This window comes from Chrysemys picta, chromosome 6 (genome assembly GCF_011386835.1).
Source record: "Chrysemys picta bellii isolate R12L10 chromosome 6, ASM1138683v2, whole genome shotgun sequence".
Lineage (NCBI taxonomy): Eukaryota > Metazoa > Chordata > Testudines > Emydidae > Chrysemys > Chrysemys picta.
This window is the reverse complement of record NC_088796.1, coordinates 80,285,419-80,346,366: the sequence shown is the minus strand read 5'-3', so window position 1 is coordinate 80,346,366 and position 60,948 is coordinate 80,285,419. Positions and strand designations below refer to the sequence as shown.

General features: G+C 44.8%; 1 long non-coding RNA gene across 2 annotated transcripts; it reads right to left on the bottom strand.

The window, feature by feature from the left end:
- Positions 1-15,942: 15,942 nt before the first annotated feature.
- LOC135984348 (uncharacterized) lies at positions 15,943-21,749 on the bottom strand. 2 transcript variants are annotated; one of them, XR_010602284.1, is made up of 4 exons: positions 21,488-21,749; positions 19,774-19,977; positions 18,613-18,741; positions 15,943-17,722 (listed from the first exon to the last, which is right to left on the bottom strand). It is a non-coding gene; the product is annotated as an uncharacterized LOC135984348 (long non-coding RNA). The 2 variants fall into 2 exon arrangements; XR_010602285.1 differs by lacking the exon at positions 18,613-18,741 and having other exon boundaries at positions 21,488-21,748.
- Positions 21,750-60,948: the final 39,199 nt, after the last annotated feature.

Below are 60,948 nucleotides of genomic sequence, written 5' to 3'. Positions count from 1 at the left end.
TTATAGGCTTTGTTCCTTTCTTTAACTGCCATTTTGCACTTCTGATTCAACAATGGAAGTGAGTTTATAGGTTTGGGGTACTTCAATATCTTAGGTGTGGCTAAAGCAGCTGCAGCTATTAATCCCTTTGTTACATTATCATTGAAATTCTCTATGTTGTCACACACTCAATGACTATTCACAAATTCAGTACACTTACTAGTAAATAGCTCCCAATTAGCTTTTTTCAATTCCAGGTGGGTAATTTTTAATTACCTTCAACCTTACCTTGCTCTTGAAAAGTAATATATACAGGGAAATGATCACTCCCCATTCCTTCTTCCCAGTGCTTAATTTGTAATAAAGAGGTGACAGGGCTCAAGCAATTTTTTTACATTCATAACTGATGCAACAAGCCTAGAGGTGAGGGGGCTATAAACTGCCAAGTCTAGAGATGCTGTGGCTCAGCCCTAGCACAAATTAAACATTGCTTCCTCCTTATAGATTTCCCAGTTGCATTTTCTTGCAATATCTGCTACTATAATTCCCAGGTCTTAGCAGGGAAAAACTACCATCTGCTGCATTAAATCCTGAATGGGTTAAGGAAGCTCAGAAAGGGCCAATTAGTGTGGCAGGCCTCACATGAGAGGATTAGGCTAGTAGAGCAACCCCAGATTGAAGATGAAGCTCATCTGAGTGGGTATGGGTTGGGCTAGGATAAAGCTAGGAAGCTGGCCAAACAAACAAACAAGACGTGGTAGGCAGCTATAAGGATGCCTGCAGCTACTTACTGTGCATTAGGGAGGGAACCTAGGAAAAGAGTAGGATCTGGGTCCCGAAGGAAAGGTTTACCTTGAAAAGAGAATGGTGGGAGAAGAAAGCCTGTGGGAGGTGAGTAGGAAGTAAACCAGGGAGTGAGTAGCAAGGTCGGGGACTGAACAGACCTTGGCTGAGTGTTGTAGGTTCCCTGGGCTGTAACCTCAAGTAGCGGGTGGGCCTAGGTTCCTTTTGAGCATTGGCCTGCTAAACCCAGGGTTATGAGTTCAATCCTTGAGGGGGCCATTTAGGGATCTGGGGCAAAATCAGTACTTGGTCCTTTCCAAAAGTGGCCAGAGGAGTGGGGGGGTGCAGTGTGCGGCTGGCAGCCATGGGGGGCGGCGGGCATAGCTGGAGGAGTGGGGTGGGGGGGTGCCGAGGGGTCCCGCTAGCCACTCTCACCCTGCTGGCCCCAGGGGCTGCTCTGGCCATAGGAGAGCAGGAGCGAGACGACAAAGGCAGCCAGGGCGCCCAGGCTGAGCAGAGCCCTGGGGGAGGCGGCAGGGAGCAGCAGCAGGGAGAGGAAGCCCCTGGAGGGGTCCTGCCTCAGGGGGGTCATGCAGCTCTTCACATAGCCATTCCGCAGGCTCTCCGGGCTGCTCCTGGGGCAGGCGAAGGGGACAGCCATCCCACCGCCGTCCTGTGGCGGCTGCTGGGGGAATTTGCTAGGTCCATGCTGGGAGATGGCGGCGGCTTCTCTCTCTTCCCTCGTGGTGGTCTGGGGAGAGCGTGGGTCTAGTCAGCTCCTTCTCCTCCTGCCCACCGCTTTCCCCCTCTCAGTTGCCCACCTCCGCAGTGCGGCCGGCAGCCGTGGCCGGAGAAGCAAGGAGGGGGCGCAGGCTGGTGGCCCGCAGCATGGCCGGCAGCCATGGGGGGGCAATGGGCGCGGCCGGAGGAGCGGGGGATACAGCATGGCGGCCGGAGGAGCGAGGGGGCAGGGGGATGGTATGGCAGGGCCGGAGGAGCCATGGGGGGTGGGGCGGTGCAGCCAGAGGAGGAGCCAAGGGGGCATGGCCAGAGGAGGAGCCAAGGGGGGGGGCGCCTTTTTTATGTTTGCTCCCCCTCCTCTCAGAAGCTGGCTATGCCACTGCGCCTGCCCAATGTGTCCAGTGAGACTCTGTGCCAGAAAGGGAAACCACATAGTGATCTAGCTGGAGGACTGAGTCACAAAAAGGAAGATGTAGCTCTTGGAGCAGGAGAGGGGATGCAGAGTGAAAGAGAGGACAACATGTGGAGGGAGAATAGGGGAAGTGTTGGACTTGGAAGAGACCTAATCCCCAGAGCAGCCAGGAAGTGATGCCACCTACAGTGAGTGAATACCCTGTGAAAGGGTATCCCTGTTTAAAACCATTGGATTGTTTTGATCAATGAACTTTTCTAAGAATGCACCAGTTCTATCAGTCTTACTTCCCCACAACTTATGACTATTTGAGTCATCACATAGCATATGGCCTTCTAGCATTCTTCCCTCTTTCTTGTAGCTCTGAACTTTCTAATTTCCCACATGGGTTATAGATATTATAAATCCTTAAAGAAATACAACTTTTCTGCATGCAGATTGCAACAGCATAATATTCTAGAATTACCCTTCATTCTCTTCTATGTTGTTTAATCTTTCCCATATGAAAGTACAAACACCACCTCCTTTTCTTAGTTTTCAGTCTTGCCTAAAGGCAATATATGCTGGAATTTGAAATGCAAGCTTTTAAACCAACCATGTTTCCTGGATACATAGGCTATTTGGTTTAGCTTTCATTTCCAGGATATTTTATTTTAGTCCTTGACAATGTGCTATCAAACTGTATACATTCCAACAAAAGACTGAGGTCCCCATGCTAGTCATATTTCATCATTCATCTTCATTCAAAATTGCATGAATATGATCCATTGACAAGTTGCTAATATACAAGTATTTTTCCACTGTCCTTTGCTATCATTTTCCTCTTTTGTATATCACAAACTGGGGGGAAAATCAGTTTTACTTCTATCATTGATGCAATAATACTTTTTCTTCATTACTACTATATCATCACCTATATCTTCCACAGTTTATCATATTCTTTGTAGAATGAGGTTTCTGCAGTTTTTTCCTGTGCTGATTCTCTTCCTTCTCCACCTGATGCTTTAAGAATCTCCTTATGGCTTCTGTATAAGATATGTTAACAATTTTTCTTTTGTATCACTTTAGCTTGCCTTGCTGCAATATATCTCTATATGCTGGACTCTGATTACCACCACAGTTGCTACATTTGACCTGTCCCTTCCATACAATTTTCATATAAATGCTCTTCCCTACACTTAAAACTTGCTTTCCATTTACAAACATGGCCATAACATTGGCACTTAACATCTTAAGGGAGGGGGGATATATGGCTTGTCTTTAGGTAGTCCCTCCCTTAAGTGTCATCAGTACAGATGTTGATGGCCTGCTTTCTCCTCCTCATTTACTTATTAGTCACTTACTTACTAATACTTAACCAAAAGCATAGTAGAAGATAATCTCATCATTGGTCAGCTCTAATGGCACTCCATATATTCCCCCTTTATTTAGGTGAAATACTTTGGAGCTGGCAACTTTCCCTAGCATTTTAGTTTTTATCAGTTTATCAGTTTTAAAATTCAGCTAAAGGATCACCATCTCAGAGCCTTCTAGCTCTTATTCTCTTTTTCTTTTAATCCAGTCAACCACTTTCACAAGGGTTAATCACCTAATCTTATTTCTTTTATAAGGGATCTTAGGTTATCATCATATTCTGCTTCTACTCTTTTTTTTTCTTTTGTGTCTATTCTCCCTTTCTATTAGAGTCTTCAGTTTCCAGAGTGACTTCATTGGGGTCAGAGAATCTTCCATCAGCCCAACCCCCATCTGCTACAAACTTCCTCTCTTTATACTAACCCTGGTTCCTCCTCAAGCAGGGATTCATCAGTAATTGGTGTAGCGTTCTGCCACCCTTAAATCCAGTCTAATTTCTGGATGCTCAACTTCCAAGTGGGGCTAGGAACCTTGATTGTGCTCTCTAGCTCCAGCTAACCCTTTTCATGCCAGTGTAGGGTAGATACCCAATCACAAGTATGTATTGATACATCACATGCAGCCACTTTTATTGATAAACTTCATGCAGTTAAATAGAAGCATCAAGGTGATATTAGCATCAAGATGAAGTTTATAATTTATTGTGTGATTAAGTGGTGTGTTTAGTTGATGTCTCCAATGTCATAAACATAGAAAACATAAGTTCAAAGTGTTGCTAATTGCATTTCATGGACATTTACACACAAACTATTTTTTGGTTAGTTTTGCTGTCTTTTTCTATATGATGATCAGCCTGTGATTTCTATCTGGTGAACTGGTAGGTTTAGGAATTGGAAGATGGAAATCTTATTTAAAAAGCTTCAAATTCTAGCTCAGTCATAAAGGCTCATAAAGAGACCAAATAAATGTAAGTAACAGTTGTTAATACTAAGGCAAGTATAGACATTTATGAAGAATCAGAATTATATTACAAGCAGTGATAGCCAATTTCACAGGTGAGTTTCTTGCCAAAGAATTTCAGTTGGGCTTACCATAATAACTTACATAGAGATATAATTAAAGTTATCTTGTTGCATACTGTAACTTATGCCAAGATGTGTAATTTTCAAGGAAACACCTAAGTACAGCGCCTAGTTATGTTTCTAAGTACCTATTTAGGTACTTAAATAAAGAGTCTGATTTTTTTCAGAAGTGTTAAGCACCCAGCAGCTGCCAGTGTTCTCAGCTTGTAGGCAGGGGCTCAAAGTCCCTCCCCTCCCCCAACCACCACCACCACCACCACCACCACTTCCAGAGAACCTCACTATTAATGACCAAAAGTAAAGATGAGCTGACCTATGTTTTTTCTTTCCATATTTAGTACTGCATCCACTGAAGCCAAGAGCTCCATATTAATCTAAGCAAATTTATCTGCAAAATGCACTGAACTCTAATACCCTGGAATACTTGACACTATATCAAAGTGGAGGCAATAGGAATTCAACAAATTATCCATTGTTCTGACAGGTCACCAGATGATTGCAACTTCACTGACACCAAGGTGGATAACCCCTTCCTACTGTTGATCAGTTTGGGACCTTTGCCATAAGTGCTCTAGCCATCTTCCTTCATGTTTCTTCTGTCTCAGGCCCTCTGTAAACCAAGATAATCTGCACTCAACTTCTCTACAAACTCTTCCCTTTCCACCATCCCCCAAGTTTATTCCACAGTGGTCTGCTGTGGCCATATCTTCAGTGACTCGTCTGTTATTCAGCATGTAACGGCTTGTAATTTAAATCAGAGTTCCTTTACTATTCAGAGTAGCAGCCGTGTTAGTCCGCAAAAAGAAGAACAGGAGTACTTGTGGCACCTTAGAGACTAACAAATTTATTAGAGCATAAGCTTTCATGGACTACAGCCCACTTCTTCGGATGCATCCGAAGAAGTGGGCTGTAGTCCACGAAAGCTTATGCTCTAATAAATTTGTTAGTCTCCTGTTCTTTTTGCGGATACAGACTAACACGGCTGCTACTCTGAAACCTTCCAAAACATAGTTATGTCTGTCTGGTATTAATCTCTCTCTTCTCTAGGATATTCTATCTGGGATTTGTGCGTCACCTTGCCGAGAAATTTTGGGTCTGATCTCATTTTAAAACCCATATATTTGATCATTGTACTCAGTCTTTAGTGTGGCTGGGTATAACTTACCCTCCATGTACTTTATCCGTATAGTATGAGATTGCATTTTCAGTTCTGGATTGCTGGACTGAACTCTAGAAACAAGAACTTTGCTCACCTTGTAGATCTTATCCTCCCTGCCACAGTTATAAGTATGAAAACGCTACTGGTGTGTATTTCACTTACTATTTCACCATTTTGAAAGGTGGTAGCATCTCTCCCCTAAAATTGGATCTTTGTGTCAAACTGCAAAGTTCAGGCAATGTTTTAGAAGAAGACCTCAGGGTTTTTCTGGCTTGGAATGCACTGGGTCTCTGTGGGTGTCCCGAGCCTTCCTCTAGGTGAGGGCAGACAGAGGCTCTTACACTACAGGTAATCCAGCATGGAGCATGCTGGGGCATGCCTTCCTGTTCCATCACCTAGGGCTTTGAAATGACCAGCAGTGTTCATCTACACCCAATAGGCCTCCCCCGAGACCTCTCTGAGCTGCTGTTCTTTTTATCAGGACCTCCTCAGGACCTGGAAGCTAGTCTCAGTGACCAGGTCCATAGTAGACACTAAGGGGGAGGACATCCTAGCAGAACCCCCGTTACACAATCCACACCTTAGTGTGCAAGTGGTGGAGTCCCCTTTGATGCACAAGAGGTGATCTTGGCTGGTACCATCAGACTGGGAAACCTCCTGGCCTAAGACCGGAGGGACTGGGTGGACCCTGTGGAGCTCAGCCAGTGCATGGGGTTGTTCACCCCCATGCATCCCCCTTTGTGTGCTCCAGGACGTGAGGGCAGCTCTGCCTCCTGGTTCTCTCGCTTTCCTTGTGCGGGTCTAGTGGGAGGGTGATCCTCACCTCCTGCTCACCCTGGCCCTCCAGAACTCACCAGCAGTCCCCTGCCCCACAGGCCTCCCCACAGGCCTCCCCAGCCATCCCTAACATGCAATCTAAATCAGCTGAACAACATCCACCCAGTCCACCTCTGAAGTGTTCTCAGGAAACATCTGAACGCACTTGTACTTCACACCATCCATTTATTCATCTTCGTGTCCCATCCCAACACCAAGTGTCAAGACCTGCTGCCACCTGAGGCGGGTGAGGAACCCTGGTGGGCCAGTCTATACTCCATGCTGGTTCCATAGTCCACCAGGGATATCAGCTGACAGCTCCTTTGTTGGTTAGTAAGCATAGGCATGTACCTCTTACTGAGGTTCTGACTGCACTTCTCCCTGCACCTCTTGAGCTATACCCTCCCCATCCGCAGCCCCACAGTCACAGGACCCCCTTGTTAGCCTCTTCCGGACACTGACCAAGAGGGCCATCTGTCATACCTGAAAGAGGAAGCTAGACAGGGAGGTGCTCTGTGACTCTGGGGCCTATTTCTGGTCCCACATTTTATTACATCTTTGGGCAGGGTTCCCCTGAGTAGTGTCCACTGACTCCTTAGACACCTTTAGAGGAGCAGTGGGTGGTGTCTGGGTTTCCCTCCTCCCTCCCCTCCCCCCAGCAATCCCTCATCTTTGACCTCATTCCCATTCCTGGGTTTTTTGTTTGTTTTTTGTCCCCGCATTTGTTGTCCGAAGAACTCCATTGTAGCCTGGCTTAGTGGACCCTTTCCCTTAACTGTGGGGTGGGCCTTTAGATATGGGTAGGCCTAGACTTGCCTGCCCCAATAATGCTGATGACATGCTTCTCATGGTCCGAAGCAAGAGAGACACAGATGAAGGCTTGCCAAGCCATCTATTAAGCAGCCTCCTCCACTTGTGGTCAGGGATGGGTGGCAGGGGAGTTCTCTCCCACCTGTGCTCCATACCATGTGGCAGGGTGCAAGTCCACTGTTCAACCTGTGCATATACATTTCTGCCACTGATTCCCTTCCTGCTGCTGAATTGGAGTGATCTAGAGGCCAGAGTGGCTGACTGCTGGGAGAGGTGGATGGAGCTTCTCTGGTGCCTTTCACTCTGGGGAGGGCAGTGGTGCTCAACCATCTGGTCGTGTCTATGGCTTGGCACCAGTTCAACACCCTGAGCTGACCCTGGGCCAATTCCAGTTGAAGAACTCAGAGGTTTTTTTAGCTTGTGCTGCACTCTGTCTCTGTGGGTGTCCTTAGCCTCCCATTGTAGGAAAGTGGACAGGGCCTGCTCTGCATCCACAGCCAGCTCCACACCTTTCACTTCAGGCCCTGCAGAGACTCCTTTACAGTGCAGGTAACCCAGCAGGGAGAGTGATGGTGAACAACTTCCCCCCCTATCTCTGAGGGCTCCAAGATAACTAGTAACTATTTTATCTCCACCTGAGAGGTCTTCTCATAGACCTCGCTGAGCTGCCAGTCTTACCAGGACCTGGAAGCTAGTCTCAGTGACTAAATTTGTAGCAGCCACAAAGGAAGAGGATCTCCTCTTTGAACTCCTGCTACACACCCCATCTTTATGTGCAGGTGGTGGAGTCCCCTTTGGTGCACTGGAGAATGATCCTATCTGGTATGACCAGACTCTGAGACCACCTGGACTACAATCCGAGGGTCTGGGTGGATCCCACAGTGCTCATCTAGTGCATGGGCCTGCCCACTATGTCTCCTATTGTGTGCTCCAGTTTCTCTTGCTTTCCTTGACCACTGCATGCAGAAGAGTGCTCCCTGCCCACCCCTCACACCAGGCCCTCTGGTGCTTGTCATTGGGACCCTGTCCCATGAGCTCACAGGCCCCTCTCATAAACCACCTGAGCAGGCTGAATGCCGTCCAACTCTGAACTGCACCCAGGCTCCTGCTCCATACTATCCATTTCCTTGCCCTCATGTCCTCTCTCAATATTAAGTGGAGGACCTGCTGCCACCTGTGGAGGGTGGGGAGCCTTGGTGGATCAACCTCTACTCCACTCTGGCTCCACTGACCACTGGGGATATTAGTTGGTGGCTCCCTCCCTCCTGGGTGTGTGGCTAGTGTGATTTGTGGAGTTCCCCAACACCTGTCCCTTCTGTGGCAAGATGGAGACCCTGGAGCACATCTATGCAGAGTGCGCCAGGCTGCAGCCCCTTACTCGGGTTCTGGTTGCACTACCACCTCACTTGCTTAAGCCTGGTCTACACTATGAGTTTAGGTCAACTTTAGCAGCGTTAAATCGAATTAAGCCTGGACACGTTCACACGACGAAGCCCTTTCTATCAACTTAAGGGGCTCTTTAAACCGGTTTCTTTACTCCACCTCCGACGAGGGGATTAGTGATAAAATCGGCCTTAGCGGGTCGGAATTGGGGTAGTGTGGACGGAATTCAACGTTATTGGCCTCCGGGAGCTATCCCACAGTGCTTCATTGTGACCGCTCTGGACAGCACTCTCAGCTCAGATGCACTGACCAGGTAGACCGGAAAATCCCCGCGAATGTTTGAATTTCATTTCCTGTTTGCCCAGTGTGGAGAGCACAGGTGACCACGCAGAGTTCATCAGCACAGGTAACCATGATGGAGTCCCAGGATCGCAAAAGAGCTCCAGCATGGACCGAGCGGGAGGTACGGGATCTGCTTGCCATATGGGGAGATGAATCAGTGCTCGCTGAACTCCGTAGCAGTAAAAGAAATGACAAAATATTAGAAAAGGTCTCTAAGGCCATGAAGGACAGAGGCCATAACAGGGACGCACAGCAGTGCCGCGTGAAAATTAAGGAGCTAAGGCAAGCCAACCACAAAGCCAGAGAGGCAAATGGAAGGTCCGGGGCACAGCCGCAAACATGCCGCTTCTACGCGGAGCTGCATGCCATGCTAGGGGGTGCAGCCACCACTACCCCAACCGTGTGCTTGACTGGAGAAACACAAAGGGAAGAGGGTTCGGGGTACGAGGAAGAGGAGGATGAAGATAATGTGGATAGCTCACAGTAGCAAGGAAACGGAGAAACCGGTTTCCCCAACAGCCAGGATATGTTTATCACCCTGGACCTGGAGCCAGTAACCCCCGAACTCACCCAAGGCGTGCTCCCAGACCCTGAGGGCACACCGGGGACCTCTGGTGAGTGTACCTTTGTAAATATTACACATGGTTTAAAAGCAAGCGTGTTTAATGATTAATGATTAATTTGCCCTGGCAATCGTGGCCAGTACAGCTACTGGAAAAGTCTGTTAACGTGTATGGGAATGGAGCGGAAATCCTCCAGGGACATCTCCAGAAAGCTCTCCTTCATGTACTCCCAAAGCCTTTGCAAAAGGTTTCTGGGGAGGGCTGCCTTATCCCGTCCGCCATGGTAGGACACTTTACCACGCCAGGCCAGTAGCATGTAGTCTGGAATCATTGCATAGCAAAGCATGGCAGCGTATGGTCCCGGTGTTTGCTGGCATGCAGACAACATCCATTCCTTATCTCTCTTTGTTATCCTCAGGAGAGTGATATCATTCACGGTCACCTGGTTGAAATGGAGTGATTTTATTAAGGGGACATTCAGAGGTGCCCGTTCCTGCTCGGCTGAACAGAAATGTTCCCTGCTGTTAGCCACGGGGTGGGGGGGAGGGGTGAAGTGATCATCCCAGAGAATTGGGTGTGTGTGTGGGGGGGTGTTAGTTGGGTTTGTGCTGCATGTTAACCCGGGAACCACAGCCCCTCCTTTTACATTGCAAACCCATTTTAAATGGCCAACACAACGGGTGCTTGGTATGGAAAATGAGGGCACTACTGTTTGAAACCATTCCCACATGTTAAGAAGGTGAAAAAAGCCAAAAGACTGTGGCTTACCATGGCTGCCTGCAAGCCGAAATCTGTTGCCTGGCACTGCGTGAGTGATCTCTCACACCAAACCGGCAGGCCCTCAATATAAGAGGAAAAATGCAACCTTGTAACGAAAGCACATGTGCTGTGTAATGTGAACAGCAAAATTTAACGTGAAAGAGTGTACCCATTGTTCTCTAAAATGTGTCTTTTTTAAACCACCTCTCCCTTCTCCTCCACCAGCTGCAAATGTTTCTCCTTCACAGAGGCTAGTGAAGATTAGAAGGAGAAAACGGCGGACTCGGGATGGCATGTTCACGGAGCTCCAGATGTCCTCCCACGCTGAAAGAGCACAGCAGAATGCGTGCAGGCAGTCAATGTCAGACTACAGAAAAGCACAATATAAACGAGAGGAGAGGTGGCGGGCTGAATCGCAGGATGAACAGAGCAAGTGGCGGGCTGAAGATGATAGGTGGCGTCAGCTTGCAAACGAAGGCAAGAGTCGATGCTCCGGCTGCTGGAGCATCAAACTGATATGCTCCAGTGTATGGTTGAGCTGCAGGAAAGGCAGCAGGAGCAGAGACCGCCGCTACAGCCCCCTCCTCCCCAATTTCCATAGCCTCCTCACCCAGACGCCCAAGAACACGGTGGGGGGGCCTCCGGCCCCCCAGTCACTCCACCCCAGATGATTGCCCGAGCATCAGAAGGCTGGCCTTCAATAAGAGTTCAAGTTTTAAACTTCAGTGTGTCCTTTTCCTTCCCTCCTCCCCCACTCATCCCGGGCTACCTTGGCAATTATCCCCCTAGTTGTGTGATGAATTAATAAAGAATGCATGAATGTGAAGTAACAATGACTTTATTGCCTCTGCAAGCGGTGCTCGAAGGGGGAGGGGAGGGTTGGGTTTTTGGTTTACAGGGAAGTAGAGTGAGGTGGGGGGGTGGGGCGGAGGGTTCATCAAGGAGAAACAAACAGAAGTCTCACACCGTAGCCTGGCCAGTCACAAAACTCGTTTTCAAAGCTTCTCTGATGCACACCGCGCCCTGCTGTGCTCTTCTAACCGCCCTGGTGTCTGGCTGCACGTAATCAGCGGCCAGGTGATGTGCCTCAACCTCCCACCCCGCCATAAATGTCTCCCCCTTACTCTCACAGATATTGTGGCACGCACAGCAAGCAGCAATAACAATGGGGATATTCTTTTCGCTGAGGTCTGAGTGAGTCAGTAAGCTGCACCAGCGCGTTTTTAAACGTCCAAATGCACATTCCACCACCATTCAGCACTTGCTCAGCCTGTAGTTGAACAGGTCCTGACTATTGTCTAGGCTGCCTGTGTACGGCTTCATGAGCCATGACATTAAGGGGTAGGCTGGGTCCCCAAGGATAACTATAGGCATTTCAACATCCCCAGCGGTTATTTTCTGGTCCAGGAAGAAAGTCCCTTCCTCCAGCTTTCGAAACAGACCAGAGTTCCTGAAGACGCGATCATCATGTACCTTTCCCGGCCATCCCACGTTGATGTTGGTGAAACGTCCCTTGTGATCCACCAGGGCTTGCAGCAGCATTGAAAAGTACCCCTTGCGGTTTATGTACTCGGTGGCTTGGTGCTCCGGTGACAAGATCGGGATATGGGTTCCGTCTATCGCTCCACCACAGTTTGGGAATCCCATTTCAGCAAAACCATCCACTATGGCCTGCATGTTTCCCAGAGTCACTACCCTTGATATCAGCAGGTCTTTCATTGCCCTGGCAACTTGGATCACAGCAGCCCCCACGGTAGATTTGCCCACTCCAAATTGATTCCCGACTGACCGGTAGCTGTCTGGCGTTGTAAGCTTCCACAGGGCTATCGCCACTCGCTTCTCAACTGTGAGGGCTGCTCTCATCCTGGTATTCTGGCGCTTCAGGGCAGGGGAAAGCAAGTCACAAAGTTCCATGAAAGTGCCCTTACGCATGCGAAAGTTTCGCAGCCACTGGGAATCGTCCCACACCTGCAGCACGATGCGGTCCCACCAGTCTGTGCTTGTTTCCCGGGCCCAGAATCGGTGTGTTCCACGGCATGAACCTGCCCCAGTAACACCATGATTTGCACATTGCTGGGGCCTGTACTTTGTGAGAGGTCTATGTCCATATCAATTTCCTCATCACTCTCGTCGCCGCGCTGCAATCGCCTCCTCGGCTGGTCCTGATTTTGCTTTGGCATGTCCTGGCTCTGCATATACTCCAGGACAATACGCATGGTGTTCATAGTGCTCATAATTGCCGCGGTGATCTGAGCGGGCTCCATGATCCCAGTGCTATGGCGTCTAGTCTGAAAAAAGGCGCAAAACTAGTATCTGACGGACAGAGGGAGGAAGGGGCGAGTGACGACATGGCGTACAGGTACAGGGAATTAAAATCAACAAAGGTGGCTGTGCATCAGGGAGAAACACAAACAACTGTCACACAGAATGGCCCCCCCCAAAGATTGAACTCAAAACCCTGGGTTTAGCAGGCCGTTGATTTTACGGAGGGAGGGGGAAGCAAATGAATACAGAACAAATCTATTTTTTACATCTTAAGCTGTCAGACGACGGTGCAGCATGACTGATAGCCCTCGGCATCTTCTGGGCGCTTGGCAGAAAATAGCATACTACGACTGATAGATAGCCATCATCGTCGAGACTGCCCATGATTGACAGCCACTGCAGTACGACGATGATGGATATCAATTGTAATATACCATCTTCTACCAAAAGGCAAGGGGCTGCTGCTGTGTGCAATGCAGCCCCACGTCTGCCAGCCCCACTTCTGCCAGCACCCAGATAGCCAATGAAGGCTACCAGTCATACTGCACTGTCTACTGCCAAAAGGCTATTAGCTGCTGCTGTGTAGCAATGCAGTACCACGGCTGCCGGCACCCAGAGGACATATGGTGACGGTGAACTGAGCTGAGCTGAGTGGGCTCCATGCCTGGCGTGGTATGTTGTCTGCACAGGTAACCCAGGTAAAAAGGCGCGAATCGATTGTCTGCCGTTGCTCTGACTGGGGGGGGGGGGGGGGGGGGGAGGTGCCTGACAACATGTACCCAGAACCTCCCGTGACACTGTTTTGCATCATTCAGGCATTGGGATTTCAACCCAGAATTCCAATGGGCGGCGGAGACTGCAGGAACTGTGGGATAGCTACCAATAGTGCAACGCTCCGGAAGTCGATGCTAGCCTCGGTACTGTGGACGCGGTCCGCCAACTTCATGCACTTAGAGCATTTTATGTGGGGACACACACAATTGGCTGTATACAACCGATTTCTATAAAACCGGCTTCTATAAATTCGACCTAATTTCATAGTGTAGACATACCCTTAGTCTAACACACTCCATCCATGGCCCCACAAAGTTGCGATAACTCATCATTAACCTCCTCCTGGCACAGCCCAACATGGTTATCCAAAAGACCAGGAGGAGGAAGCTCAGTGAGGGAGGTGCTCTGTAACTGTGAAGCCTGTTTCCATTCCTTCATCACATCTCTAGAAAGAGTTCCTCTTTCCCAAGGAGCATCTGCTGGCTCCTTGGAGTCCTTTGAGGAGTAGTGGGCATTGTCTGGGGTTCTCTGCTCTGCAACCCTGTCTTTGAAATCTTGATGTGCACTCCCTTCATATTTTTTTAATTTGTTGTCCCCCAGGATCAGTTGATGTCAATGTTCTTTTCTGTCCCTCCCCCTCTGTAGAAGGGGAGGCCCTTTTGGTTTTGTAGACAATGCTCTTTTGGGGGATTTGGAAACAAAATAGGCCCATGCACTGAATGAGGCAGGAGTCTTCTAGAATAAATAGTATGTGATAATGGAAATAAAGTTTATCGTATATGTATGCATATACATTAGAGGCCTGAATAAAGGTTGCACAGGCAACCTTAATGCTAGCATTTCCTAACTTTTGAGTGCTTGACTTTGCAACCTTAATAATCTTTTAATATAGCTTTCCTGTGTAACTTCCTAGGTTTCTAAAAAAGGAAACTGGAAACAACCCCCCCCAGAAAACTCCAAATTCCATCATGTTGCATTATATTGAACCTCCATGGGTCATCAGCAGGGTTGGAACTTTTATATCCACTGCACACACCCCTGCCGCTTGAACTCACTGAGTAACTGATAGTAATAGTAGATTGTCACCCTGTTTGTTGACCAGCAATAAGGGGAAGATGACCCTCATGTTTTGGCAGTGGGTTTCACAGATAGTTGCTGATGGTAGAGAAACTCATAAATCTTGTGTTCCATTATAGGCTCTTGAAAGGAGTCTGCCTGTTCTCCTCAAGTTTGATTTCTTCTGCCCATTTCCTTCCAACTTGTTCTATATTTTGCCCACATGCTGGCCTCCTTGTTCCAGTCTCATTCTTTGTCTACCCAATCTCCACTCCTGAGGCTTCTCATCCCAGGCTCCTTACCAAGCCTGTCCCAGTTCTCCCACACAAATTACTCACTCCATGTCCCTAGTCATCTTGTACAGTGAATCCTAGTTTTCCCCCACTCCCAGCTCCTTATCTTTGATTGGGCTCCAGTCCCTGTCTCCTACCCTGGGCTTCTCATCCAATTTCAGTCACCTTCCTCCATCCTCTCATGGCTTCTTGTCTCCCCTTCTTTGCTCTTTCTTTTCTGTCCCTGCACCCCCCCTTCCTTTTCAGATTTGCTTCTCCTCCCCAACCCCCATTCCTCTTCACTGCTTCCTTGTCCCAATCTCCCTGTCCAGCCCGTCAATTCCTCGTCCAACCCACCCTCACCTCCTTTGTATCTCTGACTGGTCCCGGTCCCTGTCCCAGCCTCCCCTCCCCCTTCATGGCTCCCAGTCACAACCTGCCCCTGCACATCTCCCAGGCTTGGTCTACATCAAAAACTTAAGTCTACCTAGCTACATTGCTCACAGCTGTGAAAAATTTCACACTCTGTGTGAGGTAGCTGGGTCAACCTAATCCCCACTCTGGACACATCTATGTGGATGGGAGAAATCTTCTACCAACTCTAGCTACTGCCTCTTCGAGAGTTGGAGTTACTACAGTGATAGAAAAACCCCTTCATCACTGTAGTGTCTACTACAGAGCTACAGCAGTGTTGCTGTAATGTAGATGTGCCCCCAGTCTCCTTGTCCAGCCAGTCCCAGTCTCTCTTATAGTGAGTCTGACCGACTGTATCCACCTCCAGGCAGAATAGTGGGATTAAACAGGATTTATAAACAGGCAGGAGAGGAATAATTGGCTCTCTTGGATCACACATCTCAAAAATATATATATTTATTTATTTTTTAAATGGTCACTGATAACCAGCACCTTATTGGAAAGTGGCATGCTGGATGGGATGATCACAAGGGACAGGTGAAGAGAGAAGTAAATAGAGACCCAACATAATTTCTTTAGGATCCAACATTGGCTTTCAGGCTCCATCATATAACACCCCTAAGTACTTAAAGATAATTCCTATAAATTGTTGTGAAAGGAAATTTTGGTTTCCCATTCATCTTCTACTCTGAACTTTCTCTTTAAGAAGTGCAGTAAAACACTTTTTTCAAAAGTTAAATTTTAAAAAGACGCATTATATAATAACAGTAAGATTACATAGTATTTGGGCTTGTATTATAACAGTACCCTGCATTTGGTCTCATTTAATATGACTGAGTGTTAAAAATAAACCCATGCCAACACTTCAGCTGTGAATGCTCCAAACTTTGGAGGGATCAGAAATGAAACCAGGAGCTGACTCTAAATTTCACAGCTGGGCTCTGTCTCTATAATAGGATGAATCCCCAGGTTGGCACTCTTGGACTTTCAAAATCTGGATCCAAATTTTATGGATCAAGACCATCCTTTTAAGCATGTACCCATGCCCAATGGTACACACTTATGTTATCACTTCATTTCTGTATGGCTTCAAGATTTTCCAGGGAAAGTTTGCCTGAGACAATGGGTAAATATTTCAAAAGCACCTAAATAAGTTAAGGCATGTCTGGAAATTTACTCAATAGCTATCTATGCAGAGCATTAGCATACTACAAACTATAATGATAAAATTATTAATGTGTATTAAAGTGTGAGTGGCATCTAGTATGACTCTGCCTGTGCTTCACAGACCAGATAAAACTTTTGCATGCATAAGTAGTACAGCACCTTTTATTACTGAAAGGTAAATGATAGTTTTCATCTAATTTTTTTGCTATGATTCTCAATAAGCATGAGAGGGCATGTCTTGGCAGGAATTCCACAACATGCTTAGTCTCTTTCAATCAAGTTCTTCTTTGCCATTCCCTTTTACCATGCCCTAAAGCAGAAATATGAGAGCAATCTTCTCCTTGACAAGATCTACTGAAAGAAAATGAAACCTTGCATGCTTCCAATTTATGGATGCCAAATTATTTGAATAACTCAAGTTTGCCCTCAGGCAAATAGTGGATCCTCTTTTAAATAGTTTCATAAGTGACTTTATTTTGCTTCTGATAATGTGCATCTCATTTAAAGCTGGACAAAATGTCTGGCTGCCTATCTCTGAAAAAAACTTCTTTAATCCTATTTTGGAAAAGGTTTTATTAGGGTAAGGAAGCTGTTCTATTAATTTAGATGGAATAAATGGGCCCAGAGAGTCAAAGATGTTAACATGACCCATTTGCTGTCCAACATCAAATAACGTTAAACCACGTTTAGTACACAGAGACATCAGCCTATTTAGTACCATGGCAAAACTCATCATTACAAATCCCTTTACATTTTTATTAAAGACAGAGAAAAGAAGTTAAAAATAGGTAAAGCATTTGAAATGTGAAATATTAAATAAGACTTTCATTTTAACAACATCCCTTGTTCCCTTTCCTCTTTAGCTGGAGATCTTTTAGGAGGAACCCCTATTTGACAGTCTTTCAGATGATATAAAAGTTTGTAGTAACTGTCCTGGGGAGGGGGGGGGAGAAGTTGTTAGTTGAGCTGGGCTAGAACCCTTCTTCTCAGTCTTGGCTAAAAGATAATGGTTAAGATGCTCAAACAGTGAATCTAGTATGGCGGTTGGGGAGAAGGATTCTGTTAAAGAGAACATACCCAATTTACAAAAACTATTCATTCCCAGAGAAACTCCCCACATTTATTGCCTTTTACTGGGGGGGGGGGGGGGGGGAAGAGAAGCTTTACTTCTAGCAGCTGTTGCAAAAACATTCAAAAGCATTCACACATCTCAGGGGTAGACAGTATTCTTTTTCAAAATGCAGGAGTTTCCAGGTCATGACATGGGGTTAGCAGAGCACTGAACTGGTTACACAATGTAAAATATTTGGCACTTCCTGTAGTAAGTATCAAAACCCTAAATAGGCACAATGTTCACTAATTTTATATACATGCCACACAAGTATAAGTCAGCACGACTAGGCACAGAAGTCAGTATTGAATAAATAGTTTGGGAGCTCCCCAAAGGCAAATTATGGAAGCCTATGCCAAAATCTGGTAAATGTACCTAATCTTCATGAAGTAAATTATGAGGGTGGGGACTGCACACAGGTTATCAGCAATGCTTGTCTGTCTTCCTTCCCTCATGGTTTTTCTTTTCACCTTCTCTGCCTCTGTCAAACAAAGAAAAAAGTAATCAAGACAATTCAATCCTGCATCAACCCAGCCCTGGACAGAAGCCAGATGGAATGGCTGTGCAGAACAAGGAGCCCTGTAGCAAGGCGGTGGGATACCCTACAGCCCCGCTGAGGGACGAACCTCCCATAACACCAACATGGGCAGAGCCACTGGGTCCTGCGCCTGCCCTGGAAGTATAAAAGCCCGCTTGCAGAGCTCAGTTGAGAACCAGTCCCTCTTGGGAGACAGCAGCAGGCCACGGCCGGCCTGAGGTCGCACCGGGCCAGCCAAGCCTGCTCCTTTCCAGCTACCCCGAGGAGGAGCCGAGCCTGCCCCTTTCCAGCTACCTACCCAGAGGAACCAATGCTGTTAGATACCGCTGAGGACACTAGCGGTACCCTACGAGTGGGAGTGTGGAAGTAGCCCGGGGGCAGCGGACCCCAGTCTGGCTGCAGCACTGCCAGAGCCTATGTTGGGGTGTTGAGGCCAGGATCCCCACTGACAGCAGCGAGTTTCCACCGCCACTAGGGCCCCGGGTTGGGACACAGTGGAGTGGGAGGGCCTGCGTCCCCTCTGCCACCCACTCCTTGGGTGGCAGACTCCCCCTGTTCCCTGGCCTGGAGAGGCTAGGACCTCTTGCTATTGACTCAGCCCCTACTTAAGGGCCTGAGTTCCTGACTGTTTGGTTGCCACCCCCACCCCCGACTTAGTGCCTGGGCGTCTGTATAGAACTATTGGCTCAGCCCCAGCCTAAAGGGCCTGAGCCCCTAACAGTGTGTTTGTTGTCCCACACTACCGCAGGGCCAGGACTGACAGCGAAGCGGTGGGATACCCCACAGCCCCGCTGAGGGATGAACCTCGGCAAAGCCCCATTACAAGCCCCTACCAGGCCAAGAGGAGTGAAGGACTCCAACTCCCACCATGGGCCTGGGGAGCAGCTAGAGGGCTAGGATGGCACTTCTTCCCGGTTTCATTAACTCCCAAGCATCTTGCCAGCCACATGTGAACCTGAAACCTAATCATGAAAAAGAAAATGCACTTTTTGTAAATTTTGTTGTGGGGCTTTTGTTTTCTGTGCATAGCTTCACTCTAACTTGTTACTGTGTGAGACAAGCAACAGGGGAAACTGACTAATTGGGGGAAGCCATTACTTTGTACAGTCAAAGTACCATAAAATGCACAAAGTAAACAAATTGGAAATGACTAATCTTTCAGTTATAGTTGTGTCCGTCATAACAGCAGGTTTAAAAACATTCAGACAAGATTCTTTTAAGAAGTCAGTGCCCCTATAAAGAAAAATCTTCTAAGGTAACTAAACTGGGTCAGCTAACCTCAAAAGCTAAAGCAGCCAGAGCAATACATCAGACTTTACATCACTGATTTGATGTTTACAGGGACAATTCCTAAAGAAACAGACAATTAGAGAAGATGAAGGAGAATGTGTCTTCTCTTCCATGACCAAGGTCTTCCAGTCATACTTTTGTTGCTCTCAGATATGCAATATGAAGATTCTTTTTAAACAATGTATCTAATATAAAAACATAGTAACTTGGTCATCACATAAAATACCAATTAAATTTGCATAATATCTAGCGTCAGCTGGTATTGGTTATTTAACCCCAGTTCAGTATGTTTAGATCATTCTTTTTATACTTTTCTGATGTTAGCTGTGTAGAGTTTTAACATTGGAAATACAAAGTTATCCCTCTTGAATTCTAGAAGCAACATGAAGCTGCCCTACTAAGGAAGGAATAAAAGACCAGTAAGGCCAAATCCACTATTACTAGTAATACAAAAATAGGTATTCAAATTGGTGAAAAGTTCTCATGCCATATAAAACCTGTATGGACATTTAAAAGTAACAATATATAGCAGTACTGCAGCTTCCACACTCCACACAAACTTTGTTTTTCATTCTTATTCTTCAGGGACCAACTCTGCCAGCAAGAGGGTAATTTAGTTTTTATGCCCATACTGGCTTTGATTTGAGACTCTTCAAAAACAATTTATATTCTTTTTATGTAAAGAATGTGAGAAGATACAATACCTTTCTTCAACATTCAGAATGTCCTGGATGTACCCTTTACAGCCATATTTGACCAGAAGCTGCCTTTTTGCAGATTTTTTCCTCAAAGCAATATAGGGTTTTGCAATCTCATCATAAATAAATAAATCTAACTTCTGGATTTAATCCTTCATTCACTAGATGTCCTTTCCAGTGCTTAAAAGTTGTAGTACTTTTCATGCCTTCCTAAAAAAACATAATTCAGATATGGTGCATTATTCAACGGAGATTACAGATAAGTAAATAAAAGTAATTACTGAATAAAATGGATGTCTGTTATAAAATGGCTTCAGTTTGAAGGGGAGAGCTGATTACCTGCTTGGTGTGCATGATTACTATAATAGTGCAATGAGTATAAGAATTAGATATTTAGAAGCAAACTTTCTTTCATCTCTATTTAAAAATCCAGCCAAGCTGATATGTTTCTAATGTAGAAGTTCAAACTGTGGTCTATGGAATACTTGCTGGTAGTCTGCAGAGACCTGACTGAGTGTATGGCACTGACGGTCCTATTTCTATCTGCTAAGTTTCATTAAAGACATTACAAATATAGTAAACACTTTCCTAATGTTACTTTGCTATATAAACAATTGCAGTTGATTCTGCAGGGCAGTTGTAATCACAAATGCATGGAGAAGGACTGTATACAGTCACAAATGAAGGGGAGTGGTGGAATAGTCTCTAAGATGTGGTCCACACTAAAGGAAAAGTTGGAAAGCCTTTGGTTTGTAGCTTTTTAAAATGTAGTCAAGGCTTTCTGTTAGTCTTCATTCTCAGACAGACTTCCAGTTCTTCAGGTTTTTCCCTCTTTTAATCTGTAATGATTAACTCACTCCCTCTCCTTTCCTTCCCCTCCCCTATTTCTCCATGCCCATTAAGACTTTGACCTCTTTGCGGAGACTGCCAATAAGTTTGCCAATTAGTTCACTCCACTGACAGCTTTTATTATAGGAACGACAGAGATGAACCATGTCACTTCACACAGGCAACTGACAAGTTGCCAGACAACAACTTTCAATCACTACCAACCTGGGGTTGATTCTAGCTGATTACCCAAAGTAACTTGTGGTCTAGGTTCAACATTGCTCAAAAGCTTGAGGTAGTGAAGAAAGAAAATTAAAGAAATAGCCTCTTTTCTAAAATATTTAGTGGTTATGAACCTTCTCACTATCCTTCTAGTGTGAATGCCCTTTAATAAATATAGAATAAACTCAATTCATCATCATGCACTAAACTGCCTTCCTTTAAAATTTTAACTTCCAAAACTCATTCCAAAAATGAGATCAGTTCACTTTACAATAGCAGACAGACACTTCATGTTGTGTCTATTTTATATTAAAGCATTAGCTGTATTGTATTAGGCTTTTTGCTTAATAAAATGAAGGGCCATAAACCCAGGCTACCACTCAGTGCAAATAAATGTAACCAGATCCATTGTGCCTCCCCTTGTCCAGTGGAGCCATGGCAGTTCTCCTGTGGTTAGGGTTGTTTGAATGTGCAGAGAGGACTTGACACTCTTCATCTAGTCTTATCTAGGTTTTCATACTTCAGTACATGAGTGTGAGGGTTTACGCCCCTGGTTGCAGGGCAGCACGACCTAGTGGCCAAAGTCCATGTAAGCACCCCTGGTTGCAGGGCCGTAGGACCTTACTACTGGCTCAGCAAGGGGGTCCTACCGAAACACGCTGAGGCTTACCGGGGTCAAGGTACCAGTCCATCACCTCTCCCAGGTCACTCCCTACCGGCTTGGGAGTTGGGGTCTCCCACCGATCCCAGGGTTCTCCGCGAGTCTCCGGATCTGTCACCTCCTCTGGTTCCTCCTGCAGTAGGGGTTCAGTGCCGGCCTGTAGAAGCCTCTGTTCCTAGCAGCTTTAAGAGCATCGGCTAGGTCTTCTGCAGGAGCTTCCCAGTTAGGTCCTTCCCCTGCAGCCGCCAGCCCCGATTGAGCTGAGTTCCCTCCTTTTATACTCAATGAGCATCTGGAGCATGCCCAGTACGAACGGGGCGGGATTTCCTCTGTCAGCACTACCGGTCTGACGCCGCTGGGGCTAGTGCAGCGCGGGGCTGCTCCATCACAATGAGCACCTCATGAGTAATTACGAACAGAAATAATCTTTTTCCTCAAAGAAATGTCTGTTCAAAATACTTTTCCCAGTAGAGGGCACTGCTATTCTAAAGGATTCTCTGGACCAGCACATCTACTAATGTTACAAAGTAGCACTAGTAGGGTGACTAGATGTCCTGATTTCATAGGAACAGTCCCACTATTGAGGGGCTGTCTTATGTAGGCACCTTTTATCCCCCCCATCCTGATTTTTCACACTTGCTATCTGATCACTCTAAGCACAAGGCTACTCTAACCGTTTTTAAAAGATGATCTACCTGGTATGCTTCCCTTCAGTGAGTGAAAAAGCTTTTCTCAATTCTTAAGTCCTTCACTAACTTCTTTCTTTCCCTTTTAATACAATCCCTCCCCCTGCAACTGATCAGCTTGTCTTCTCCCTTATCCTTCCCTTCTCCAGTACCTCCCTGTGTTGTAGTCTCATCCTGCTCTTATCTTAATTTGGGGATCATGTATGCCTTTAAAACCCAATTCCTGTTGGGGGCAGTGCATAACTGTAGAAAGCCTTCCAGAGCTCAATGCTACATGGGACCAAATGCTGACTGTTACATCCCTTGATGGGCTGTTGCATACTTCCTGACATAGGGCACCTGTCACCAGGGCCATCCTGGCAGGGGAAGGGTGTGGGCCCTGGGACGTAGGTGCTGAGTTTCTAAGCACCCCCTGGCTCTGCCCAGACCCTGCCCCCACTCCACCCCTTCCCCCAAGGCCCCACCTCTTCCCTGTCCAGTTCCACCTCCTCCCCAGAATGTGCTGTGCCCACGCTACTCTCCCCTCCCACCCCCAGTGCCTCCTGATGCTGTGAGCAAAACATCTGAGCCACAATTGGCGCTGAGAGGGAGGCATTGAACAGTGGAGACTGCTGGGGTGGGGGGGGAGGTTCTGGTAGGGGGCTCCTCCTCTCCTGCCCACCTCCCCCTGTCACCACTTCACCTCACTCACCCTCCTGCGGGGCGCCCCACGGCACAGAGCCCAAGGTGGAAGCCTTGATTTGCCGTACCCTAGGGACAGCTCTGCCTGTCACAACTCAGTGTGCTGCACTGCCTGGCCAGTTTATGTGGCCTCACAGTTACAGATACACACCAGCTTGTTACTTTTTCACCATATGTGTATTTAGTCCTTCCTTAAAAAGTATAACAGCAAAAGGCAGTTACCCTATAGCCTTCAATCCTCAGCTCAATCTCTCCTTCTGAGCTTCCCATTCCTTCCATTTATATCCCCCCTTGCATTATTAACCCAGTGATTACCACCCAGGTGCTCATAATCCCCCAACAGAAAGTGTTTAATTGCTCATCATAGCTAAATTTACAGCCTTCTTCATGTTGCAGCAATATCAGTGATCAGGGTACTACTAATAGTGCCCTGTCGCACACACTCCTTTCCATGCCTTTTTGCCTCTTTGTGGGAACTTGTACTTTGGGAAACGCCAGCAGGGAGCAACCCCTGCACTTCAAAAGTTATGGGATTGTAATTTTGTCCTAAGGCTGCTGTCTTACTGCACCTCAAAGCCTCAGGGCCCATACAACGGATTATCAGATTCTGGCCTCTCCTGGTCCTCTTTAACTCTCTTCTACCTCTGAAACTCATCCATATATTTACATTGGTTAACTGGGTCTATTTGAAATTCAAATGATATACCTTGAGGTAGGGTCAGGCTGGCTCAAGAACAGGTAGAATGCTGCCTGAGGAGAAGATGGGGAGAGGTGCATGAAGTCCTTCTGAGGAAGATGTGGGAGGGGGAATGCCCAAATATTACTTAATGTAGGGTAAAACCTAGAGCTAACCATGACCTCATGATTGAGCACTAAGCCCAATCCACTGTAATACGACAGTCATAGCCCAGCCTAAAAAAACCAAACCACATTGCATGGAAATATAAACATCTTCTGGCCACTGTGTTATGTTCCTGGAAAATGCTCTCTAACCTCAATTCTAATCTGCTGGGTCCATTACAATTTCCATCTCTTTTGTGTAAAATATTGAGCATACTGATAGTACTCACTCAAAAATCATAATAAAAATCCCATGGTCACTGCCACTGATGACATATTGTGGGTATACTTGTGTTACAGTATCAAGGAGCGGGGCCCGATTGTGCTTGGTGTAGTTTAAAACGAAGAAGACAGTTCCTGCCCCTGAGAGCTAATAATCTAGATGAGAGACTGGAAGAAACGGGTAGACAAAATTGACGACCTAGTGTGCTTGGCTTGGAAGGAGGAAGTAATAATAAAACAAACCATTCAACAGAAATCACAGCTTGTTACCTTCTTGCTTGTGCTACGATATTTTTTTATTTCCACCCTTTAAACTACATATCACAGACAGCCATTATGGGATTCCAAGCCCACAGAAAGATTCTTGTTAACGTCGGTGGGCTTTGGATCAGGCCCTAAATTCTTCTGCCAAAGCAAAACTGGTATTCAGCAAGTTCTAAAGTGTGTTATGAAACCCAATAACCAAATGCTGTATGCAAGACTGCATCCAGTAGTAATTCACTGATCTTATAATCTCAGTACTACACCTGGAAATGTCTCCCATCCTGTCAGTGAAGTAGACAAAGCCATCCTGGTCTATCACCATGAGATCCCATGTATCAAAGTTCACATCTCCTTTCCTAGCAGTTTCCTTACTGAGGCTTGTTTATTTCCAGCATAACCAGCAAATGGGACTGAATCACTTGGCCAACCAGAAGGCCAGCTTCAACTGTACAGCCTGGGAACAAAAAAATACTGCCTTTACAGTAATGAGATTAAAGCATAAAATATTATATTAAAGCACTTTAGAAATACCAAACCCACCTTTCCCATACTATTAGCCTGTTTTATAGTTATTTTCAGATGAGGAGAAACAAGTGAATGGAAGGGGGGAGCATAGCATTACTTCCCTCTTTCCTAAAAACCTGGAGCAATAAGGAGACCCCAAGTTTGAGTCTGATCATCCACTGCTCTGCAAAAATACACAGGAAGGACCAAAAGGGGATGAAAGGTCCACAAAGTTCTGTTTGAACGGGATATGCCCATAGAACCCAAAGATTTTTTTGGGGATTCACATGGATCAGTAGTAGTACAGGGCCATTGGTAGAAAGGCTGAATGTCTCTGCACTAGCTCTGGGTCTTAGGCACTCATATACTTGGCAGTGCGGTTCCAAAGGAATCCTGCTGCTAGGGTTTCTGCGTCTGGAGGCTACTTCAAGGACAACCCCCATCCCCATTGGAGTGGGACTCTCACTCTGGAGGAAACACTGCTCCTTGTCCTTTCCTGAATGAAAAGATTCCTACAAGCTAGCACTGCTCTCAGCACTATCCTTTTGAGGGGGGGGGTAGGGATGAGGCTCCAACTCCTCTCCATACTAGCTATGTGTGGTGGGAGAGAGAGAGCTCACATTGTATCCCACAATAGGATAGTGCCTTCCCACTCCCCCTCTCTTCTTGGAGGTAGTGGAATCCTCCAGGACCTCCCCCTAGGGAACACTTCCACCATTCCTTACTGCCAGCTGTAGCCACAGTTGAACTTCAAGGACATGCTCATTTAAGTTCATGGCAAAACTCCCATTGATTTCACTGGAATCTGCTCAGGACCTACATCTCTAAATATATTTTCATTGTATTATAGCTATGGTGGATACTGGCACATTTCCCAGGCTGTTCCTGAGATGATGACGACGATTAAAAAAAAAAGCTTACCAAGTTTTTTTTTTCCTCTTCTTCTCTGAACAGATGTACAGAGACCTTGTCAAACAAATAGTTTTCTTCATAGTTCCACAGCAGCCTCTTATAATTAAATCCTTCTTTATTATTTTGAACTTTTGTTTCAGGGAAGTGGAATGGGAGATCATGTTATAGCTCAGGACTGGAGCTGGTAATGCTGCAAACAGGATGTAAACTTCAAAAAAATCTCAGGACCCAAAGAATGAGCTATGTAAAACGCATTCTTTTTTTACATGATGATCCTTTTGTCAGATTTTGATTACAATTTCATGACTCCCTGGTTTTAATTTGAGTTTTGTGTTCATACTAATTTAAAAAATCAGTGTGAAAAATCAAATAAATCCAGCAAGTTTCACTGGCTATGTTGTGAAAACAGCACATTTCAGCAATATCTCTGAGGGTACGTCTTCACTACCCGCCGTATCGGCGGGTAGCAATCGATTTATCCGGGATCGATATATCGCATCTCGTTAAGACGCAATATATCGATCCCCGAACGCGCTCACTGTCGACTCCGGAATTCCATCAGAGCAAGCGGCGGTAGCGCAATCGACGGGGGAGCCGTGGCTGTCGATCCCGCGCCGTGTGGACCCCAGGTAATTCGATCTAAGATACTTCAGCGTAGCTGAAGTTGCGTATCTTAGATCGATTCCCCCCACCCAGTGTAGACCAGCCCTGAGACCAGAAAGTTTTGTCTGATTCATAACAAAACCCTAGTGACAAAGATAGATGGCATCAGGCAAAACATTAATTTAATCTCTTATCTTTGCTATGTCTGAGATTCAGTTTAAAATAAAATAATAATAAACATGATTATTTTTTTTTGCAAGCATCTGAGTAGATTTCACTGAGGTAACTAGCCTCATCTGGTTTAGAGCTTTTGCTACAAAACCTTCACATAACTCTTACCAGAATGATCTTGATAAACCAAACACTCCTGGCTGGAGCTGTCTTCTACTGGATGAAATGGCAAACCAGCTAGAGTGTGTGTTTTTGAGGATTTCTGGGTCTGGTGATTAGTATTATCTTATTTAATAGAAGGGCAAAACATTTAATTGGACTTGAAACCATTGTTTTAAACTTTCATTTTGCCAAGAAAAATTCTGAAACAGTTTTTGATTCTGGTTTTTGTCACTGACCTAAACAGCAGTTATTCACACAGCTCTACTCATTTGTACATGAGGTGTAACAAAGTGTGAAGAAAGATGCTCAAAATCTGCTTGCAAAATAGTGTCAGAACTGTTCCTGTGTCTGGGTTTTCTTTCCATAAGGCAATATAGAAATGAATACATTCAGAGATGGAAACAATTATTGTTCCTCACCTGTGTGCACTTTTAAACACCATCCAAGTTCATCCTTCACAGGTTCCTGGTTCCAGACATCATATTTCAGCAATTCAAAAGAATGCAAGAACTAATTTAAAAAAAAAAATCACTTCAAGAAAAACCTGTTCAACTTCAGGGACTTTAACAAAAGGCCTCATCCATACCACATTTAAGTTAATGGAAAGTCTCCTATTGAGACTGTTATTTGACCAGGCCCCAAATGTACTACCATTATATTAGTGAGAGAGAGGCTCTCTGCTGTCAGATAATGAAGAAAGTCTTCATTTCTTGGCAAACAACATTCAAGAATAAAGCTAGACAACAAAGAAAAGAAATCCAGAGTTTGAGTATTCTCACTCACAATATTTGTTAAAGCTATGATTAGAGGAAGAATATTGATTCTGCTTCAAAAAGAAAACCCAGACTTGCTGTCCGTTTCTAAATGGTGTGCTATTCATTACTGGAACACAAATCTTGAATATTTAAGGTTCTCAGGAAAATTTAAAAATTACATTTCCATATATCCCAAAAGTTATGCAAGTCAGTTAGGGCGTAGTTGTTTGGTTTAGGCTTTCCTGTCTTCATCCTTGGTCACACAAAGTTAAAATTGCTTAAAGAGCCAAACTATTATCTATTCTATTATTCTGATGGTGGGAAGGCTTTTACGGTATCCCAAATTAAAAACAGAGCTCATCATCCTGGAAATCATTAATCTGATTTTGGTCTCAATGGAGCTGATTCTTTACTATCACATTTTTTGAAATATTTGATTGCACTTTAGTTTTGTGTTTCACATAGGCATTTATGCCATTAAGAATAGTGGTTGAGATTTTTCAAAGCATTATTGTTAATGGAACATGTGTGGCTATATCCCCTGTACTGCTTTGAAAAAGACAATCAGTACCCTAGTATATGAGATTTATATGGAAAATATTTTGAGATTTACATTTTTCTCTTTTTCTTCAAGAGTTTGAGGACTTTCTGGGTCTGGTGGTTGGTGTTATTTTCTTTGGAGCAGGGGGAAATAAAGCACAAAAGAATTAAGTGATTTTGTCAAAAGTCAAACAACAAATCAGTGTATGAGGTAGCTCTAGACCTAGATCTCCAGATTCCCAAACTTGTGCACCAACCAAAAGTCTGCTCTGCCTCATTATTTAATGTTACACTGGGTATCAGGCTTTTATCAAATAAGGTAGCATGTACTCCATGTGAAAATCACCTTGAGTGGATCTTGTGCATAGGCATTTCTACCGAACAAGGATATTTTTGCATATTTTAGGCCAAATTCATCTCTCAGTGAAATCAATTAAATCCTGTTGACTTCAATGGGATTACACTGGTGTGAATGAGATGAGAATTTGCCTTGGAATGGTTGTGGGAAGTTTTTTTCATAAATCAAACTTTGCCATAGCTATGCTATAGCCATAATGAGTGTGCCCTGCATGTAATCCCCTCTTTTCTTTACTATTGTGCCTCTGGGAAAGGAGAAAGTTTGCCAGTCTAGAGGGAATGTCTTTTTTTTTTTTTTTGCCTTTGAGAAGATGCTAAGACAGGCCCCTGCACCTGTTTTATTTGTATAGTTGAACAAAATAATATTTCCTTTTGTGGAGCCACGGAATTCAAATTTTTAAATTGGCCAAACCTCATCAGGAATTCTTTCCAGTCATCTTAGGCCATTTCCTGCAGTAATGTGCACTTGGAGATTTCTTTCATCTTCTGCCTGCGAACAGCCAAAGAGAAACATTCTGAAACTTTGATTACTAGTCCTAACACATTATTTTAGAGAACAGATGAAAACAGAAGTGATAATTCATGACCAACTCTGCAATATATGAGACTTAGATACTATAGTAACAGACATTACAAATCTGAAAAGTTGTATTAAAGAAGCTGGAGAGGCAGCAGAATGGCTTTTAGTTTCTTAACATACTCAATGTGATGAGGTGCAGTTTTCAGGTCTAGGCCCCAGTTCAGCAAAGCACTTAATCATGTGAATAATTTTAAGTATTCTGAGTATCCCATTGTCATCTAAGGGAGTATGAACATGCATGAAGTTAAGCAAGTGCTTTCCTCAACCAGGTCATAGTGCTCCTCAGCACTTTGCAGGATTGAGCCCTAAGACATTTCTCATTTTAATTTTGGGGTCAGGAGACTGATCACAAAAGGGCATTGTGGTTACATATGGGGTGGGATTCCCTATAGTGAGGGCACCATCAGTCCTCCTCACTTGCTAATACTGGTGAGGAGTATTAGGAGTGCCTGCTTCCCTACTTTGTTCAACCAGCTCTATTCTCTTCTTAATTTCTAGATTTTAGACATGTGTAGCAACCCAACACACACAGATGTGATCAAACACAATTATGAGCCATTTGGTAGTCAAGATAGGGAGGAGTTCATATATATAACTAATGGCTCCTCTCGATCACATAGTCTCCAGTGGTAAAATTGTGTTAGAACACTCCTACAAAAGTGTCCAGTGCAACAACAGTAGAACATATCAGACACAGTAGGTTTCCGAGGGTTAGCTCACTCAGAAACATTCCCCAAGTCCTTTCTAGTTTCAGTTGCTTAGTCTTTGGTGTTACAGGAGAGCTATATTCTACCCTTATTAATTCTGATGGGTGCATAGATGCTGTGTAAGCTTCTTGTAGACTAGTGCTGTCCCACAGAGTCCTCTTTCTGGTTTGTTAGGCTGACCTGGTCTGGTTTCTACATGGAACCAGGCCTATTCCATGGGTCTATTCTGTACTCTTCAGATTCCTATATTGTGCCTATCAGCATAGTATCTGAGTTTTGTCTGGAAGCTGGGACTGCTGATACGAGTTTCATTCACAAGCATGGTATTGGTCTCATCCACCCTTTCCGGAAGCACTCCATATTCCTACTGACTGGGCCACCTATCTTTCTGCTTTCCACTCCAGTTTGTGAGGCATCAGCTACCATTCAGTACCTCATCTAATAGGCTCCTTTATTGTTGGGCCAGGTTAAGATACTTTCTCCTTATTCTCTAATACAAAAAGCCCCTTTGCTCCACTAGTCTGGACTAGTTGGTTATTCCCTTGTCTTTGGTGCCTGGACTTACTGAAGATCCATCTGCTCAGGCTTGAGTTTGGGACAGCTGCTATCTCGATTTACATGCTCTGCTCCCTTTTTTGCTTGACCTCTCTTCTACGTCGGGACCACACTGTCAGACATGTCAGCTAGTGGACTGGCCTAGTTTCTCCTTTGTCTCTAATACTTGGGCCAACTTCTGAGCTTGCTGTCAGGCTGCATTTGAGTCTAGTGCTCATTTATTGTTAAGTTTCATATTCATATCCACATTGTTCAGTACTATTACCCCAAGCACAACTAAGAGTTTTGCCTTTATAAAGGTGGGTTTATTGTTTTAGTCAGAGGGGTGATGGGGCAGTAGTATATTGTGGCTAGTAGTACTGTTTTCAGGAAATTGACTTTTCCTTTTTAGCTCATTCAGCATTTACAAAATCATAAGATTAATTATCAGCCATTAAATACACTACAGAGTAACCTCCACTCACTAAGCTGCCAGTTTGGAACATTTGACTTTTACGTGGTTAATTGTGTAATTTGCTGTATATCCTTGTTTTGTTATTAAATTCTGTTGATAATGCTTGCTTTTTTCTTTTTCTTTTGGGTCCTCACTGACCAACCTTTAGTAGTTTACATTGTAATTCAGAATAAATGTTTAACAGTCAAGGTTCCTTTTGAAGGGCTATTTTAATTCCTATTGAAGCTAGAATATGGCATGATTCTCCTGTCACATACAGTTTTATATTAGTGGAATTCCACTGAGTTCAGTTGAGTAACTTGATGTACAGAGGTAAAACTGGAAGCAGAAGTAGGACCACACGTGGTTACATAAAATAATACAATATTAAGAAAATGTTGACTTATCTATACTATTTATAAAATATAATAAAATTATAAAAATATACTTCAGTTACAAACAAAAACTCACTATGGGCTGGTTACAAAGGAAACAGCAGAGTTCTCCTATAGGCAGGAACAGTGTCAAATTGTATTTTCTACAATCACTTCAAAACTGAATTGCTAAAAGTTTCTTCTTTAAAACACAGGTTGCTTCTAGTTGAGGAAAAGAGTATGAGAACTGAGGAAATTGAAAACAACAATTAAGATCCTTTTCATCTTCTATCACTGTTGCAAACTATCAGGTAAACATTCCTTTACAATACAGCTATTTAGATTGTAAGCTGTTTGGGACAGGGTTTAATTTTTTGTTATATGTGCTTACCACATCAAGGCCAGAGCCTTTGTTCTGAAGATTTAGTGCTATTGCAATACAACTACTAATAGTAGTAGGTGGGCAAAACTCAATTGGCTTGAATGGAATTCTTTGCTTACACTAGGGCAGAAGATGGTCCAAGACGTATTATGCTCATAAGTAAACAAATGCATTGTTCCCCCTACCAAACAGTCTAATATCCTTATTGCAAAATGCAGTCTTTATCTGCCTATCATTCTATCTTGGTGGCTATTTTAAATGATTATTATAATTTGAATATTATAATCTTATACTAGTGGCACAAACTCACTTCCCTCCTGATGTGAAAATGTACATGGCTGTGTTCATTATTCTGGTTTCAGCTCTAAGATGAGGTGGGACAGGATCATCAGGGGCATTTTCTAGTTTGTCCAGTAAAGCGTCAACATGTTAGAAGAACTGTTGCTCATCAGCCAGATGCTATTTTCCAGGAGCTGAAAAATAAACACCTCCTCCAAGGACCCCACACAATCTGTTAGGTTAAAGAAAACAATAGAACATATATTTAAATCATTATTATTGAGGCCTATATCATCCATCCTAGATCTTTATACAGTCAATCCACTTCAGGTATAGATGACCTAAATGACCCTGGACTGCAAATCCCAGCCAGATGGAACTCACCAGGAAGGGAATAAGGGAGCAAAGGAACTGGGGAAAAAGGCAGGAGCTATGAACACCAACGTGTGGAGCAACAGCATCAAAACCTGATTAGGCACATTTAGAGAGAATAACCAGTACTGAGGTTTTGGGAGGAAAGATTAATTAATTTGGAAGATTATTATTTAATGGATTAGGTGGCATCACAAGGTTGTCTCATAAGAGTCTTTTCCAGGCTTAGTAATTGACCACCACAATTCCAAATTATCTTAACTATAGTGCTTCCCTTCAGCAGGCCACAGTGTTATTTACATAATATTTACAGTCAGTAACCAGCATCCCTACTTGCTTCTAGGAAAGGCAACCAGTGCTGCCTTCCACACCTGTTCCCATTATTGCCTTTATTGTCCCACAAACTTGGTTGGGTTCTGGTTTCAGTAGCTCCTCCCAAGGCTGGAGGAGGGGCTTTTAGTAGTGGGCAAGCTAGCACTCACCTATAGCCCAGTGTTCAAAAAGACCAGTGTTACCTTCCTTCTAGCTCCCTACTCTTTTCCCTACCATTGCCTTCCTGTCTACTTATATAGTCCCAGCTTCAGGGAGAAGAGGGCATTACTTCTACCCAATTAGTCCCTCAGCTGTATTATCTACTCAGTTAATTGGCACCCTCTGACAACTGCCTGTCTTTCCATTAAGACCCCAATTAATGAATAGTGGTGATTTGAGTGACAGTGTGCTGAGTCAGCACCTGACTAAATACACCCAGTTACAGGTGAGTTTGTGTTTGAAGTGGAAGTCAATTAATTCATAAGGGAAGAAGGAAGCAATCATTGAGAGGTAGCATTAGGAGTTGGAGTATTTTGTGATGTGCAGAAGCTTACAGTTTTCTGTCTTAGTGTGGATGTAGGTCATAGTATTATCAGGGCTGGCTCCAGGCACCAGCTTAACAAGCAGGTGCTTGGGGCGCCCAAGGGAGAGGGGCGGTACCTGCAGCAATTTGGGGGCAGCAGGTCCCTCACTCCCTCTAGGAGCGAAGGACCAGCTGCTGAACTGCCGCTGAACTGCCGCTGCCAATCGCGGCTTTTTTTTTTCTCCCCCCAGTTGCCGCTGCCGATCTCGATTGTGGCTTTTTTTTTTTTTTTTGCTTGGGGCGGCAGAAATGCTGGAGCCGGCCCTGAGTATTATACACAGTGTATAGAAGTTCCTCTGTCAGTGAGCTGAGGACCCCAAATTACAGTGACCAGCTGTCAGTAGAGCAGTACTGGCACAACCCTTAGCATAGACAGGGAAAGCTACTATTTACAGTGGGGGAGTTGGTTGCTGCTTGCAACCCTGGGATAAGTTCAAATGGTCAAATAGAAGTTTTGCCTGTTTACATGAGGGGCTCTACTGGTCCAGCTTTGCAAATGGTTGTAATTGGGGCAAGTCCATTCTAGGCATGATCTAATTTAATGTATGTACACTTGTGCAAATTTAAAATTCACTTTTTTTGGTTGAAGAATTGGAAGGTATAGCAAGGTGAAGTTATAACTGAATTGTAATCAACCTTGTCCTGTGATGTCTTTTTGTATGCAACCCCAAACTGCTCTGCCTTTTTTATGCATAAACCAGTAAAGAAGTGTGAAAATTAACAATAACTCACAAATTACACAGGATTTACCTGCTTCTATTGTAATGATTTTGTGCCATAGTTGTAAACATAGGGCAGGAGGGACCTGGCATGGATGTGGAAGTTGAGGACATTGCCCATCTTGGCCAGTCCAAACCACACATAAATGAAATCAGGTTCATTGCTCATCAGTAGGGGACAGTGTCCCCCTTTTTCAGAGCTTCCTGTTGCAGGAAGACCTGAGCTACCCTGTTACTCCTCCTGTCCAAATCCGGTAGGTGTGAACATTCCCTTCATAGATTATGAATGGCTTGTGGGAACACATCCCCACTTGCTGCATAAAAGTATCAGTCAGTGAAATAGTCGCTGTCCTTTCCCTGCTCTTATTTTTAATCTCATCTGCCTCCTGAAGAGGATCAGGTCTGCCCAGAAATATAGACAAAATAACTTGAGAATGACATACAGTGTTACACCTCATGTGGCAGTTGGTGAAAGCCACATGCATAACATGGTGCTGGTAAAAAAATAATAGCTATAAGTATATTACTGATACATTAGTATATCCAATAAAGGTTTTTAAAAGACTGGTAGACTGAAACAGTCAGAAAAATTAATTAATCGTAATCCATCCAGTGAACGTGAAGGCTATTTCTAAATGCCATATTAGAATTTACAGAAAATAGAAATACACAGAAGAAAAATATAAAAAGGCAGAAAGGAGAGGAATAAAATTGCACAGTTGAATAAATCATGCAAGCCAAAAGCTTGTCTTCTGAAAATGAAAATATAATGAAAGTGATACTAACTGCATGAACAAAGACTTTGAAAAAGTAAATGTAAAATGGAAATTAAGGAACAAGAATTTGAAGAAGAAATAACAGAAGATATATAGACATACCATTTTTATTCTGAAACAAAACGTTTTAACATTGAGTCAAGGTTGCTGCTAGGCTGCATTTTCCAACAACACAAACCCAAGAAAGCAAGGGAATAAGCAGTTAAGACATTGGGTACCACATTTCCACTGAGCTCTTATTCTCATCCTTAACTACTTCCATTCCACCTCACAGTCCATATATCCCTACTCTCATCCTGAACAACTTATAAGTACTCTGGGACTCTAACTATTCAAAATTAGTTGTTAGTTCACGTGTGTGGCTTTAATCAATTATATTGGAAGTAGTTCTGTAGGTGGTTTTGTATGGGTGTGTGTAAAGTAAGTGAGGTACAGTGTCAGACTGCAAATGATAAATGCGAGAAAATATTTAGGAAAATATATGTGAATGGTTGATCTTAGTTATTCTAAATTTATTATGTTTTATGCAGAAATAAAATATTAAATCTACATATGAATATGCATTGGTGTATTATGTTTATTGCTGGAATTCAGGCTGCACATTTTTGTTCAGGATAAGGGTGGATGTATTTATTATAAGAGTTGAGTTTGTCTCCCTGAGATGCCTGTCTATACCTGCTCCATCTTAGGGCCTGATTCTGATCTCAGTTACTCCAGTGTAAATCCAGAGAAACTCCCTGGAAGTCAGATTAGAATCTGATTCTAAATTTTCATATTCCTAGTTCAGGTAGATTTAAATGAAATAATATGTTGGCACATTATAGAGATAAAGATATAACAAAATAAAAGGCAAGTAGAAATTAACATGTTTGCTGGAATACTACTGAAAACATCTCTAGCCTGAACCTAAATTTATATTCTAATGTGTATTCTACAAGGTATTTTTTTTTTTTATATTTGATCAGTCATTTGTATTGAAAAAAATTTAAGATGTGGCTGCAATGTGGCCCCTGTTGAGCTCCTAGCTCTCCAATGTAATTGCAAAGCATTTATATTTTTAATGACCAGATTGGTGAGTAGTGGCTATTGTGACAAAGTTCCTCCTCTATCTTGGTGGGTCCTGTGCTTATTGGCGGATTTTCTTGCCTCAGAGATTCACCATGTGGGTTGGGGAACAGCCCAGAGGCCTTCCCCTCTGGAAGAACCCACAGTCCAGGTCAATTGGGAGGTTGGGGGGAACCCAGGCCCACCCTCTACTCCGGGTTCCAGCCCAGGGCCCTGTGGACTACAGCTGTCTATAGTGCCTCCTGTAACAGCTGCATGACAGCTACAACTCCCCAGGCTACTTCCCCATGGCCTCCTTCAAACACCTTCCTTATTCTCACCACAGGACCTTCCTCCTGGTGTCTGATAACACTTGTGCTCCTCAGTCCTCCAGCAGCACACCCTCTTACTCTCAGCTCCTTGCACCTCTTGCTCTCAGCTCCTCACACTCACATCACAAACTGAAGTGAGCCCTCCATGGCAGGGAGTGCCCCCACTGCCACAGCCCCGCAACCGGCCGCGGCATCCCTCCCTGTTGTTCCCTCCACCAGCTCTGTGGGTGTCCCTCCCCCGGCCCCCAGGGCATACGCCCAGGTGGCGGCGGCCCCCGCACCTGCTACTACGTCATCTCCCCCATCCACCGCCTCTGCTACCATCTATAGCGGCCGGGGCCCCTTCCCCACCTTGACTAGGAAACACGGTGTCCGTTGCCTCCTGGTACCCGCCTCGCCCCACGTGGAGACCTACGTGTGGGCGTTGGCGAGGGTGGTGGGGCCCACGGCCATTGTGGCAGCCTCCAAGATGTACAGAAAGGTCGTCTTCTTCCTAGCATCGGAGGCCGCCGCCCAGGAGGCAGTGGAGAAGAGCCTGGCGGTGGGGGGCATGTACGTCCCCCTGGAGCCGTTAGAAGACCTGGGCGCCCAACTGGTCCTGACTTCTGTCCCTCCCTTCCTTCCAAATGCCGCCCTGTTACCTGCCCTCTCTACCCTGGGAAGGCTGATCTCTGTGGTCAGCCCTCTCCCATTGGGCTGCAAAGACCCCGCCCTTCGTCATGTCCTCTCATTCTGCCGGCAGGTACAGTTACAACTGCTGCCCTTGCTCCCTGACCCAACACCTGTTAGCCAGCCCTCAGATGATGCCATGGAGGGCTGGTCCTTAGTACAGGGGAAGCGGGGCAAGCGGAAGGCTCGAGCTCTGCTCCTCCCATCTGATGTGGTAGCCCCCCGGAAGACCAGGAAGGGGGGCACCGATGCTGAGCCTTCTGCTTTGCCCCCGGGTGGATTTTGTCCACCATTGCTGGCTGGGGAATACGTGGCAACATCAGAGGATAGCACTGCCCCTCCTCCAGAGTCCTTTCCTATGAAAGCCCCTGATGGAGCCCCTCTTGCCCCCTTACAATCTGAAGCCCCTGCAAGCACCAAGGCGAGCGTCGCTTCGGGTGCTGGCGGGGAGAGCCCTGGGGTGGTGGACGGCAATCTCCCCTCCATTTATGAGGAGATCAAAGCCCTGGGTCTGACCCCGGTTACCCAGGGGGAGGACGACCCTCTGCCAGCAGGCCTCGATCTGAGCGACCTCGCCTCGGCCCCCCTTTCCCCATCTTCCGTCCCCTTACCGACTGTTTCTGCTCCCGCCTCCGAGGAGCCCCTGGACTCTTCTACCAACCCGGCTGCAGATGGCACCCCGCTAGTGGCCGCCGAGCCTCTTGAGGCGACGGCCAGTGCCATGCAACCGGGACCCGAGTCACCAGGGGGCTCCCTCATGGCTGAGAGGCAGCCAACCTCCTTTCCAGGTGGGGGCCCCATCATTGATTCTCCACCTACGGATGCCATGGCCTTACCATCTGCCTTGGAGCACGAGTCCGGCATCGCCGAGGGCCCACCTCCCTCCCCGCAAATCCCTGAGCCCATTTGCGGGGTGTTACCCCTCCCACCCAGTGGCCTGGCTGCTGGGACCCCCGATCCCAATATCGCCCCTTCCCCTGTCCCTATTCCTGATTCCAGCCCTACCCCTGACACCGACCCCGTCCCTGTCCCCTCCACTTCCGGTGATGCTTTTGCCGCCCCTGGGGCTGTCTCCTTCTATATACCAGAGGATGACCCCCAAGGAGCGGCCTTTGTTTTTCCCTGTCCCGACCCACCAGGGGCTGCTATTTTCCTTCCGCCGCCCCCCATTGAGCCAGGATCTGAGGCGGGCCACGTGGCGTCGGCCCATCAGACGCCACGTCGAGGGTCTGCCCCCTGCTTGCCCATCTCGGTGGACCACAGGGCTGTGACAGGGGCCCCACTGGGGGGAAAGCCATAGATCAGTGACCCCACCCCTCCATACACTGAGAGAGGAGCTACGGGAGTTCCTTGAGGACGTCCGTGGCTCCCGCAACAAGGTACAGCTTGCACTCCAGCGATGGGGGGATTTTCATCAGATCCTCCGGGCCGCAAGGGCCCTCATGGGGGAGGGTAAAAGGACTGGGAGGCAGGCCGCTGCGGCCTACCAACGGGTCCGCCTCTTCTGTGACTCCTTAATCGCCCACGAGGTAGGTCACGGATTGTTGCGCGGCCCAACAGAAGCCGTGAGCGTCTCTACTGGCGAGGATCCCCCCCAGCCCTCCTTATGGCACCGATCATCTTTGCAACATTAAACACCCAGGGCTGTAGGATGGGTCTCCGCAGGAGCCAGGTGCTCTCCTTCCTTCGGGAGGGGGGATACTCTGTGATTTTCCTGCAGGAGACCCATACGGATCCAGCCGCTGAAGCTAGCTGGCGGCTGGAGTTGGGGGACAAGGTCTATTTTAGCCACCTCACAGTTCGTACGGCTGGAGTGGCGACCCTGTTCTCCCCCGACCTACGGCCCAAGGTGCTGGGGGTCGCCGAGGCTGTGCCAGGCCGCCTGCTGCACCTCCAGGTCCGCATGGAGGGGCTTGTGGTTAATCTCGTCAACGTTTACGCCCCGACATTGGGCCAGGAGAGGTTGTGTTCTTATCAGCAGGCGTCCGCCTTCCTCGGCACCTTGGATCGTCGCGAGTGCCTGGTCCTGGGCGGGGATTTTAACGCCACCCTTGAGGAATGGGACCGCTCGGGGACCGAGCAGCACCCGGCCGCCGCGGATGTCCTCCGGGAGATTATCGAACATCACTCCCTGGTGGACATCTGGCGCTACCACCACCCGGATGACATTTCGACATTCACTTTTGTCCGGGTGGAGGTCCATTGGTCGTACCACTCCCGGTTGGACCGCATCTATATGTCACGCTTCCATCTTTCCCAGGCCCACTCCTCCAGCATCCGGCCGGCCCCTTTTTCAGATCACCATCTAGCCACCGTGACAGCCTCTCTCTGCGCGGAGAGGCCAGGGCCGGCCTATTGGCACTTTAATAATAGCTTGTTGGAGGATGTGGGCTTCGTGGCGTCCTTCCGGGAGTTCTGGCTGGCCTGGCGAGGGCAGCGGCGTGCCTTTCCCTCGGCGCGGCGGTGGTGGGACCTGGGGAAGGTGCGCGCCCGGCTCTTCTGCCGTGACTACACCCGGGGCGCCAGCCGACGGAGGGATGCGGCGATAGGGCAGTTGGAACGGGAGGTCTTAGAGCTGGAGAGGCGTCTGGCCGCCAGCCCCGGTGATCCATCCCTCTGCAGAGCGTGCCGGGAGAAGCGGGAAGAGCTCCGGACCCTCGAGGACCATCGGGCCCGAGGTGCCTTTGTTCGATCCCGCATCCGCCTCCTTCGGGAGATGGATCGCAGCTCCCGCTTCTTCTACGCCCTGGAGAAAAAGAGGGGGGCCAAGAAGCACGTCACCTGCCTTCTAGCAGAGGACGGCACCCCCCTCACGGATCCGGCGGAAATGTGCGGGAGGGCCAGGGCCTTCTACGCAGGCCTTTTCTCCCCGGATCCGACCGATCCTAACGCTTGCAGAATGCTCTGGGATGAACTCCCGACGGTCAGCGCGGGCGACCGAGACTGGCTGGAGCTGCCTCTCACTCTGGCTGAGTTCTTGGAAGCCCTCCGCCGCATGCCCACCAATAAATCTCCGGGCATGGACGGGCTGACTGTGGAGTTCTACCGCGTGTTTTGGGACGTCCTCGGCCCGGACCTTGTCACCGTCTGGGCCAAGTCCTTGCAGGGCTGGGTCCTTTCTCTTTCGTGCAGGCGTGCCATGCTCGCCTTATTGCCGAAGAAGGGGGACCTCCGCGATTTACGGAATTGGCGTCCCATCTCGCTCCTCAGCACGGACTATAAAATCGTAGCGAAGGCCATCTCACTGCAGCTAGGGTCCGTGCTGGCGGACGTGATCCACCCAGACCAGACCTACACCGTCCCGGGCCGCACCATCTTTGACAACTTGTATCTGGTCCGGGACCTCTTGGAACTCGGGTGTAGGGATGGTCTGTCATTCGCCCTCCCGTCCCTGGATCAGGAGAAGGCGTTCGACAGGGTGGACCACGGGTATCTCCTGGGCACTCTGCAAGCGTTTGGCTTCAGGCCCCAGTTTGTGGGTTTTCTCCAGGTGCTGTACGCCTCCACAGAGTGTTTGGTCAGGCTCAACTGGACCCTGACCGAACCGGTCAGCTTCGGGCAAGGAGTACGTCAAGGGTGCCCCCTCTCGGGCCAGCTGTATGCTCTGGCGATTGAGCCCTTCCTCTGTCTCCTCAGTAATAGGGTCGCAGGGTTGGTGCTGCGGGAGCCGGAGCTGCGGCTGGTCCTGTCGGCATACGCCGACGACGTGCTCCTCGTGGTCCAGGACCCAGGCGACTTGGTGCGGGTGGAGGCTTGCCAGACCATCTATTCGGCGGCCTCCTCCGCCCGGGTCAACTGGGTCAAGAGATCTGGCCTGGTTGTAGGGGACGGGTGGCAGGCGAGCTCCCTCCCACCCGTGCTTCAGGCCATCCGGTGGAGCGCGGGTCCGCTGCTCTATCTCGGCGTTTACCTTTCTGCCATGCATCCGTCTCTGCCAGAGAACTGGCTAGGTTTAGAGGGCAGAGTGTCGGAGCGGCTCCGGAAATGGACAGGACTGCTCCGGTGTCTCTCCCTTCGAGGGAGAGCACTGGTGCTCAATCAACTAGTCCTGTCCATGCTCTGGTACTGGCTCAACACCCTGGTCCCGGCCCCGGGCTTCCTGACCACCCTCCGGACGTTGATTCTGGAGTTCTTTTGGTCAGGACTGCACTGGGTCTCTGCGGGGGTTCTCCAGCTACCCCTGGAGGAGGGAGGGCAGGGCCTGAAGTGTCTGCACGCTCAGGTCCACGTCTTCCGCCTCCAGGCCCTGCAGAGGCTCCTTTATGGTGCAGGTAGTCCGGCATGGAGCGTATTGGCACATGCCTTCCTGCGCCGCTTCCAAGGGCTCCGATATGACCGGCAGCTCCTTTGTCTCCATCCAAGAGGTCTTCCGCGAGGCCTCTCCGAGCTGCCGGTCTTCTACCAGGACCTCCTCCGGACCTGGAAACTGTTTTCAGTGACCAGGTCCGTGATGGCCACCATGGGAGCAGATCTCCTCGCGGAGCCCCTGCTACACAACCCCCAGCTTCGTGTGCAGGTGGCGGAGTCCCCCATGGTGCACCAGAGGTTGATCCTAGCAGAAGTCACCAAAGTCGGAGACCTCCTGGACTACGACCGAGGAGACTGGCTGGATCCCCTGACGCTCACTGGTCTGGGTCTGTCACATTATATAGAAATGGTATTGTTTTTTATTTATATTATAATAATTTCCAGGAGCCTCAGTCAAGACCATGAACCCTATCTGCCCCTAAACATTTATTATTTAGCAGAATTTTTTATATGATCATGGTTGATTGAGGAGTTTTGAAGACTGATAAAGGTTACTGCAAAGCTTGAAGGGTAAAGATAACCACTGTACAGTTTAGAAGTGCCACATGGACTGCTACAAAATTTACCCTCTAGCCACCAAAACAATCAATATGGAGTTTTAATATCTGTAGCACAGTCACAGACTGCGTTTGTGGGCTTTTTGGACAACTGTGTTTGCTAGCAGAGTTTTCAGATCTCACCACATCTGCAGGGTACACTTGCAGTAAACTCCATACCAGAAAGGAAAGCTCTTACATACATCATACAGAATACATGTTTGTAGAAAAAAATAAGGATTCTGAATATGAAAATGTTCAGGCTTTCACTGCAAATATATATAAAACAAGTTTGAGGTATATAGCCCAAAACATTTTCAAGTTATGAATGGATTTTAAAAACTCCACCATTTTCAAAAAGTAAAACTGCTATTTTTCTAAGCCCTTTAATTTGTAAATGGCTTGTCTGGTTAACCTCAAATTTCCCAAAATTATTCTCCTCAGTTTTGAAACTAACCATGTAAAATTTCAGGCCACATTTATATTTATTTATTTATTTAAAGTTGGAAGAGGCTCAAAATCAGGCCTAGAGTGCCTTAACATTTGAGTCACTTCTGTAATTCCACAGTACTCTACTTTCTGGTTCTCTCCTTAATGCCTCAATGGCATTTTGCTTGTGCATTTATCTAGATTTGATCTGCTGCATGGTCAGAAATAAACAAATGTAGTATTCCTAAGAGTCAATGAGCTCTGAGATATTGTCCCTGGAGCCTAGGAACAGGCATTTTAGCAACTAATACAGACTAATCAAGGCATTCTTTTGTCATTTTATTAATTCATGGCCAATCTGATATTTTTAGTTCTTAAATTAAATGTATCTATATTTGTCCTACCAAACTGGTCCTTTGGCAAAGAGCATTATTTTTTAAAAGAAAAATTATTGGTACTTTTGTCCTCTCTGAAACCTCTTTCTTAGGTGTGCAAGAGGTGTCCTCTCTGATGCATGGAGGGTTGTAAAAAGATCTAGTTTCACATTGGTCTGGATATATGTTTCTTGTCTAACTCATTCTGTGAAAGTTCTATGTATTATATTGTGGATATTACATTGACATTAGAAATTAAACACCAGACTGAGCATTGTTGGCCCAAACATTTGAAGCATAAAACACTGGTGATCAGCCCAGTTAACTAAACTTAATTTGTGAAGTGGAAAAATAATAATTACTAGGCAGAAGTCTCTCCCAGTTCACAATTGGAATAGCTGCTACACAGGCTATATTTGAAATATCACGCCAATATATTTTTTTTTTAACCCAGGCACTGCCAACAAAAAAATAAGGGATTTCAAATAAATCATTGTTAACTTAGTTACTAGAACTGATAACATTAGTTATTGTGAATACACTACCTGATTGATTTAGTATGTTCTTTGATGGTAAACTATCCTGATTTTTGAGAATGTATTTCTTATTCATAAGCATTTGCCATATGGTTTAGACAAACAATTTTCAATCTATGTGCTATTCTCATATTCACTTTGACTACTTGCTATTAATTATTTGTGGTATGTAATTGGCCACCAAATTTACATGCTATTATTTCTACTCCCAGTTTATTTTTTAAACTAAGAAATAATGTGCAAGGGGAAATGAATAGTGAATAAAGAAGAGCAAGTAATAAATATGAGTACTGATGACTCTTGTACACACACAAATATCCAGATGTGAATACATATATATGTACAGTATGGCTTACCCCAAGCATTCAGACATTGTGAGTCAGGGTCTCCAAAATAATGAAATTGGCTCAAAAATAATGAGATTTAAAAAATAATAATAAATTTGGATTTTTATTAATCTTATGAGTTTTGAGCCATTAGGATTCACGTTTTCAAGCTTTTCTCTGCAACCAGGAGAGCTTGAAAGTTTCCTATTTCCTTTTTTTAAATGAAAGCTGAGATTTTCACATAATCACTTGACTCTGGGAGCACAGACTTCAAGATAAACACCCTAATATGGTGAGAATGGGCAAAGCTGTTGGGATATATAGGTATAGAATCTACTCCACAATATTCATTCAAACACAGTTCTATTCACATGAGTGCCCATGAACAGCAAATAAAACATGGTGAATTAACCATCTAAGCAGAATTCAAATGAATGTTTTGTCTTTGCAATATTCAGTCAGCTCACCTGTCTTCACTGCATGCTGTCTTTGCTTAGTAGAAATCTAACTAGTTAGCAGTAGCAATTTATTCTTAAATCACACTATACTGATTTTCAATCCTCATGAAGGGATTCAAACTTTCATCCCCCACTAGACATGAGAAGCATCTTTAGAAAATTGTATAAATTAAAACAAAGGAATGTTCAGATTCATACATCGAACATTAAGCTGTTTGTTTATATAGATTTAAGACACAGTAAAAAATGCCTCTAGAAGAGCTCTATGCACCCTGAAATTTACTTAATCTTACAACAAATAATGCATAATACACCAATACACACTAAATGGTAGACAATATCACCAAACCAGCATTTCCTCACCATTACTTTGATTATTTCTTTATTAGCTTCTGGGATTAGGTTAAATACCTCCTGGATCTGCTCATAACTTCACAAGAAAGATGCATAGATAATCAGCATATGCTCATTTTATCCCACAGTGGAGATTCTCCTGTAGCTCCACTCCCACATGACACTGTAGGGACGAGTGCATGAGCAGGCACATAAAGTGTTTATACCTGTTCTCAGCAAGTCCCAAATCTTCTATCCTGTATTTCCCCAGCTTTGCCTCTTACTCTAAGGGCCCGTATACACTACAAAATTAGGTCAATTTTATAGAAATCGATCTTTAATAACCAATTTTATACAGTAAAGCATGCATGTCCCCACTAAGCGCATTAGGTCGGCAGAGTGCATCCTCAATACAATGTCTAGCATCAACTCAGCATCCCACAGTCCCCGCTGCCCATTGGAATTCTGGGTTAAGCTCCCAGTGCCTGATGGGGCAAAAACATTGTCGCGGGTGGTTTGGAGTACATGTCGTCAGTCTCCCCTCCCTCCCTACCTCCCTCCCTCCTTGAAAGCAACGGCAAACAATCATTTCGCGCCTTTTTTCCTGGGTTATCCGTGCAGATGCCATAACATGGCAAGCATGGAGCCCACTCAGCTGCACACTGCTTTTGTGAGCATTGCAAACACCTCGCACATTATCCTGCAGTATGTGCAGAGCCTAACTAGGAATCGCCAGCACCAGGAAGATTGTGAGGAGGACATGCACAGAGACATTTCTGAAAGCACAGGATGTGGCAATTGGGATATCATGGCAGCATTGGGGCACGTTGATACAGTGGAATGCTGATTCTGGGCCCAGCAAACAAGCACAGACTGGTGGGACTGCATAGTGTTGCAGGTATGGGATGACTCCCAGTGTCTGCGAAACTTTCGCATGCATAAGGCCACTTTAATGGAACTTTGTGAGTTGCTTTCCCCCGCCCTGAAGCACAGGAATACCAAAATGAGACCTGTCCTGACAGTTGAGAAGCAAGTGGCGATAGCAATGTGGAAGTTTGCATCGCCTGACTGCTACCGGTCAGTCAGGAATCAATTCAGAATGGGCAAATCTACCGTATGGGCTGCTGTGATCCAAGTAGCCAAGGCGATCAATACACTTCTGCTAAGAAGGGTAGTGACTCTGGGAAATGTGCAGGTCATAGTGGATGGCTTTGCTGCAATTGGGTTCCCTAAATGTGGTGGCAAGAACTTTAAGAGAGAGCCTGTGAGGAAACTTAGGAACTTTCTAGAGCCTGTAGGTAGAAGGGCTGCGAGAGAGACCAGCAGGGAGCAGGAACCAACTAAAAAGGTTCGAGAAGAAAGAAGCCTGAGGATAGGATTAAGAACCCTATATTAGGATGGGAGTCATCTAGGAAGGCTGAATGGAAGATTTGTATTGTTTTGAAGTTTAAGTAACCAGCTTCCTGAAGAAGGGGGAGTTACCAAGGAAAAAAACTGCACTATGAAATTTGATTCCCTGAGAAGGGGCGGGGCAGAGCTTGAAGCCAGACCAGGTAAGTCCTTGCTATAGAGCCAAATTTCCAACTGTCAATTATGTAGGCAACTGAGTTGAGCCCAATGGAACTTTGCCATGGGTGAATTTGGCCCCCTGAGTTTATCTCAAAGTTATCTATAATGATCAAAAATTAATAAAAATCCAATAATTACCACAAAAACTCTGAGATTAAGAAATTGACAAAATTTTACATACCATGACATCCTGTTAAATCCTGTAGGATGCAGTTAAGGAATGGCCATGACAAAAACCAAACCAAACAAACATACCCTGCTACTAACATTGGGTAATCTAGGCAGGCACATGGACTCCACATTTACATTACATTAGCAAAAAGCTCAGTATCCTATTACTGAGTATTAGTGTAGTATCTTGAGCCAAGATACAAAATCAGGACCGAATATATGGAAAAAAGTCCCCCCTCCCCTCATCCTTGACAATAGCAAGCATTGGAATGTTACTCTTTCTGTCCTTTTGCATGCAACTAATCATTGTATCATCACATACAAAATCATTTTAAGTGACCTGTTTATGAAAGAATGTATAGGTAAGTGCAAGATAATTTTTATTCCTAATAAATTATGTTAGTACAAGAATGCATTATCACTGATCCCAAATACTTCACCTAAATTGGCTACTTAAGCAACTAACCTTTTTCTACTGAATGTATTCTAAAGAGACTGTGGACTGGATTCTGCTTTTATTCATACCAGGGTAACTAAGGATAGAATGTAGCTTTACATCTTTATATACTAGAACTGTTATTTTTCTAACTTTTTTAATGCATATGAAGACTTTTGGATAACACTTACATTTCTAGAATCTCTCAAGTGATTTATAAACAGGTAATCCATCCATCTCCTTCAAATAGCCTACAGATAAGTGTTGCTTCTGTTTTAATGTAGGTATTCATGCTGTAACTACAAATACCTCATTTATTTTTTCACCATAACTCACTGAACCATCTGTGAGCAATTTAACATTTGAGAGAGAATACCATGGAATATCAAGATATCAAGATATCAATAACAAAAACACATACTGGATGGCTCCTAGTCAACAATCATATCCTGAACATGGCAGATGACTGGGAAGTTTTAATCCAAAATGCAGCAAAATACTGAGTTCATTTATATTATTATAGTACTAATAACGAGTAAAAAAGTACAAAAAATATTTTAAGTTAACTATAACTGTAGGTAGGCACTTGGGTTAGTCATAGAGCTGGTTGAATAACATTAAAGAATGACCTATAATTAGATAAATTTTGCAATGTCTTTCAAACTATTTCTTCCTGTTCATTCATTCTACTTATGCAAACCTGAAATACTTATATGGGGTTAGATTCTGCTTGGTCTTTATGTGGATGCACAGTGGTGAAGAGGAAATTACAAGCCTCCCCAATTTTTGCACAGCTCATGTAAGAGCTGGCCAGAATTGTGGTCCATACGCCTATGGATTACTTCCTCACTTTGCTTAGAGGGTTCCCAGCAGGGCCGGTGCTACCATTTAGGCCAACTAGGCGGTTGCCTAGGGCACCAAGATTTGGGGGTGCCAAAAAGCGGCGCCCCCAAATTTTTTTTTTTTACTGCGGCCGCTGCGCTGGGAGGGAGAGGGAGTCTGAGCCGCCAGCAGGCAGCCCAGGGGTTCCCCTGGGTCAGAGCTGCTGCATGGATCCCTGGGCCGGCGGGTGGGGAGCTGCCGCGGGGGGTGCCACCTCAGGGTGGAGGGGGAGTGGGGAGCTGCCGCAGGGCTTGGGGGGGCGCAAGGTGGAAGTTTCGCCTAGGGCGCAAAACTTCCTTGCACCGGCCCTGGTTCCCAGTGCCCCAAAGGGGAAAGGGAGAGAAGTAGAGAGAAGTCAGAGCCATGCTTCAGCCCCCACTTCACCCCCACTCTCTGGCAAGCGGAAGTGGCAAGTCACATGAGGAGGAATATGCTACACCCCAGGAAGGGCTAGATCTGTGTGGGAGCTCTAGATATGACCATTGGAGACCTCCAAGAGACATTCATGCTCCACCCTGCTACTGTAAAGGAGTATTCTGGTATATATAGGTTCTCGTACCATGCCCAGCATCGTAGTGTATTGTGCAACATGACCAACATCTGTCACTCATTCTCTCCTCAGGGGGAGTAGCATGTGCAGTGGAGTATCTTATTTCAACAGGGTTTTTTAATCTACATGTTATGCATTTATGTTAGAGAAGACAAGCCCAAATAAATGCACCTTGACTTGGAATGGCAGGTGGGGAGTTTTGTGATGGTCCTTAGTTCCTGGGGTAGTTCATTCCACAGTCTTGGACTAACCCTAAGAAAGTTCTGTCTCCTACACAGACAAATTTACGCTTATTGTAGAGAGTTCCATTATGCCAGAGGAGCAAAGCTCTTAATTATGGTCTTCATCCCATAGCTTTAGGTAGTCTTTGAGAAACCTTGGGCCCAGACCACGAAGCACTTTGCATATAAGAATCAAAATCTGAAACTTTATTACATATTCTATAGGGAGCTAGAGTAGAGAGTGAAGGACAGGTTTAATTTGCTCACAGTAATCTCTGTTGCTGAGGAGATACACTGAAACATTCTGTACTAGTTAGAGTTTCCCATGGGCTGGTGGCTTCATGCTTAGGTATACTGCGTTGCTGTAGTCCAGCTTAGAGGTGATAAAGGCTGTGCCTAAATGGCATAATCAGGTGCTCAATGTCCTTTTAAAAAGAAAATGTTGCATTTGTACCAGGTAGCTCACTGTTAAACAACTGTTCCTGCATGTCATACTCATTTGGAAAATAGGAAGATCACTTTTGAAATACTACATCATCCTGGAAAATATTCCTTGTGGATTTTTTTAATAGTGCCATATAGCATCTCAAGCTTTTGTATGGACCATTGTCTTTTACCACTATGTACAACTTAACACATTCAGCATTGTACAATAATACTTCATCCAGATACCAAGACAAAAATTCACATATACATACACTCTGTCTTTAACCCCAGAAGATCAGATACACCGTGCCACGTTTCTTCTTACATCAACAGAACAGTTATTTGCAATTTGTGATTAACCAGGAGAGGGCAGTGATACACTATACTGTACTATAAAGAAATTAATGAAAGTGTTGCACCTTGGAAAAGTCAATATATAGGCTGACAGATTTGAAAACATAAAAATGGTTTGATTTTGAGATGTTCATATATTGATAACAGCCAGAGAATCTAAGAAACAATTTGACTAGTAACTAAATAACAAATTCTTTTTGAGGCTAGTTTAATGTAATGGCTCATATCATATCTGAAATATGTAAAATAATGGATGAGTTCTTGGAGAACAGATAGTTGCCACTATAGTTTAGATAGCATAAACGTCTCCACTATAAACTGTTTTTTCATCTTTTGGACTGAAATTGTCCCAGCTTCAATGTCTGCTTGAGTTTCGTGGGGGGGGGAATGGGGGTTGTTTTTTGTGAAGTTAGAAAGAATATACTTCATCCATTTTAAGTATGAGTGGAAAAGTATACTATTCGTATTGCAACCTTATTCCAACAGCTCTACAGCTGAAGCAGTTGGGGTAAGAAAGTTAAAATTTGGTTCCCAATTCTGCAATGTGATCTGGTGTGAATGTACCATTTTGTTCCTTTGAAGCCCTAGGTATCAGTCTGCGTAAACGGAACATATTGCAAATTTGGTTCCTTGGAATGGAAGTACCTCTCATTGAGAAGAACTTGCTTTGAGTGTTTTGGTGAAATATTTTGATTTGAGCAAGTTATGTTCTTTGAAAATTGCATGCTATTCATGAAAAATATTTTGCATGAGGTTTTTTGCTAAGCTTTGGGTGTTTGTCTGAAGAAAGCTGTGCCACATATGCAATCACTGAAATGGTCTTTGTATCGGAAGAATAACCAATCTGTGCACAACAAATTTTAAAATCAGGTCTTAAGAAGTGTATTGATAGTGTGGAGAGATTAGGGACATTTAGAACACCCAGGACACTGGTTGTAGTTAGATTTGTACTAGGAACTCTGTTCTAACGCACCTTACAAGATGGAGAATGCAAAGCCCAGATGCTAAAGATCGCAGGAGATAGACCACTTAATTTTCACAAAGCATGAAATTCCAATGGTATGTAGCCACATATCTCCAGTTTCTGAAATATATAGCCACTACTGCTTGTTTTTTAAAGCCAGCAGAAACACTTTCAAAGGACTGGTGAGTGAAGCTTCCCCTTCTATTTTTTTCATCATTTTTCTTTTTAAAATCCCCCATGGAGGGAAAAAAACCACTGACCCTATGGTAAAAAAAAAAACACACAATAAGTTAAGAGAAAGTTAAGGAGACACAGTAAGCAGTCAGAAGTTAGGAAATGTCCCAGTTATGGTTATATCATGCCCAACCTTAACTCTGCTCCCTTGTGCTTGATATGCACTATGGTTTAATTACTTGATCACATACTATTTCTCAAATGGTGTCTTTAAAGCGCCCACGCAGCTTGCAGGGATTTCACTTTAGTCACTGTACCTTTTAATTTCTGTTTAACTAACCTCCTCATTTTTGCATAGTTCCCCTTTTTGAAATTAAATGCCACAGTGTTGGGCTGTTGAGATGTTCTTCCCACCACAGGGATGTTAAATGTTGTTATGTTATGGTCACTATTTCCAAGCGGTCCTGTTATTATTACCTCTTGGACCAGCTCCTGCGCTCCACTCAGGACTAAATCTAGAGTTGCCTCTCCCCTTGTGGGTTCCTGTACCAGCTGCTCCAAGAAGCAGTCATTTAAAGTATCGAGAAATTTAGTCTCTGCATTTCGTCCTGAGGTAACATGTTCCCAGTCAATATGGGGATAATTGAAATACCCCAGTATTATTGAGTTCTTAATTTTGATAGCCTCTCTAATTTCCCTTAGCATGTCATCATCACTATCACTGTCCTGGTCAGGTGGTCGATAATAGATCCCTAATGTTATATTCTTATTAGAGCATGAAATTACTATCCATAGAGATTCTGTGGAACATGTGGATTCACTTAAGGTTTTTACTTCATTTGATTCTACATTTTCTTTCACATATAGTGCCCCCCCCCCGAACTGTTCTGTCCTTCCGATATATTTTGTACCCCGGAATGATTGTGTCCCATTGATTGTCCTCAGTCCACCAGGTTTCTGTGATGCCTATTATATCAATATTCTCCTTTATCATGAGGCACTCTAGTTCACCCATCTTATTATTTAGGCTTCTAGCATTTGTGTACAAGCACTTTAAAAACTTGTCACTGTTTATTTGTCTGCCCTTTTCTGATGTGTCAGATTCTTTTTTATGTGAATGTTTCTCGTCTGATCTGGCTCTTACATTATCCTCTTCCATCCTCTGCTCCTGACTATAACCTAGAGAATCTCTATCAATAGACTCTCCTCTAAGAGAAGTCTCTGTCCGATCCACATGCTCCTCTGCAGCAGTCGGCTTTCCCCCATCTCCTAGTTTAAAAACTGCTCTACAACCTTTTTAATGTTTAGTGCCAGCAGTCTGGTTCCACTTTGGTTTAGGTGGAGCCCATCTTTCCTGTATAGGCTCCCCCCATCCCAAAAGTTTCCCCAGTTCCTAATGAATCTAAACCCCTCCTCTCTACACCATCGTCTCATCCACGCATTGAGACTCTGAAGTTCTGCTTGCCTACCTGGCCCTGCGTGTGGAACTGGGAGCATTTTTGAGAATGCCACCATAAAGGTCCTGGATTTCAGTCTTTTCCCCAGCAGCCTAAATTTGGCCTCCAAGAAGTCTCTCCTACCCTTCCCTATGTCATTGGTACCTACATGTACCACGACCACCGGCTCCTCCCCAGCACTACACATAAGTCTATCTAGATGCTTCGAGAGATCCGCAACCTTCGCACCAGGCAGGTAAGTCACCATACGGTTCTCCCAGTCATCACAAACCCAGCTATCTATGTTTCTAGTGATCGAATCTCCCCTTACTAACACCTGTATATGCCAGGTAGTCAGTGAAAGTCATTCATATGGAAAATATGCAACAAATCATTATTGTACCTTGCAACATAGGTTAAATTAGCAAAATAAGAAGAAAAACAGTGAAAATTTGTCAGCATATACAGGTCTCCTAAGATTGAGACTAGGTTAGTTGCCTCATACCCTGAATTGCACCTAAGGAAGGGCAGTGCCTGCTAGTTGAAAAGTATTGTACGAGGATGTTAATATAAATAAGCCCCTGCAAGTTGCTGTGTGCAAGGCACATTCAGTGAGATTCTGAATGGATTCAGGGGTCTGTCTACATACTATACCTTGTAAGATTGAGGTTTTGTTAAAATATCTCAGAAAGAAGAGAATGTATATTAAAAAGTGCAATTCAAATAAAAATATACTGGATGATTATGACAATGAAATTAGTATACTAGCCAGTGAAAAAGAATAAGATGTTACAAGATGCTGCATGTGTCTAAGAATGTAGGAAGAATGTATGATATTAAAATCTAGTTGAGAAATAATGTGCGTATGTAACGGAAGACAATATTTTAATGCATATACAGAAAGAGACAGAAGTAATGTTGTACATAGAGTCTTAATTCTGGAATCTCTTAACCTCTGAATCCCTAACCATGCAACCTTTGAAGATAGGCATTTTTGTATAGAATATAAGTGATGATAGCCATGTGATAGACTGCAGAACATATTAAAAGTTGGACTTTGTATGCATCTTTGACTTTGCATCACCTGCACTCTGCCCACTAATCCTGAGCTGCTACAAATAATTTTAAAATAAAACATATCTAGTGTTGCCAGCTCTTTTGAATTTTTTATCCAGTTCTTTGATTTTTATCTACCACGTTGGCAGAGTAAGAGAGCCAGTAGAATGGTAGATGGTAATAGTTCTATGTGAACTTTCTCCCCCTGTGTGTATGTCTTAAGGGCTTCTGGTTGGACCTGTTAGCCATACAGTATCTACAGTATTAAGTACTCTTTCTCCTGTCCTGCTTCTTCTCAGGTCAGCTGGGCTATTGGCTTCTCACTCCATCAGTGCTGCCCTGGGAATTACAAGGCTTTCTTTTTAGACTTTCTGGGTCTAAAACAGCTTTGCTACAGTCCCATCAATCTACTCTCTCCTATAGACAACTAATACTGATGTGATTTCCTCAGAGAAAGACTGACCTGCTTATGAACCAACTGCATCCCCCCACTCAAAATATCAACTTGAAATTTTAACTTCTTATGAGAGTGGATATGATACTATAAATCTTGAGATTACACATTAATCAGGGATACTGAACGGGCCTCATAAGTGTGGTGTTGGGAGATGGAGTGGAATGGTTTACATGTCATCTATACATTTTTGCATGCAGGAATGAAAAATTCAAGGAAGGGTATGCCTGGAAAATCTTCCTTTGTGAACAATTTTGAATAAAATGGTGCATTGAGCAGTAAATTCAAAACAGGCATGACTGTCCATATGAAAGTCAAGGACAAGCATTTTATGTTGGGCAAAGTTGAAAAATAAGCTCTTTTTTCGATAAAGAAACTGTAGCGGGGTGGTCACCCGCTGCTGCCCTGAAGGGTTTAAGGAGGAGGGCTGTGGAAGATGTCTGGGCTGATTGGGAGGAAGCAGGCTCAGCTGGGGCCATGCCCCAATCAGGGCCCAGCTGGCCCTATAAAGGCTTGAGCCAGGAGCTCAAGCAGACAGAGTCTCTCTCTGGCTGCTTGGGAACTCACCCAAGGGACCTAGAGGCAGGGCTGGGGAAAGGCCTTAGGAGCTGGGAAGCTCTAGGCCAGCAACTCCCCAGGCTGCAGGGGCTAGTTCTAGGCCCACCTAGGTATTGGGCTTGCAGAGGGGCAGCCTGAGGGTGGGTAAAGGCAGCCAGTCCAAACCCCTTTGCCTATGATGAGTGGCTGATACTGCAGTCTGCCCCAGTGAATGGGGGCTAGATGGAGACTGGGCAGTAGCCAAAATTGAGGTGAAGTGGGGATAGTGCATGAGGGTTCCCCTGGGAGGGGGAGACCCAGAACTGTGGGGGTACTGCCAGGGGGCAGCACCCCAGGTAAAACGGCACCAGGATCCAGGGTGGGACATGGGGGCCAGAGGACAGGCGGATCACTGGCCTGCAGAGGGTGCTCTGGAGCTGGACTGAGCTAATTCCTGGAAGTCACCAACAGGAGGTGCCACAGGGGTGAGTCTGCTGCTCTACAGAAACTTTTTGAAGAGGTTTGAGTCTTCCTCATAAACTGCTGATGATAAACTGCTTTAAAAAGCTATAAGACAATGTATTTTAGGATTAATTGCTCATATTAAAACAAGAGGGTAACTCTAATGGATATTTACAAAACTTGCTATAATTTTATTGTAGTTTTGTTCCTAAAATATGTTAAAGTACATTCACAGTGTAGCAAACCAACAAGTGTACCCATATACCTATAATAAGGTGTTTATATATAATTAAAAATGTGAGCAAAGCCTTGCCCTGAGATGTATTCCAAATGTATAATGAAGAGGGGGGGGGGAATTTCCATGAAGAAAGTGGGATTGAGCTGTAATAGTGAGGCCCCTATATCATATCATAGAAACATAGGACAAACTTTTGAAGTAGCCTCAACTCCATGTGTACTTATGGATGTACAACTACTCGGCAAACACAAAGCTTGTACAATAATGTTTAGTTCTAGGACTATCAATTAATCACAGTTAACTCAAGTGATTAATGCAAAACAAATTAACTAGATTTAAAAAATTAGTTGTGAATAATCACAGTTTTAATTGCACTGTTAAACAATAATAGAATACCAATTTAAATTTATTATAAATATTTTTGGATGTTTTTCTACTTTTCCAAATATATCTATTTCAATTACAACACAGAATACAAAATGTACAGTACTCACTTTATATTTTTATTACAAATATTTGCACTGTAGAAAAGATAAAATAAATAGTATTTTTCAACTCACCTCATACAAGTACTGTAGTGCAGTCTCTTTATGGTGAAAGTGCAACTTACAAATGTAGAATATTTTTTACATAACTGCACTCAAAAACAAATGTAAAACTTTAGAGCCTTCAAGTCCACTCAGTCCTACATCTTGTTCAGCTAATCGCTAAGACAAACAAGTTAGTTTATATTTACGGGAGATAATGATGCCCGCTTCTTATTTACAGTGTCACCTGAAAGTGAGAACAGACATTCACATGGCACTGTTGTAGCTAGCATTACAATGTATTTACATGCCAAATATGCTAAATATTTGTGTGCCCCTTCCAGGGCCGGCTCCAGGCACCAGCTTAACAAGCAGGTGCTTGGGGTGGCCAAGGGAGAGGGGCGGCACCTGTGGCAATTTGGGGGCAGCAGGTCCCTCATTCCCTCTAGGAGCGAAGGACCTGCCGCTGAACTGCCGCCGCCAATCGCGGCTCTTTTTTTTTTTTTTTTTTTTTTTGCTTGGGGCGGCAGAAATGCTGGGGTTTTACCTGCAATCTTTCATATATTTCATGTTATAGCAGTCTCAGACGACGACCCAGCATATGTTGTTCGATTTAGGAACAGTTTCACTGCAGATTTGACAAAACACAAAGAAGCTACCAATGAGATTTCTAAAAATAGCTACAGCACTCAACCCAAGGTTTAAGAATCAGAAGTGCCTTCCAAAATTTTGAGGGACAAGGCGGGGAACATGCTGTCAGAAGTCTTAAGAGCAACACTACAATGCAGAAACTATAGATCCTGAACCATCAAAAAAGAAAATCAAACTTCTTTTGGTGGCATCTGACTCAGATGACAAAAATGAAGGTATATCTGTCTGCCCTGCTTTGGATCATTATCAAGCAGAACCTGCCTGTTTTCACTTACAGGTGACATTGTAAATAAGAACTGGGCAGCATTATCTCCTGTAAATTTAACCAAACGTCTTTAACTTAGCACTTGGCTGAACAAGAAGTAGAACTGGGTGGACTTGTTGGCTCTAAAATTTTACATTGTTTTGTTCTTGAATGTAGTTATATTTAAAAAAAAAAATTCTACATTTGTAAGTTGCACTTTCATGATAAAGAGATTTCACTATAGTACTTCTCTGAGGTGAATTGAAAAATAGTAGTTTATTTTTTTACAGTGCAAATATTTGTAAAAAATAATATAAAGTGAGCACTGTACACTTTGTATTCTGTGTTGTAATTGAAATCAATATATTTGAAAATGTAGGAAAAAATCCAAAAATATTTATAATAAATTGGTATTCTATTGTTTAACAGTGTGATTTAAACTGTAGTTAATTATGACTTTTTTTTTAATTGTTTGACAGCCCTACTTAGCATTAGCAAATGCAGGTGGCAATGAACTATCTGCACTCTATTTGTGCACAATTATATTCTGTATATGTAAATTGTCACTTCTCCAAATGTGGTTGTTTGCAAAATGTTGCATATGCAGCTATTTGTTTATGCAAAGTAGCATACATGAATACAGAGTCCATATTTTGAAATTTTGGCCTACATGTCCATCCTGGAGACATGTCGATTATTCAGGGGGAGCAAGCAAGCATACAAAAATAAAACCAGAGTTAATTTTTTAAATAGCTAACAAGTAAAAGCCACAACCACTATTTAACCAAGGAAGCCAGAGTAAACAGCAACCAGGACACCAATTTAATAACACAATCCAGAATCAATTAACCTCTGTAGATACTCCACTTTGTATAGTCAACAATATTAATTTAATGTAAGTACCCAGTATTGCTAGCTTTCAAAAAGACACATAGTCAAGCAAAGAAAATGTTCGTCCTTATCTTCTGCTGTCTGGAAACTAGGAGATAAGCCAAGAACCTACTATCATTCACAGTAAATGGCAGTGAAGCTTTCTTCCTTTGGCTTACAGCTTGCAAATAAAGTCCAATTTGGTTCCAATTCTTTTATTTCTCTTTGAACTTCCTTAGCTTTTTTTTTTCTAATTTTGAATTCTTCCACTTTGTTTCAAATCACAGTCTGAAATTCAGAGACGTCTCCCAACTGCAGCATTTAAAAAAACAAACTCTCTCATAGTAAGAGTAATGAAATTCTACCATGTTTTTCCTACATTTCTGCGGCCTGATACAAAGCCTTCAGAAGTTGGTTGAAACCATTGACTTTAATGGGTGTTGGATCAAGACTATAGTGCTCTGGGGTCTCCTTCATGAAGACTTGAAAGTACCTAATAAATGAATATATATCTAGGTTTATATTCTAAACTGTTCTTTAAGATAAAGTATTGAAAAACTGAGTGTTTCCCCAGGATAAAGTCTGCAGGATTTGTTCATTAACTGTAGAGTCATCAACATAGCTACATATTTACTTGAAGAGGCCGGTATTCTGAAAAGCAGAGCCATTTTTATATAAACATCTTTCAGATTATAACAATTATCCATTTTATTAAAAAAAATATGCTGGGAAGTTCATTTTTCCATGCATATGAAGTACAAATGCTGAATGTTGCATGTATCAGTATAAATATGCCTAATAAAGAGCCATCCAGGCAGATCCCAACAACACATTACTAATTTACTATACAAAAATGTGTATACATGTGTGTCAAGTGCATTAAAATGCCACATGGAGTGTCTCAGGAGGGAGGGGAGACAAAATATACTATAGTCAGCAGTTGAATAAGCCAATGAGAAATCTTTCACATGGGCTATATTTCAAATAGGAATGGTAAATACAATCTGTATTTTTGGATTAAATGTTACACATTTTATGAGGGTTACAGACTCTGTACATAGTTTGGCAAAGGGAGGATTAACCACTTTCTCCCTCAGCAAGGAACATTACACATCTGTATGCCCTTATTTTCCAGAAAGCCCAGCCACAAGGGGTAATATGGCTGGGCACAACTGTAGTAAATGATTCCATCAACAAAGACTGTAATGAGTTTGAATGCATTGATAGCTTTGGGTTAATTGAACCTAGAAACAGATTGAATTCAGGATTATGTTTAAAGTCACTGACTAAGTGTTGGCTTTGCTAAACTGTTTTGAACCATCTTTATTTTATTATTATTATTTTGCATTGTGCTAGGGCCAAGGACCACCAGTCATGGACAAGGTCCCATCATGCTGAATGCTGTACAAACATAGAATGAAAAGATGGTCCCTCTTCCAAAGAATTTACAGACAGGACCAGCCTTAGGGGTGAGCAAACACCTGGGAGGCTATGACCCATGCAATGTCCCAGCTCAGTGGAGCGGGTGGGTGGATTGGGCTGGCTCCCAGCTGTGGGAAGGGCTGAAGTTGCAGGAGGCATCATGCTCTGTGTGGTGTCCCGGCTCAGCAGAGGGGTCAGGTGGATCAGGCCAGCCCCTAGTCAGAGGAGGGGCTAAAGTTGCAGGGGATTGCCATGGCCCAGATGGTGTCCTGGATCGGCAGAGAGGGTAGGTGAGGTGGACCAGATCCCACGTGGGACAGTTTGCCTCGGGTGCCATTCTCCCTGAGGTCAGCCCTGCTTATAGTTGTTGAACTTTGTTTTCATGAAAACCTTTGTTTTTCACATAGAATTTCTCTATCTATGACAATGACAAGTCTTTCTACTTTAACATAAGGCCTTTTGCAGCCTGAGTTTAGTAAAGGGTTGCTTAGTTTAAATGAAGGAAAAAAGGGCTTTTTTGTAGCTCATTAATTTCTGTGCTGAATTTATTTTTTTTTTTTGCTCAGCCATGGCTCATCTGACCTGTCACAACAATATTTTGATTTCTTTTTAATCCACTTAAATTATCAAAATTAATTTTTTTTTCTGAAGCTGGTGAACTGTGGTGTTAATGCCATGGGATGTTAACAGTCCTCAGCTGTTTCTTTTTATATCCTCCATAAGCATAACAAGCTCAATAAGCAAATTGCACACAGCAAAAGGGTATGAATACTTGCTTGCTGCTCTGAACTTAGAACACCAAAGCTGCTGCAAGTCAGTCTTGCAGAGGTTAAGGGGGCTTTATTTATGTTTGGAGCAAGCCACAATAGCTTGAGACAATGCTTAGTTTGTACCAGGATATGTGGAAGGTTTGTTTTAGCCAATAATAATAATAATTAATTTAATTAATAATAAACATAAGAAGTTGTAGTTATGGGAATTCATCCTAAATTATTAACTTTAAAAAAAGATAAATCTGTTTTACAGTAAATTATGTCCTCTTGATGATTTCAGTGGATAATGCAAATGTCAGCTCCTTTGTATTTGCCTGTCCTAATATTCAATGCCCTGTAGTCTGGCACAGTTCTGTCCTATCTATCCTCCCCCAGGGGTTAAAAGGAAGAAAATTGATTACAGCTGAGCAAACCAGTGATTGACTCACACCAAAAACCCAGATCTAAGCACACTGGAGTATGTTTGGTGTGAAGCTGGGCTTCATTTCTCTTATAGGCTGATGCAAAACTCCAGTTTGAATCACGACCTGAACTTGAGGAAAAACATGAACCTACTCATGTATTAGAACTTTATGGTTTAGGTCTGTAACTGAGAGTTTGGGGTGGACTGCCAAAAATGTCCCCAGCCCACAACATCAAGGTTATCACTATTTTTACTCCCCAAGTAAGGGTTGGATTTTGTGTGGCCCTAGTGTGTGGGAGAGAGGCAGTAGTGCCTCATTGATTAATCCAAGGAGACTTCCTCCCCCTTACATCTCTTCTGTTGAGGCAATGCACAATAGAAATGAAGTGCAGGGATTACTCCTGGGAATACAATCCATCCCAAAAGAGATGGGGCGGTAATGGGCATTTCTAGACACTCCTCCATGTATTTGGTGGATTAGGTCACCAGCACTATGCAAAAAGATAATGAAGTGTATGCACTTCTGCTCATTGGAGAACTGTGGGGAGAGAGACTGCTTTAAGATACACAGTTGTGTCTTGGAGTGGGGTAAAACAGGTCAGCACCTCCTTAATCTATTTCTGTCAGGCACAAGAGAAACCTATTTGTATCCAGGGCATAGGTGTAACAACAATTCACAAGCTCAGGTTTTCTTTTTTTAAGCACTTTGATAATAAGCAACTCCAGTTAGTGGCAGTCCATTGGCACATCTCCCCTCTGACAATCTGAGCTTAAGCCAAAGCTTTCACTCTCTTCCTCCACCACCTTCCAAAATCTAAATGGAGTGTATTCTGTACCCATCACATATTAGTACAAGATCATCTAAGTAAAGGTGATTCAGTTCAGCTTGGTGTTTCCATAGTAACACCAGCTGTAAGTTTTTAAGTTCTTATCTTTTCTCTTTTCAAAGATCATTCAGTGGACAGTGACTGGTTCAGAGAAGTAACAGAACTTTGGTTTTGTTCAACTGCATTATTGGTGTTCGTGACAGCCACCTGTTCATACCAGTTCTAGTATTAGCAGCATCAGAGAACTAACATGATGACATGTACTCCATGTCTGCCATCATTTACCTTTCAGTTGCAAATGTATCAAGTCCACTGGGACATATCTGTCTTGCCAGGGTGAGGAAAGGCTCACAAATCAATTCGTGACCTCTTAGGATGGTGGAGAGGTTTTCACAAATCCAGATACAAGAAGTTTTTTAGATAAGTCAGTAACTGTCTTCTTGTAGTGAGTCGGTGTGGCTCCCCTCCTGCCCGGAAGAGGGAGCCCACGTGCAGGCACCAGAGTGGGCGGGACCACCACCGCCTGTCCCCGCCCCCCGGAAGTCAAGGGGCGGGACAGGAAGTATAAAGGCCGGCCGCCAGAGCTCAGTCTGCGGCCAGCCACCACAGGGAGCAGACGTACGGCCGGGAGCTCCCGGCCAGGAGACTGTAGAAGACCAAGGCCTGGACCCTAGCTGGCCCGAGCTACCCCGGGCCCGCTACGAGGAGGAGCCGCCGGAGCCCGTTCACGCCCGCTACTGGGAGAATCCCTGGGAACCGCACCCCACTAACCCTGAGGGTGAGACTGGACCCGAACCCCTTCGCCCCTGCTGCTATCCAGAGGAGCCGCCTGAGGACCACTGGCCGGACTTCCCAGCAGAGCTACCAGACTTGCCGCCGAGCCCGGGCAGGGAGGAGCCCATGCAGGTGGACTGGCCCGATCCCGGCGCTACGAACGAGGTAGGCTTTGAGGGGGATCACGGAAGTAGCCCGGGGGTAGCCGACCCTGGTCCGGCTGCAACTGAGTGTGAGCCTATGTCAGTGTGTTGCGGTCTGGATACCCCACTGACCAGCAGCGGCAGCAACCGCTGTTAGGGCCCCGGGCTGGAACGCAGTGGAGTGGGTGGGCCTGCGTTCCCCCCTGCCACCCTCCGCTCACGGGTGGCAGGCTTCCCCCTCACCCAACGCTCGGCTACAGAAAGCCTAGGCGTATCTTATTTGAACTGCTTACTTGCTCAGCCCCTGCAACCAAGGGCCTGAGCCTACTGTGTTTGCCCCGCCCTGATCCAGGGCCTGGGCTCTGAACTGCTTGCTTGCTCAGCCCCTGCAACCAAGGGCCTGAGCCTACTGTGTTTGCCCCGCCCTGATCCAGGGCCTGGGCTCTGAACTGCTTGCTTGCTCAGCCCCTGCAACCAAGGGCCTGAGCCTACTGTGTTTGCCCCGCCCTGATCCAGGGCCTGGGCTCTGAACTGCTTGCTTGCTCAGCCCCTGCAACCAAGGGCCTGAGCCTACTGTGTTTGCCCCGCCCTGATCCAGGGCCTGGGCTCTGAACTATTTGCTCGCTCAGCCCCTGCAACAAGGGCCTGAGCCTACTGTGTTTGCCCCGCCCTGATCCAGGGCCTGGGCTCTGAACTATTTGCTCGCTCAGCCCTGCAGCAAGGGCCTGAGCCTACTGTGTTTGCCCCACCCTGATCCAGGGCCTGGGCTCTGAACTATTTGCCCGCTCAGCT